This window comes from Nuphar pumila, chromosome 1, assembly GCF_984573655.1.
Source record: "Nuphar pumila chromosome 1, dmNupPumi1.hap1.1, whole genome shotgun sequence".
NCBI lineage: Eukaryota > Viridiplantae > Streptophyta > Magnoliopsida > Nymphaeales > Nymphaeaceae > Nuphar > Nuphar pumila.
This window is the reverse complement of record NC_143249.1, coordinates 176296161-176368249: the sequence shown is the minus strand read 5'-3', so window position 1 is coordinate 176368249 and position 72089 is coordinate 176296161. Positions and strand designations below refer to the sequence as shown.

At 37.3% G+C, this 72089-nt stretch overlaps 3 protein-coding genes, 9 non-coding genes and 1 pseudogene across 16 annotated transcripts in view; 11 read left to right on the top strand and 2 right to left on the bottom strand.

The window, feature by feature from the left end:
- LOC149851372 (F-box/LRR-repeat protein 12-like) overlaps positions 1-2355 on the top strand; it is a 10251-nt gene extending 7896 nt beyond the window's left edge. For 2 of the 3 annotated variants that reach the window (XM_090000477.1, XM_090000486.1), the window contains one exon: positions 659-2355. In XM_090000477.1, coding sequence (XP_089856603.1) covers positions 958-2103 — 1146 coding nt within the window. In that variant the 5' untranslated portion in view covers positions 659-957 and the 3' untranslated portion in view covers positions 2104-2355. The remainder of the gene's footprint in view (positions 1-658) is intronic. The other variant, XM_090000494.1, reaches the window with a different exon arrangement.
- Positions 2356-28448: 26093 nt separating this feature from the next.
- Positions 28449-35601, top strand: LOC149851362 (large ribosomal subunit protein uL22-like). The gene is made up of 6 exons (XM_090000417.1): positions 28449-28494; positions 28594-28634; positions 31851-32081; positions 32162-32264; positions 32363-32430; positions 35326-35601. Exons 1-6 carry the CDS (start codon positions 28449-28451, stop codon positions 35392-35394), a joined length of 558 nt encoding a protein of 185 aa, XP_089856543.1. The 3' UTR covers positions 35395-35601.
- On the top strand, positions 29480-29612 carry LOC149851371 (small nucleolar RNA snoR74). Its single transcript, XR_016434800.1, has one exon. It is a non-coding gene; the product is annotated as a small nucleolar RNA snoR74 (small nucleolar RNA).
- On the top strand, positions 32866-32989 carry LOC149851370 (small nucleolar RNA snoR86). Its single transcript, XR_016434632.1, has one exon. It is a non-coding gene; the product is annotated as a small nucleolar RNA snoR86 (small nucleolar RNA).
- LOC149851369 (small nucleolar RNA snoR86) lies at positions 33167-33282 on the top strand. The gene has a single exon (XR_016427205.1). It is a non-coding gene; the product is annotated as a small nucleolar RNA snoR86 (small nucleolar RNA).
- On the top strand, positions 33387-33502 carry LOC149851368 (small nucleolar RNA snoR86). The gene has a single exon (XR_016433681.1). It is a non-coding gene; the product is annotated as a small nucleolar RNA snoR86 (small nucleolar RNA).
- On the top strand, positions 33607-33722 carry LOC149851367 (small nucleolar RNA snoR86). Its single transcript, XR_016426981.1, has one exon. It is a non-coding gene; the product is annotated as a small nucleolar RNA snoR86 (small nucleolar RNA).
- LOC149851366 (small nucleolar RNA snoR86) lies at positions 33830-33945 on the top strand. The gene has a single exon (XR_016434378.1). It is a non-coding gene; the product is annotated as a small nucleolar RNA snoR86 (small nucleolar RNA).
- Positions 34054-34169, top strand: LOC149851365 (small nucleolar RNA snoR86). Its single transcript, XR_016434153.1, has one exon. It is a non-coding gene; the product is annotated as a small nucleolar RNA snoR86 (small nucleolar RNA).
- Positions 34278-34393, top strand: LOC149851364 (small nucleolar RNA snoR86). The gene has a single exon (XR_016433891.1). It is a non-coding gene; the product is annotated as a small nucleolar RNA snoR86 (small nucleolar RNA).
- Positions 34502-34621, top strand: LOC149851363 (small nucleolar RNA snoR86). The gene has a single exon (XR_016426701.1). It is a non-coding gene; the product is annotated as a small nucleolar RNA snoR86 (small nucleolar RNA).
- Positions 35602-41418: 5817 nt separating the features above from the next.
- Positions 41419-43888, bottom strand: LOC149851361 (F-box/kelch-repeat protein At3g27150 pseudogene; annotated as a pseudogene). The gene is made up of 2 exons (XR_016433391.1): positions 43767-43888; positions 41419-43110 (listed from the first exon to the last, which is right to left on the bottom strand). The product of XR_016433391.1 is annotated as an F-box/kelch-repeat protein At3g27150 pseudogene (transcript).
- A 5521-nt stretch (positions 43889-49409) lies between these two features.
- On the bottom strand, positions 49410-71049 carry LOC149851360 (UPF0235 protein At5g63440). 2 transcript variants are annotated; one of them, XM_090000394.1, is made up of 7 exons: positions 70900-71049; positions 68459-68573; positions 59797-59950; positions 59560-59656; positions 50071-50159; positions 49918-49986; positions 49410-49833 (listed from the first exon to the last, which is right to left on the bottom strand). In XM_090000394.1, the coding sequence occupies exons 1-7, from the start codon at positions 71012-71014 to the stop codon at positions 49774-49776; spliced, it is 699 nt and encodes a 232-aa protein (XP_089856520.1). In that variant the 5' UTR covers positions 71015-71049; the 3' UTR covers positions 49410-49773. The 2 variants fall into 2 exon arrangements, with proteins under 2 accessions (XP_089856520.1, XP_089856529.1); XM_090000403.1 differs by having other exon boundaries at positions 68459-68565; positions 70900-71039.
- Positions 71050-72089: the final 1040 nt, after the last annotated feature.

Below are 72089 nucleotides of genomic sequence, written 5' to 3'. Positions count from 1 at the left end.
GGGGTCCGGGGGCTCCCCCCGGCGCGGGTCCCCAAAGAATTTTTTTTTTAAATTCCGCAGCCCATTTCATAGGGCAAAAAAAAAAATTTAAAAATCCAAAAAAAAGGACAAAAATGACCCTGGGTGCGGTCAACGCACCCAGGGTCGGGTTGACTGCACTCAGTGCCGCACCCGCGTCGAGTCGCGTCGACGCGGGTGCGGCACCCTGCTAGCCGAATCCCTGTGACATAGCCTTACAACCACACTGGTGATATGTAATGCAAGATTTTGAGCATTAGAACATCAAGTACATGACACACAAATAACAACACTCAACCATGTCATTAGGTAATGCAGGATTCAAACAGTAGGAAATGGAACAAGCCAATTGACCGTGAGAATCCCATAATTTTTTATCTGAAGTGCTGGTTCCTCACTTTCTTCATCAAATATCAAAGACTCAAGGTCAGGCCTCGTGATATGGGTCGTGTTTTCCACTCCACAATCTACTTGTATGGGTAAGATAGAGAATTTCTATGTGCAAGTTTGAGAAACAGGGCATTATTTTATAGTATAGTCTGGAATTGGATACTATGTGGTGTTAAATTTCTTATGATATTTCCTTTATATAATCTTTGCTTCTTTCCCTGCCTAAGCTAGCTTTGCTCACTTCTTGCAGCATAGCGCATTGTGGGTCCTCAGACGGATTGCCTCCATTGTATGCTGAGTAGCAGAAGTCTGACAAAGTACCGTTATCCCCTTTTCAGCTGCTTCAACTCCTTTATCTCAGACCCGCAAAATCAATTATTTTTGGGTTCTTCATCTTAATGGGTTTAAAGCTTCTGTTTCTCAAATCCATATGCTTATTCACAGTGTGTAGCATGACCAACAATGCTTTGTGCCATGATGCCATTTCACTAGAAATGCATGACAATATGTAGCTATATAGCTCTTATGCCTGTGGCATTTTCAGCATAAATGACTCTACTGGTGGACCGACCTTCTGTAATCTCTGACTTACCTGATGATTGCCTAGTGGCTATATTTCAGCATCTTAAGTGTTACACCGACCGTGAGGCATTTGGCTTGACCTGCCATCGCTGGCTCCAGATCCAGAATGCAGCTCGTGTGCACTTAAAAATTCAGTCATGTTATGATTCTAATGCCCCAGCAAAATATTCCAGATATCTCTCAAGGCTTCTGTCTAGGTTCTGTTCTCTCTCCTCTCTCAGTTTGGCCGGATGCACCCTGTTGTCTGATTCAGCACTGAACCATTTGCAATTTTCTGGTTTCAAGCTGCAAACCTTGTCTCTTGACTGTTGTTTTAGCATCACAGATAATGGATTTACTTTGGTGTTCTCTGGGTGCCCCAATCTCATATCCATCAGTTTGTATCGGTGCAATATCAGTGATGCTGCGTTAGAATTCTTGGGTAGTTCTTGCTTGACATTAGAAAACGTGAATCTTTCGTACTGCTTGCTTGTTTCTGATCATGGCATCTCAGCTCTTTCTAGCGGTTGCCCCAAGCTTCGGACCATAACTGTCTCATGTTGTAGGGGCATAAGAGGACATGGGTTCAAGGATTGTTCAAGTCTGGCTTATCTGGAAGCTGATTCTTGTTTACTCACAGCAGATGGCCTCTTGCGAACTGTTAGCAGTGGCCGTCTCGAGTACTTGAACATTTCGAGTTTAAGGTGCTGGATGGGAGGTGATGGCCTAGGCTGCATTGGTGTTGGTGGGGCCTGCTTGAGGTTTCTGAACCTGCGCATGTGCCGGTTTGTTGGCGATGAGTCTGTGAAAGCGATTGCAAAAGGGTGTCCTGTGCTGAAGGAATGGAATTTAGCTTTGTGCCATGAGGTGAAGTTTCTCGGTTGGGAGGCAATTGGGATGAATTGCAAGAATTTGGAGGTACTTCATGTAAGCAGATGCCGCAATCTATGTGATCGAGGGCTACAGGCACTTCAGGATGGATGTAGCAGTCTCAGAGTGTTATACATGCATGGTTGTCGCCAAGTCACAATTGTGGCACTGGAATCATTCAAGTGTGTGCGAGGAGATGTAAAAGTGAAGGCAGAGGAATTGATGACTGTCGGTCCGGGCTTGGGGCAGTTCCTTATTCAGTAAACCTTTACTGATCCTTGCCTTGTGAAAATGGGGATACGTTCTGAACTGGGATTTAAGTTGCGGTTCTGAAATTTGCACTAGAATGTGGGAGGTGTACGTGTACACTTTGCCTTTTCTTCTGATGGTTAGTTTTGTGTAATTGGAGATATTAATTTGACCTTTTATATGTGATGATTGATGAGATCATGGAATTCTATGGCTAAGAAAAAAAAACCCTTTATATTGCAGTATGAAAGTAAACCTTGCATTTGATCCTTCGTCTCATGCCCAGATTACAGGTTGTATGATCTTTAGCAAAAGACTAAAGTTGTTCAGCTTTTCAAGATAGCTGGTCTTCTGATATGAACTCACAAGTAGCTTCAGCAAATTTCTGTGTAATGATCCATCTTCATCATTTACAGAAAACAATCACTAGTATTTTACATGCTTTTTATCTAAAACAAGGGGTGACAAATGATATGTAATATGCAGCGATTAGGCTTCCTCTACTGTAACAAGAAAAGAGGTCCTTAAATAATCATTAGACAATTGGTTATTTTCCAATCTTCCTGCTAACAAACTGCAAACAGGATAATGTACTGAATCAGTGAGTCGCTTTTAGCTTCAGTCACCACAAGGGACGATTATGCGACAGCCACTGATGCCATTCATCTCATAGGACGGACATTTGTATGTATAAACGTATCTAGATCACCATGGTGCAGGTTGTTTTGATTCAATCGGACCTTATAAACAGATTCAGCATGTCCAAAATAGTATCAGCTTTTAAATTGGTGATCGGTGCCATAGATCTTGATGATGGATGACACCCAAATTTCCTTGGACTAGTTCCCCTCCTAATAACCCTTTAAATCTTTTGCCACAGAAAAACCAAGTCAGGCCCACCTGGTTAAGTTGTGGTTAGTCTTCAAAGTTCAAAGCATGCCCAGTGGATACCGCTTTACTGGGTTTGGCATGACCAAGATCCACTCGGGCTGGACCTGGTTTGTGGACTTTGGCATTGATGTCCGATTCGGTCTCCCCTGTCCTCACCAACTTACTGATGAATCTTAGGGATGCAACTAGCAAGGCTGCCCGGCCTTATGCCCTGGTAATCCTGCACAAGGACCCAAATATAGGATATATTTGGTTGTCTGATCTGATTTCAATTTGTTGTTTTTGGATTTGGATCATTCAAAAAGATCCCAACATGAATTTGGATTTGATTTAAGTTGGATTATTCTTCAGACAGAGATCTATTTGAATCAGTGTTTTAAATTGGATCTAGTTTAGAGTCAGATCAATATCTGATTCATTTGCAATTTTCAACATGTAAAGATCAAGATTGAACCTTAGTGTGGGACCCAGTACTCAATTTGCTATACTATTGATATTAAACCAAATAAGGTTCCTTTATCATAACCACAAGAAAAAAAAAATCAATTTTTTTCATCACCAAATTTTTGTGTGCTTTAAGATAGTGATCTTTGTGGATTTTTCATTTTGCTAGCATTTGTAATGAAGTTTTTTGTTATAAATAATATTTAATTTGATTAAAAAATGTGTATGTTTAAAACCTAATCCATTTATACTCACTCAAACCGTTAACCCATATGGGTCTATAATTAATTTATGATATACTTGGATCTGAATAAAAACCCAAGCCAAAAAGATCATTTACATTCGAAACTGTTAAATGAGACTATAAACTGACGAGCCTATAAACTCGGTCACACCAAAGCCTGAAGAAGATTTGTTTAGGTTTCATCACAATTTTTGGACCCGAAGAGGAAATGTGTATTAAGAGCCGAGCCATATGACAAACCCCTTAACTCAAGTGGGTCCACAAATCCAATTGTATCCATTCAAACTAGATTGGGTTGATTGGGTCTAAGTTTTTAGCTTTAAGCTTGAACTTGAGCATGGTATAATTTCATTCCAGTCATCTCTATTGTTATACATTTCCCTGTCATTAGGGGTGTCAATGGGTCAGGTTTGATCCAGACCCGACCAATACCAAACCCTATGATAAACAAGGAGGCCTGATTAGAATCCAGGTCAGACTCAAAGGGTCTGATTAATATATGGAGCCGGGTATGGTTTGTGGAATTTCATACCAGACCTGGGCCCCACCTTAGTTCTGACTAAGATCCGAAAATTTTCAATGTAAAAAATATTTAAAAAATACTATTTTACCAGGTATGGTTCATGTAATCCTTATAGGATGTCTGGATCCAGGTATGATTTCTCTTATGGTAGGTCCAATTGGATCAGTGGGCCAGGGTCTGGATGTGGTACCAGAATCTCAGATCAGATTTGGGATTGAACCCACATGGATCTGAACCAAACCCGACCCGCTAACTGTCATCTCATTGATGCAAGTTGTTTTGATCAAACCAGACCCTGTATATGCGATCTACGTCATCCATTTGATCTGACTTGCGTACAGGATGTTTTTGGTGATTAAAAAAATCAATGGTTGCAAAAAATTATGAAAATTTTGTCATTTAAACTGTCATTTTTTATTGCAAAAACTTGGACCAATGATCAATTCTAATTAAATTGAGCATGCTGAATCCATCTATGGGGATCAGATTTGAGGATTCTAGAGGGTTATGACTTAAGACACTGGGTGATGACATAAGTAGGGGTGGCAATCGGGTCGGGTTGGCGGGTCAGCATACCTCAATCCGAACCCGACCCGTTTATTAAACGGGTCGGCTGTGGCAAACACGAACCCGACCCGTTTAATAAACGGGTAACCCGACACGACCCGCCAACCCATTTAATAAATGGGTTGGGTCGGGTAAACGGGTTTTCAGGTTGGCGGGTCGGGTTGGCGGGTTGACGGATCGGGTTGGCAGGTTGGCGGGTCGGGTTGGCGGTCGGGTTGACGGGTTGGCGGGTTGACCCACCCGCCTAACCCGTTTATTAAACGGGTCAGCCGGGTTGGCGGGTTGGCATACCCCCAACCCGAACCCGACCTGTTTAATAAACGGGTTACGCGGGTCGACCTGTTTATTAAACGGGTTGGCTTAAGCCCAACCCGAACCCGCCTAAGAGGTGGGTTGGCGGGTCGTGTCAGAAATTGCCACCCCTAGACATAAGGGATGATTGGAACTGGGTTCGAACATGGTATAGGAGATGAACTCTAGAAATGGTAAAACGTATTATAGAAATGCTCTTTTCAAGTATACTTTTTCTTGTCTTTTTGCAAAAACAATGTTTGGATTCCTTTGGTTTTCCACGGGTGCAAATAAGGGTGGGCATCCGGCTCGAGCCGCATTTTTGCCCGGTTCTTAATGAGCTCGGGTTTGAAGAGAAGCCCATGGCCTGGCCCATTGGCTCATCGCGGCCAATGTGAAATGGGTTGGATCCCACCTGGCCCGACCCAAATTTATTTGTAAATAGTAATAATTAACAAGTTCCCAACTTCTCATGTACCCAACTAATTATCGTTTTAGTTTTCATAAAATTAATGCAACTAATTAGGTAAATAGTAATAGTTATCAAGTTACTATGCAATAGTGAATTTTAAAATTTTTATATTATTAAAAAATAATTAATAACTCAGCCCCATCAGCCCAGCCCAGTAGCCCGCGTGCCTGTCCAGGCTTGACACACGTATGTACTGGGTGGGGTTTTGTCCCGGCATCTAACACGCTCGGGCCTAAAATCTTGGCTCAAACCTGGCCCATGGCAGACCGGGTCGACTTGGCCCATCGGGCCACCCTGCCCACTGCCCACTCCTAGGTGCAAATAGATATATTTAGGTGCTTGATTCGAGACCATGTTTTAGATATGGACTTGGACAAATTTTAGGAAAAATATTAGCTAATGTTAGTCCTAAACCTTGAGAAGAAACTCAAATAACCTCTGTCACTTGGTAAACACATGGAATCACATTCACATTATTAACAGGTACCCATTATAGATTTTCTACATGAAAATATATTGGTTTGATTAAATTCGAATGGATCCAGAAGCTTAAGGACTTATGTTACATCCAAATATATACCCAAACCCATTTGATATCCAACCTATCTTTGTTGACGACCCAAACAGTTTTGTACAAACAGTACTTGGAGCAACCCAAACCCAGAATGTTTTAGGCGTGACCCATCACTCCAAGATCAGATATGATGTATACCCAAGCTCCTCTTGTGCCCAACTTGCCTAATCATCAATATTAATCCAGCTAGTCTCCTTTGTAATACATAACTTTCTCAACCAAGAAAATAAATTCCTAACAAACTCAATATAGGCTTTTTCAATTGACCCGTGTTTCTAAAGTTGGTTAGTTTATAATCTAGTTTGAAGATGATATTTAACTTGGTTAGCAAATGAGATCATTTAAAACCTGGTCCTTTTATACCCAAACCCACTTAATTTGTATATGGATCCAGTCTATCATGCTCACTTAAACCCAAACCCACTTAATTTGTATATGGATCCAGTCTATCATACTCACTTAAACCCAAACCCTAAATAAATCAGGGCGAGACCCGTGTGTAAACTACTTAATTTGTACTCAACCTGTGAATCCAAAGATGTATATATGCAATCTCAGCCATCAAAACCTGAATCTTATTGCCAACCAAAGTGGGTCCGGTTTAATTTTTTATATCCAATTAACAATAAGACTCACTTTTTTCCCCTTTTTTTAATCTTGGTCATGGAGGTACTTAGCTATCTTTTGAAGCAAACCAGCATATTTGCAATGTAGAATGAATCTAACCAGTATAGATCATTTTTTTGCATATTCTTTTCACGAATGATGTCCAAATTTTTGGTGAAGCTTGTGAGGATAATATGAAATATTTAGGGGTCATCCTTAAAACATTTTTTGAATTTTGATGTACCCATATTTGGATGTGGGCATGAATTACATTGGGTTGGGTTGGATCTATTTTTTAGACTCGACTCAAAACATGTCTAACAATATCTGATCCGAACCGACCTCCAGAGAGAGAGAGAGATCTGTGTAGGGATGTAAACAGCTTGGATTCAGATTAGATATGGTCAATACTAAATTCGGTGGTTCAGATGTTTCCTAAATAGATTTGGACTCAAATGATTAAAAACTCGTACCAGATCCGTTTTTTTACCTATAATCATATTCGAATATCCATCAGATTCTATAACAAAAACTAAAAAACCATGTCTTTTTTTTTTTTGTTATAAGTGGTCTAACTAAATAAAGCCAGATTCGATCGGAAATACAATCAAGCTTACACCTCAAGTGTAATGCCAACCTCTCTTAGCACTGAGAAGGCTAACTACCATTAGGGGTGGCAAAATCTGACACCACCCGCCAACCTGCTTCTTAGGCGGGTTCGGGTTTGGCTTAAACGGGTTTGTCGTAAACGGGTCGACCCGCCTAACCCATTTATTAAACGGGTCAGGTTCGTGTTAGGGGTATGCCAACCTGCCAACTTGGCTGACCCGTTTAATAAACGGGTTAGGTGGGCGGGTCAACCTGTTTACCCGAACCTGACCCGTCAACCTGTTTACCCGACCCACCCGCTAACACGAACCCGAACCGCTAACCCACCAACCCGTTTACCCGACCCGACCTGTTTATTAAACGGGTTAACCGTGTCGTGTCGGGTTACCCATTTAATAAATGGGTCGGGTTCGTGTTTGCCACATCCGACACGTTTAATAAACGGGTCATGTTCATGTTGAGGTATTCTGACCCGCTAACTCGCCGACACGACCCACCAACCTGACCCTATTGCCACCCCTAACTACCATGACACAACTACCTAAATAGCTTGAGAGAGAGAGAGAGAGAGAGAGAGAGAGAGAGAGAGAGTGAGAGTCGAAGATCACTCACGAAAGGCCTTAAGGCAGTTGAGGTTTATATAAACCCAGTAAAATATTCTAGGGGAGCATTTGACATACGTACTTAAGGTCTAAAGAGGTATCATACACCTTTCAATGTCAAACAGGTAGCATGCACTAGTTAAAGCCTCGAACGGACACCCAAACCAGCCTAATGCACCCACTAACATCCCAACGTGCCTAGGGACTTTGAAGGTAGTTGTTAAGGCCATGAGAAATGGTCCTTGAGTTTTTAGGTCAAACACCAAAACAAAAAGGTCATATAAAGCTTTTAAATTGGTTAATGAGGTACAAAACTTTAAAAAGAGTGTTAAAAGGAATGATCATAGTCAAACCAAGACTATACATAACTAAGCTTAATTGAATCTGAATCCAAATCCAAATCCAAATATAAAGTCAAGTCCAAATCTTAAAAATCTGAAGTTTTCAAAGTTAATTTAATGTACCAGCCCCCAACAGGACATGACCTGTACAACCCTACACAGATCTCTCTCTCTCTCTCTCTCTCTCTCTCTCTCTCTGGAGGTCGGTTCCCATCAGATATTGTTAGATCCAACCCAACCCAATGTAATTCATGCCCACATCCAAATATGGGTACAACAAAATTTATGGATCCATACCCTTTAATGGTTATGCATTGTATCTTGCTCAAGTATAAGTAGGTCGAGTGTTACTGTTTTTTTTAGAAGAAAGGCAAATACTCACTTTTTATATATATATGTAAACTTTTTTTAGCTTATACATTCATGAATTACAATGTCTTGTTTGTTACAGCTGAACCCGAATGGCAAGTTGTCATCCAATATCCTTAAGAAACCATTAAAACCCAGGCCTGGTAAACATGTACAACCATAGGCATAACACTGCCTTCGATGTTTTCCAACTTCAATTTCTTCCATTCTCTCAACTCTCGATTGATTTTGACTTGTAATTACATTATGTTTGGGATAGCATTATCGAATACAATCTCATTCTTGTGCAACCATATCAACCTTCAAGGTAGGGGTGGCAAAACTTGACCCGACCCGCCAACCCGCTTTTTAGCTGGGTTAGGGTTTGGCTTAAATGGGCTCGTGTCGTAAATGGGTCGACCCGCCTAACCCATTTATTAAACGGGTCATGTTTGTATTAGGGGTATGCCAACCCGCCAACCCATTTACACGAACCCGTCAACCCGCAACCCATTTATATATGTATTAACTTATCTAACCCTAACTCCTAACTTTACACTTTAGTCACCCACCTAACTCCTTCCTACCCAGCAGCAGCCGAGAGCCTGAGACCTCTCCTCTCCAGTGGTAGTGTGCGCCTGTGCGGTTATCGTGTCTATGTTATTGGGTCGACCTGTTTAATAAACGGGTCGCCGTGTCGTGTAATTGTGTCGTGTTGTCCTGACCCGTTTATTAAATGGGTTAACCGTGTCGTGTCGGGTTACCCGTTTAATAAATGGGTCGTGTTCGTGTTTGCCACATCTGACACGTTTAAGAAACGGGTCATGTTCATGTTGAGGTATTCTGATCCACCAACCCGACCCGATTGCCACCCCTACTTCAAGGTCCCCTTCTAAAACCCAGATCTAGTCTTTAACTTCATATTCTCAGCCCAATTCTAAGGCCATGTTTGCTTCTCAATACCCTTGACCCCTCATCCTTGTTAATTATCAACCATCACCACTTGACCAATAGTGTGTGATTGAAACACCTTAGGTCCTTAATCCCCAAGCTCCCTAAGAAAAAGGAAGTTGATTAAAATCATGTTTATTTTTTTAAGACCGACTTCAAAATGGATAAGAGCCCAATAAAATGTTGTGCTACCGTGGCAGGGGCATGTTTGACCAAGGTCTACCTACCCGCTTTTGAGAACACTTAGCCTTCCATGATTCATCCTTGTTTCAAATCATGTCTTTCACTTATGCCCAAAGGTTCCCTTTAGCGACCCTTTTATGCAACAGGATGTGCCCTATAACTCAACTACACATTTTAAACCTAATGTGTTTATAAAAAAATGATCAATGCGAGACTAAAAGAAATTATAAGTCTTTTTTTTCAAAATTTATTTTCCAAAAATCTTTGGTAAAAAGAGTCATTCGGCCAAGAAACTTATTTCAAAAGGTTAATATTTTTGAGAGAGAACTACAACACCACCATTGATGTCTTCTTTGCACCCGATGGCTAAGGAGAGAGAGATATCGTTGGAAAGGAAAAACAGTAGAATGATAGGATTTTAGTATATATATATATATATATATATATATATATATATATATATAGAGAGAGAGAGAGAGAGAGAGAGAGAGAGAGAATGGGTCAGATCTAGGATGGAGGTTTTGCAATCTTGGGTTGTTATGGATCTGAATCCCAATATATCAAGTTGTTCTGAATCTAAAATGTTTGCACCTCTAATGAATCTTGACCAAAACCATCAGTAACCTGGCCAGTGGGTCGATTAAGCTTGTTCAATCACAGCAAGGGGACTTGGATGTTGACCTATTTGGGTATCCAAATATGAATATCCAAATCCAATTGCACCAATCCCCACCAGATTATCACAAACAAATCACAAGCAAATGATGAGCATTTACTCAATTGGTCTGTACCGCGATCAGGGTTGTTTGAACCCAGATCATCAAATCTGGATCTCCTAAGGTCCCTCAATCCAGGGCCCCAATATGGATACTTTTAGACCTAGACCGAGCTTGATGCATTTCACATGACCTAGATCCAACAAGGGGTCCATGGTGCAAATGGATTGGATCTCTAATTCTAATCCAATGACTTTTCAGGATACAGATCTCAAAATATAATTTGGATGTCTTTTTTTATTGGATTACATGGTTATACTCATTTTCGAATTCAGATCAATATATCAGTCAAACTATATTAAATTTGTGTTCAAATCCAATCCATTTGCTTGTTTAACATGTAAAACACAAGATTTCAACATTTTTTCAAAAGAGATCTGGTTGTACCATATAAAATTCATATTCAAATCAAAACTTACTCCAATCGTCCAACAAGCCTATTTCATGCTTGGATTGAGTTTTGGTTTACTAAAACTCTGATTCAAATTTGGATCAGTCATGATCCGGACCACATCTGATCTCTCTGTGTGTGTAACATGTTAATGTCACAACGGGTCGGTTTGGTTCAGACCCAGGAGGAATCAAACTAAAATCTGGTTTTAGATGTCGGTACAAGGTCAAGACCTAGGTCCAATTGGTCATACAATATATCTGGATCCTATAAAGATTACATGAACCAGACTCAGACGACCATGCTCTGTAAGATAATGTTTTTTATCTTTTTTAGGTTGAAAATTGAAGATCTTAATTGGAACTAGGGTCGGGCCTAAGTCTAGTATGAAATTTTCATGTACCATACCTCGCTCCATATATTAATCTGACCCTTTGATTATGACCAGGATTTCAATCATACCTCCTTATTTATCACCAAACCCTGATCATATAGGGCTTGGTATGGGTCGGGTTCGGGTCAAGCCCGACCCATTTACAAGAAAAGAAAAAGTTATGAAGGGGTGTTCGGAGAATACCCCAAATTTGGAAGGGCAAAGCAGAAAAAAAATTCCCTATAAAAGCGAAAACCTTAGAGGACAGGCCATCCAGTTTGACAACTCAAAGTTGCAGTTATCTGTGGCATGCATTTAACAGTCAAGCTACATAGAGTAGATGATGAATACAAGATAATATATGCTAAATTTTTATTAGATCCCTCAATGAGATGCCTTGGACCCACACCCTAGAAGGATGAAATTTTAGTCTCTTGTACAGAATTGAAACATTTTGTGACAAGTATTTATTCTATGATGGGTGATAGGTTGTAAATGAAATTGGAATATATATATGTATATATACATGAATTGTTGAGTTTTGTGATCAATTATGATAGTGCATTTACCTTTTTATTTTTTTTCTTCTCCTTTTGTTTTTTTCTTTTTACTCACAGTGTGGGATATGTCCTTATGAGATTCAAAACCAACACCCCTTCGCTAGGATAGTGTGTCTAACCAGAGATAGTGTTCACTTAGTAACTCATACATTTCATAAAAACTATACAATCAATTCAAATGGTAAGAAAAGTAATTAAATTAATTAAGTTGTGTGGAAAAAAAGTGATTTACACATTTAGTAGTTTAATTAAAAGGTTGGCTTGCTCAATTTTCCAACTATGGATGAAAATGCCTCTAGAATGGTGCATATTTATTTTTAAAATTATATAAAAGTTGTACCCTTTATTTCAGCAAAATGTAGGTTAGTTGGATTCCACCAACTCAATATCGCCCTTCTTGTGTGAAGCAAGGTTGTAAAAAATATACTGTAACCTATATGGGTCGGGCTCAAAATAAGATATGTATTGTAAAAAATTGTATATTTTAAATAAAATATATATAACACAAGAAACAATGATGAATTGTATAAGACAAAACTATAATATCACATATCAAAACAATTGTGTGCTATGAATAGCATGCATAAGACATTGAGCATTCAATAATCAGGATAATATGCTATCACTACAAGAAAACCGTGGATTAGCGACGGCCTCTATCCATCGCTAATCCGTCGCTAAGCCGTCGCTAAACTGTTTAGCGACGGCTTAGCGACGGATTAGCGATGGATAGAGGCCATCGCGAATTTTTGCTCGCTAATTAGTGGAAAAAATTATCTGCCGTTAATTCTGTCGCTAATTTGCGACAGACATTATCCGTCGCTAAATTTTAAAAATAAAAAAAAAAAATTGATCCTTGTCGGGCGGTGTTCCGGCAGCACTAAGCCGGACTTATACCGCACTTGACAGGCATTACATGCACAGAACAATCGCTCTGCCTCATCGCAACCGACGTCGCCGTCCTCCATGAACTGGCACCGTCATCTTCCGTGAACCGGCGTCGCCGTCATCCTCCATGGACCGGCGTCATCGTCCTCCGTGAATCGGCGCCGACGTCCTCCAGCGATCGTCGATCGTCCTCCGCCATCACCGTCCTCCGTGAACCGACGTTGTTGTCCTTCGTGAACCGGCACCGACATCATCCAGCGATTGTCGACCGTCCTTTGGCATCGCTGTCCTCCGGCGTCGCCGTCCTCCGTGAATCGGCATTGTCGTCCTCCGTGAACCGGCGCCGACGTCCTCCAGCGATCGCCGACTGTCCTCCAGCGTCGCCGTCCTCCACTCTCATGTACATGCTCTCCAACGCACTCTCTGACGTCGCTCGGTTTAAATCGAGCGCGATCGATTTAAATTTCGAACGGGGAGAGAGGGAAAATTTTGCGCTCGGTTTAAATCGAAAATTAGCGACGGAAAAATTCTGTCGCTAATTAGCGACGGATTAGCGACGGAAAAATTCCCTCGCTAAATCCCTCGCTAAAATGTTTTTCTTGTATTGAGATTTAGCGACGAAATAATTGTTGTCGTTAATTCGTCGCTAATTAGCGACGGATTAGCGATGAAACAACTTTCATCGCTAATCTGTCGCTACTTAGCGACGAATTCATTAAGAATGTTTTCTCTAGCTAATCTGTCGCTAATTTGCGACGGAAAAAATCCGTCGCAAATTTCCGTCGCTAATTAACATTTTTCTTGTAGTGTAAATGACATGCATATCAGACAGGAAAATTGAAAACTATAAAATAATATGCATATTAAATAATGAAGCTAAGCTAATAAGTCACAAGATTCACAGTAATGTGTATTTACGTAAACAAAAAAAATAGTGTTTTTCTTCAATACTTAAAAAATTTGCTTAACCAAATTTCTTCAATTTAAAATAGAGGTGAATTAGATATAACATCAATCATAAGTATTATCATCATTATTATCTTTTTTTTTTTTGCAAAACATTTTTCTAAATCACTCTTAAGCTCTTTAAGAATGATTATAAACAAGTCACAACGTGCCTTATATGCTTTCAAAAAAAATTGACATGAGTACACTTAAACTGCATTTATAGTGTATCTTAAGATACACACCTTATGAGAATGTATTGTAAGATACATAAGCATATTGTAAGATGCAAAGGTGTATCATAAGATACACACTTGTAACAAAATATAAATGTGTATTGTATTGAAAACCTCATAGATACGATAAATTTCATAGTGTAACATACAATACTTAAAACACTACTATGAAGTATTAAAAAGTCTTAATCAATTATATCAATTAAAAACACATATTTTACCTCTCATCAAAAGTTATGATCTAAAAGTTTTCTATATGTTGCATGTAGATATTGTAACTAATGCTAGTGTTAAAAGACTATAAACAAAAAGTAGGCTTAGAGTTTTGACAAATATAACATAAGAATCAAACTTCATATGATATTCAGTGCAAAAATTTCTACTTAATGCACTTTTGGAATAAGTTTTTTTTCTTATTTTTTTTTTTTAAACCTTTGATTTATATAAAATCAAGTGCAAGGATGATAGGATCCATCGTTCATGAAGTGTCACTGAACTGTTGATTGCAACATAATGAGGATTATGCATTTACTTGTTCTGTATGAATTTCTGGAAGAGAATAGTTCATTAAGGTTTAATTTATCCTATTTCTATTGTTTAATTATGTTAGTAAATAGTGTTAACTTAATGTATTCATCTATCTGACTCATTGCTTCCTTTGTGATCATTGTGGTTGGTTTCTATTTTTATCCTTGATAATGTTATACATTTAGTCTCAGAAAAATTTGACTCTTGATATTTGTTTAAGTAATTTCTTGCTAAAAATCTTTAATAAAATTCATCTTAGTTATTTTTGCTTCATAAGTATTGTTGCTTTACATGCATAATCTTAAACTTGAATTTCTCATGGGTTTTATGGGTACTCGTTAAACTTGACCTGTTCAGATTGCATCAACTCCTTTATAAGATCTAAGTATTAGAAAATCATTAAGAAGGGTATCATCTAATTCATCTCCAAGTGTCTCCATAAAATGAAAACCAAGTTTTTCTATCGCAATTGTAGAGTACTTATTGGATATGGATACAATGTTTCAGCTGCTTTATATGGCTTTGATTCTCAAGACTCGTCTGACTCATCTAACCAACCTACAACTCACAATAAATACACCATAGAGATTAAAGCACTTAGCCTTCATTGATATGAAGGTATTTGAAATTTGAAGAACTTCTTAGGTAATTCACATGTGAGATTGCGATTGTTAGGATTGCTCATGGTGGACATTGTTAATATGTGTTTCTAATTGCTACTAACGTGGAAGAGAGAGAGAGAGAGAGCATTGATTGAGAATCTTTCGTCTAATTCTCATTGAGGAGTTTACTTTTGTCAACATCATGATAAAATTATATTGAGATTGTTCATGTAAATGTAATAATGGACATTGTTAATACATGGTTATAATTGCTAGTAATGTGGAAAGAGAGAGATACCTTTGACAAGAATCTGTTGCATGAATTTCAATGTAAATGTAGTTATGAATATTGTTAATGTATAGTTCTAATTGCTACTAATATGAGAGGGAAAGAGTTTTGGGTGAGAATTTTTCCTATGATTCTAAATGAGGGGTTGACTATTGTTAGCATCATAATAAAACTATATGGATAACCAAATTTTCACATTCTTAAGCTATATCTTTTGATTCTAAATAAGGAGTTGACTATTGTTAGCATCATAATAAAACTATATGTATAACCAAATTTCCACCTTCTCGAGCTATATATATTTCATTTCACATAATCTTTTTCGAAATCTGAATATGTATGCGTACATAGTATTAAGTCTAATAATGAATTTCAACATGGATAACTTGCCTAAGAATTGAAATAACTTTTGCTCTTGTAGGATTTGGAATTACCCATCGATAACTAGGATAATTATTGAAAATGAAACTTAAAGCTAAGTTGGCCAATAATTTTCACATGACACAACATTTAAATGGTAAATCATCCATATAATTTAATCAATGTATTCTTAGGCTTTTACTGTGAATGGGAAACCTCTTTCTGTTTGTCATGTCAAATGCACAACTTTTCATTCATATTAACTAACCTTGACAGTGCTTGGTATTATTCTATTATGGTATTTTTATTAAGTTTTATTCAATTGTTTACTTATTTGCATTTTATTTTTGCATTATTTTTTTTTCAACAGAGAAAGATGAGGTTAGAATTATACAGGTGTTTGTATCTCACTTGGTACTTCTTTTTATATTTGCAACAACAATTTATTGTTTGCTTTTGCCAATGTCAAATTTGTGTTTTGTCAAATCACTTAATTGAGTTATAATTTCATTTCTTTAAAAAGTTCTTACTAGCTCTTTATTTTTTGTCTTCTTTAAGTCTTATTATCTTTCAATATTTTCGGTTGAATTTATTGAAGAGTTTGTAGAACTTAACATAAAGGGTATTCTTTTATTGATACATAGTTTTGTATGGGTCTTACATATGCATTATTAGTTTATAGGAGTACTTTTATAATTGTGTATATTAACATAACAATAAAATTACACAAGGTTCTTTATAAATTAAGCAAGGACCTGAAGATTCATTGCCAAAGTTAACCAAGGATTACTATATTTTTAGAATAATGGCCTACACATATTAGTGTTTAACTAATTGAATTGCTAACATGCCTTCAAAATAATGCCATTTTTCAAAATAACAAATTGCTTTTAAAGTTAAAAGTTAATTTCATATTTCAAAATAAAGTTCTGAATGTACAATTTTGTCACTTTTTTTCTTTCAAAATTAAGTATTTAATATGTCCCTAAAGGTAATGCATGTTTTAAAAAATGCCACCAATTTTGGAGGCCTTTTGTTCTTTTTAATCAATTGAGTACTAGTAAGGTTAATGTAAGGTTTCTACCTTCCTTTTTTCGTTGGGCCACCATTAAGACCCTCTAAAAATCATAGTTTTGGGTATTTTATGCTTGATAAATTATTAGATATGTTTATTGTTATTTATTAATTAAGAAACAAATTGTCTTTAATTGAGTTAAGAAAATGTAAATATTTTATCATTAAATTTTAGTACAATATCAACTATTGAATTTTTTACCTCTTTAAAATACACATTCTAGCATAAAGATGCTTAATCAAATACATGTTTTTTTATTAAGTAAACAATGATAAAACACATCCAATGGACCAGATCAAGCAATAAGTACCTAAAACTATATTTTTTGAAAGATCTTAATAGTGACCTAACAAAAAAGGGGCAGAAGGATCCCCTCTCTCTAGTAGGTGTTTACTTGGGAGACACATGAGGTCCTGCAGGGCTTTCTTCACAATAGGTGAGACTAAAAGCTTGAAGGCATGCAACAATGACAATTTCATAAAAATGACAGTTTCTTCACCAAGTATGAACGATAGTTCATAATTATTAGATACAACCTCACTTTTGGAATACAACCAACCCTACACCTCACATGCAATGCCAACCTCTCTTAGCATTGATAAGCTGACCACCACGACATGACTACCTTGAATAACTTTCAAACTAATATAGAAAGAGAGAGAGAAAGATGAGAGCTCAAAATCACTCATGAGTGACTTGAGGCCGCTAGGGTCTAGCTTATTCCGAGTAGAATGGTGTAGAGTACCATTTGGCTTGCACACTTAAGGTCCAAATGAGTGGCACAAACCCTTTAATGTCAAACATGTAGCATGCACCAGTTAAAGCCTCAAACAACCACCCAAATGGGCCTAATATGCTCACTAACATCCCATCCTACCCAGGGACATTGAGGCTAGCAATTAAGGCTAGGTAGCATATCTAAAATAGTGTTAACTTAATGTATTCATCTATTTGACTCATTGCTTCCTTTGTGATCATTGTGGTTGATTTTTGTTTTTATCCTTGATAATATAAAATATTTAGTCTCAGAAAAATTTAACTCTCGATACGTGTTTAAGTAATTTCTTGCTAAAAATCTTTAATAAAATTTATCTTAGTTATTTTTGTTTATAAGTATTGTTGTTGTACATGCATAATCTTAAACTTGGATTTCTCATGGGTTTTATGGGTACTCGTTAAACTTGACCTCTTCAAATTGCATCACCTCCTTTATAAGATCTAAGTATTAGAAAATCATCAAGAAAGGTATCATCTAATTTATCTCCAAGTGTCTCTATAAAATGGAAACCAAGCTTTTCTATCATAATTGTAGAGTACTTATTGGATATGGATACATTGTTTCAACTGCTTTATGTGACTTTGTTTCTCAAGACTCGTCTGACTCATCTAACCTACCCACAATTCACCATACAGATCAAAGCACTTAGCCTTCATTGATAGGTATTTGAAATTTGAAGGACTTCTTAGGTAATTCGCATATGAGATTGTGATTGTTAGGATTGTTCATGGTAGACATTGTTAATATGTGTTTCTAATTGCTACTAATGTGAAAGAGAGAGATATCATTGATTGAGAATCTTTCGTATGATTCTCATTGAGGTGTTTACTTTTGTTAACATCATGATAAAATCATATTGAGATTGTTCATGTAAATGTATTGGTGGACATTGTTAATACATGGTTATAATTACCAGTAATGTGAAAAGAGAGAGATAGCTTTGACAAGAATCTGTTGTGTGATTTTCAATGTAAATGTACTTATGGATATTGTTAATGTATAGTTCTAATTGCTATTAATACGATAGAGAAAGAGTTTTGGGTGAGAATTTGTTGTATGATTCTAAATGAGGAGTTGACTATTGTTAGCATCATAATAAAACTATATGTATAACCAAATTTCCACCTTCTTGAGTTATATGTATTTTATTTCACATGATGTTTCTCGAAATATGCATGTGTACATAGTATTAAGTCTAATAATGAATTTGAGCATGTATAACTTGCCTAAGAATTGAAACAATTTTTGCTCTTGTAGGATTTGAAATTACCCATTAATCACTAAGATAATTATTGAAAATGAAACTTGAAGCTAAGTTGGCCAATCATTTTCACATGACACAACATTTAAATGGTAAATCATCCATATAATTTAATCAATGCATTCTTACGCTTTTATTGTGGATGGAAAACCGCTTTATGTTTGTTATACCATATGCACAACTTTTCATTCATATTAACTAACCTTGACCTTGCTTGGTATTATTCTGTTATGGTATTTTTATTAAGTTTTATTCAATTATTTACTTGTTTGCTTTTTATTTTTGCATTGTTTTTTTTTTCAACAAAAAAAGCTGAGTTTAGAATTATACGAGTGCTTGTATCTCACTTGGTACTTCTTTTTATATTTGCAACAACAATTTATTGTTTGCTTTTGCCGATGTCAAATTTGTGTTTTATCAAATCACTTAATTGAGTTATAATTTCATTTCTTTAAAAAGTTCTTACTAGCTCTTTATTTTTTGTCTTCTTTAAGTCTTATTATCTTTCAATATTTTCGGTTGAATTTATTGAAGAGTTTGTAGAACTTAACATAAAGGGTATTCTTTTATTGATACTTAGTTTTGTATGGGTCTTACATATGCATTATTAGTTTATAGGAGTACTTTTATAATTTTGTATATTAACATAAAAATAAAAGTACACAAGGTTCTTCATAAATTAAACAAGGACCTGAAGATTCATTGCCAAAGTTAACCAAGACTTACTATGTTTTTAGAATAATGGCCTACACATATTAGTGTTTAACTAATTGAATGGCTAACATGCCTTCAAAATAATGTCATTTTTCAAAATAACAAATTGCTTTTAAAGTTAAAAGTTAATTTCACATTTCAAAATAAAGTTATAAATGTACCATTTTGTCACTTTTTTTCTTTCAAAATTAAGTATTTAATATGTCCCTAAAGGTAATGCATGTTTTAAAAAATGCCACCATTTTTGGAGGCCTTTGGTTCCTTTCAATCATTTGAACACTAATATGGTTAATATAAGGTTTCTACCTTTTTTTCGTTAGGCCACCATTAGGACCCTAAAAAAATCACAGTTTTGAGTGTTTTATGCTTGATAAATCATTAGATGTGTTTATTATTATTTATTAATTAAGAAATAAACTGTCTCTAATTGAGTTAAGAAAATGTAAATATGTTATCATCAAATTTTAGTACAGTATCAACCGTTGATTTTTTTACCTGTTTAAAATTCACGTTTGAGCATGAAGATGCTAAATTAAATACATGTTTTTTTATTGAGTAAATAATGATAAAACACATCCAATGGATCAGATCTGGCAATAAGCACCTAAAACTATGTTTTTTAAGGATATTAACAGTGGCCTAACGAAAAAAAGGCAGAAGGATCCTGATGCAATGCTACGGTAGACTCGGTACACGTTGATCCACGATCCAAGATCCAAACGCACGCGGAAGCTGAAATGATATAGAGTCCGAAAAGAACTCTGGAAAACTAATTTTCGGGATCTGTGCGCTCTGTTTCGACAAAGGAGATCCAAATGAAAGTTGTGTGTGATTTGCACAGCTTTCCAACGAATCTAAAAATACTAGATTCGAAGCAATAACGACCGCTCCACAAACTCGACACTAGGACTGCTAAACAAGTCCAACACAGATTATCAAAATTCAGAGGTAGACTATTTGAAGGGAATTTTGACCATTCAAACATTGAAGTTTGTGAAAACTTACAACTGACGAAAGGAAGATCAAATCCCAACCTTTCCAGAACACTAAAGATTATAATTTTTGAACTTTTCTACAGTCCTCTACGAATTTTTGAATTTTGGAATGGTATGAGTTATTGTTTCAGAAAATAAAATTCAAAGTTTCGACAGTAGCAACAAAGATCAATATTTTTGAAGTAACTAAGCAACGATTCAATCAAAACCATAAACATAAAAGTTGTAGTTCTAGATTATAGCTTTCTACAGAATCAAAAAAATCGAAATTTCATTTAGGGAATCTGCATATATTCAGAAAATACCGAACACTATTTTAAAAGTTCTGTAACAGAAATGCAATAATGGACTTCTGTCAGTCCAACACCTTGACAGACAATTTTCGACATCCAAATGGACGAATCTCAGAAAAGTCTCAACTACAAAGTTGTAGAAAATTGACTCAGCTTTCCAAAAATCTAAAGAACGTAAAAATCCGCTCAGTATTGATTTCGATACGGATGTTTTATCAGGGTCTCCTCTGTTATCTCGTAACAACGTTTTGGTCCTTTTGAAAGAACTCGAGTTCATTCACACACATCAACAACCCGAAATAACTTAAGATCAAATGAGATAAGTTTTAACATAAAAATACTTCTAACATGCCTTCACAACTCTTTAATGGTCTAATACAATTTAGCAACATCAAATCATGAACAATCGCAACAAATGCAAATAAAAGTAACTAAAGAAATAGAACGAAGAACCGATAGAGATATCCGGGCTGAAATCGATAATGGTCGTCGTTGGAAAGCAACCGACGCCACAAGAGAGATACGAATAGTAGGGATGAATGATCATCCACCACGAACAAACTTAGAACAACCACCACGAATAAAACATCTTCACAAGAGCACCTTCCACACAAAAATGAAGTTCAGTTTTTCTTTCACACCAAGATAGCTTTCTTTTTAGCACCAACCACACCAAAAACTTGTTTTTTCTCACTTTAGAACCAGCCATACTACCAATTTCGAAATTGAAGAAGTCCCCTCACCCCTTGGTCTACCTCCCTAGTTAACGGCGTAGGTTGCTTGGGAAGAGCCACAATAAAGAGACCTTGGCCTTCCCAAGCTTTGCACCAAAAATGAGTGTGCAAGCCTAGATTTTGTCAAATGCTAATAACTCCACCAACAGTCCATTTTTGACTTTGGGCTGGTCAACATGATTTCAAATGAGGTCCAAGATGGACCACACTAAAGTGGTGCCACCAAGGACCCCCCCCCCCCATGAAGACGAATCAAGATCCGGATCCAAATAGGCTGTGAATTGGATCCTGCACCAACAACAAGAGAGAAGCGAATTTGCAAAAAAATAAAAACTACCCTTGGACCCCATACACCCTCTAGTACCATAAAAAGATCCTACAGGGTACCAGAACTATCCAGATCCGTAGAATCCGGCTCCTAAAAAAAATTACATAAAATAACTATTGCTAAAACAAAGTCCAAAATACGATTCCTCAACGGAATCAAGATAATAAAAGGAGCACGACGAACATCGGCTAACTGGAAGATCCACTAGGACCAAGGACGTCCTGCAAGCGTGTGGATCGCCTTGGGTAGCGATGTTCAGAACGGGTCTGTATATTTGGATTGGGATCCAAATCTACTTCTTTCTCTGGATGCTCTGCATCATTCCCCCCTAGGTCGAAAGGCTTCATCCTCGGAGCCTGCATCTGCTCAAGCATCACTCCATAATCCCTACACAAGTTTAAAATATAATTAGCATAGACATTGTTCAAGGCAAATAGAAGTGAAGTAAACATGGCAAGAGATTCAATATTAGAATGACAAAAATATTTGATGCAATGCAATGCAATATACACAATAAAATGTAATTCAGACAAATACAAAGCAGAACAATGAAATTGAATCTCAAAAGCATCTAAGACATTATATTTAATGACCTTACCTTGCATCAACGCTCTGCAGATAATACCAAAATTTGGGTCAGAAACAGATATCAATTGACTATATAGCATGTGATTCAAAATTGCTAATTTTACGCTATTGGTTTGAAAATCACACGATAAGTCCCAAGCAACACAAAGTAACAACATACCAAATGTACTTTTAGGATTTATCAAAGAGACAAAATCAACATCATCAACTAAACCCTGGTGGTCATAAACAAGATTTGAGGCATTAATATCGACTAGACCTATTGCTTCACGACTGAAATGATACTCTAAATTCGACTCCATAGAAAGAGTTTCGACATCTAAGCGTGTATTAACATACATGTCCTGTTGATTCTCATTACTAATATCCACCTTTTTTATGACAACAATCATGTCAGACGCAACTCGAGACAAAATCATAATGTCTATGGGTTCATAAAATTTCTTGAAGGCCAGATCATCAAGACTGACATAGGACGGGTCTTCTAGAGGTGTTATTTCCGAAAATGATGAGATGTGAGGCATCTCTTCATACATCTTCTCAAAAACAGGTTCTTCAAGAATTTTGCACTTAGGAACATCCTCAATCCCAATGATATCTTGACAAAAAGATAGGGACTCATCAACAAGTTCACTCATCAAAACATCCTCACTTTTAGGTGAGTATTCCTTTTCCTCCTCATCGACCACGTCAAATATTGGATCTCCAACGATTTCACAAAAGGACTCCTCAAGAGGGTCCTCTGTGAAGTGGGCTTGAGTGCAATTGATTTCTTTGCACTTGGACTCTGTTTCAAAATTCAAATTAATTTCGAAATCACTACTCTCCCCTATGACCTCAATAATCATCGAAGGTTCTAAGTCATAAGAAACAAGATTTTCTTCATCCTCGCAACTCACATATGAGGTTTCCTCAAACCTAACCCTAGAATTTTCGAATTTAAATAAGGTGGAGTCGGGTCGGAGATTAAATGATGAGATGGGCTTATGAGAGCTCTGCCTCAATTCCCTATGCGAAAAATTTAAATAATGAACCTTCAGATTTGGAGCACTAGACTCCCGACTGGATCTCCTAGGCGGATCCTTCTTTCTACCCGCATACGAGTACTGATGTGGGTCAAACTCATAAACGGAGTCGGACCACCCATACGCCCTCAAGGATTGAAGCAGATCTGATCTATGATGAAACTCTTCCCCTAATTCCAGTTCATAAAGCTTCGATTTTATCTCTGCAATTCGCATTTGCTCGGCGCAAAGTTGACTTTGCAGATTCTGAGATTTCTTATCTTGTTCTGACTCAAATTCTTCATCAAAGTCATAATGATATGTCTTATGCATTCCTCGTGAACTGTACTGACTTCGCTCGGATGCTCTCTCTCGCTCTCTAGTAACATCTTTCATCCTACAACTTAGATTTTCAATTTTACGCTGCAGAGTTTGAGTTCCATACCTAAGATTACAGATTTCATTTTCAGGGTTATACTCGCTATGAGTCCTATAACCTGCTTGCCCAGACAAGACGCATAGATTCAAAAAAAAAAAAATTTGGACTCCCCACAACACCGAGAATCGTGTCGGATTAAAAAATCCAACAACCCTCGCTCTGATACCAAAATGATGCAATGCTACAGTGGACTCGGTACACGCTGATCCACGATCCAAGATCCAAACGCACACGGAAGGTAAAATGATATAGAGTCTGAACAAAACTCTAGAAAACTGATTTTCGGGATCTGTGCGCTCTGTTTCGACAAAGGAGATCCAAATGAAAGTTGTGCGTGATTTACACAGCTTTCCAACGAATCCAAAAATACTAGATTCAGAGCAATAACGACAGCTCCATGGACTCAACACCAGGACTGCTGAACAAGTCCAACACAGATTATCAAAATTCAAGGGTAGACTGTTTGAAGGGAATTTTGACCCTTCAAACGTTGAAGTTTGTGAAAACTCACAACTGACGAAAGGAAGATCAAATCCCAACCTTTCTAGAACACTAAAGATTGTAATTTTTGGATTTTCTACAGTCTTCTACAAATTTTTGAATTTCGGAATGGTATGAGTTATTGTTTCAGAAAATAAAATTCAAAAAATCGACAGTAGCAGCAAAGATCAATATTTGTGAAGAAACTAAGCAACAATTCAATCAAAACCATAAACATGAAAGTTGTAGGTCTAGATTATAGCTTTCTACAGAATCAAAAAAATCGAAATTTCATTCAAGGAATCTCCAGATATTCAGAAAATACCGAACACTATTTCAAAAGTTCTGTAACAGAAATGCAATAATGGATTTCTGTCAGTCTGACACCTTGACAGACAATTTTTGAGATCCAAATGGATGAATCTCAGAAAAGTCTCAACTACAAAGTTGTAGACAATTGTCTCAGCTTTCCAAAAATCTAAAGAACTTAAAAATCCGCTCAGTATTGAGTCCGATACGGATGTTTTATCAGGAACTCCTCTGTTATCTCGTAACAACGTTTTGGTCCTTTTGAAAGAACCCGAGTTCATTCACACACATCAACAACTCGAAATAACTTAAGATCAAATGAGACAAGTTTTAACATAAAAATAATTCTAACATGAATTCACAACTCTTTAATGGTCTAATACAATTTAGCAACATCAAATCATGAACAATCGCAACAAATGCGAATAAAAGTAACTAAAGAAATAGAACGAAGAACCGATAGAGATATCCGGGTTGAAATCGATAATGGTCGTCGTTGGAAAGCAACCGACGCCACAAGAGAGATACAAACAGTAGGGATGGATGAGCAACCACCACGAACAAACTTAGAACAACCACCACGAATAGAACATCTTCACAAGAGCACCTTCACACAAAAATGAAGTTCGGTTTTTCTTTCACACCAAGATAGCTTTCTTTTTAGCACCAACCACACCAAAAACTTGTTTTTTCTCACTTTAGAACTAGTCACACTACCAATTTCGAAATTGAAGAAGTCCCCTCACCCCTTGGTCTACCTCCCTAGTTAAGGGCTTAGGTTGCTTGGGAAGAGCCACAATAAAGAGACCTTGGCCTTCCCAAGCTTTGCACCAAAAATGAGTCTTCAAGCTTAAATTTTGTCAAATGCTAATAACTCCACCAACAGTCCATTTTTGACTTTGGGCTGGTCAACATGAATTCAAATGAGGTCCAAGATGGACCACACTAAAGTGGTGCCACCTAGGACCCCCCCATGAAGACGGATCAAGATCCGGATCCAAATAGGCTGTGAATTGGATCCTGCACCAACAACAAGAGAGAAGTGAATTTGCAAAAAAATAAAAACTACCCTTGGACCCCATACACCCTCTAGTACCATAAAAAGATCCTACAGGGTACCAGAACTATCCAGATCCGTAGAATCCGGCTCCTAAAAAAAAATTTCATAAAAATAACTATTGCTAAAACAAAGTCCAAAACACGATTCCTCAACGGAATCAAGATAATAAAAGGAGCACGACGAACATCGGCTAATTGGGAGATCCACTAGGACCAGGGACGTCCTGCAAGCGTGTGGATCGCCTTGGGTAGCAATGTCCATAACGGGTCTGTATATTTGGATTGGGATCCAAATCTACTTCTGTCTCTGGATGCTCTGCATCAGATCCCCTCTATCTAGTAGGTGTTTGGTTGAGAGACACACGAGGTCATGCTGCGATTTATTCACAATAGGTGAAACCAAAAGCTTGAAGGCATGCACCAATGACACTTTTGTAAAAACGACAATTTCTCCACAAAGTATGAACCATAGTTTGTAATCATTAGATACAACCTCACTTTTGGAATACAACCAACCCTACACCTCACTTGCAATGTCAACCTCTCTTAGCATTGAGAAAGCTGACCACCACAGCATGATTACCTTGAATAGCTTCCGAACTAATGCCGAGAAAGAGAGAGATGAGAGCTCAAAATCACTCATGACAGCTAGGGTGTAGCTTGACCAGGTAGAATGGTGTAGAGTACCATTTGGCTTGCGCACTTAAGGTCCAAACGAGTGGCACACACCCTTTAATGTCAAACATGTAACATGCACGAGTTAAAGCCTCAAACAACCACCACAGTGACTAATATGCTCACTAACATCCCAACGTGGCTAGGGACATTGAGGCTAGAAATTAAGGATAGGTGGCACATCTAAAAAAGGTAAGAAATAACCCTTGAATTTTTAGGTTAAACACCAAAACAAAAAAGTTATATAAAACTTTTTAATTTGTTTTAATGAGAACTAAATGGTTAAGAAAGAGTTATAAAAACATGTCAAAGTCAAACCAAAACCGAACCAAACCAAACCAAGCCGAGTTAAATCCAATTTTAAATCAAAGTCTAAAGCCATGTCCAAATCTAAAGTCCATAGTTTAAAGTTCGTTTGATAGGCCCCTTAAGGGTCTTGCCCTCTATGTAAGTTTTACCCATTTGCAGATGTCGGACTGGAAGATGTCGGACTGGAAGTAAGGAGAAGAAAGAGAGGATTACATTTGTAACATTCAATATAAGTTTGTCATTACTTTTACTTGCCTTAAGTTTTTGACGAGAAGATTGTAATGGAGAAACAGTTGAACGATGAGATTTTAGTATATGTATATATAATGGATCAGATCTAAGGTGGAGGTTTTGCAATTTTTGACTGTTATGGTTATGAATCCCTATGTATCTAGCTGTTTCGAATCGGAAATGTTTGCACCTCTAATGAATCTTGACCGAAAACCAACAATCACCTGGCCAGTGGGTCCATTAAGCTTGTTCAATCACACCGAGGACCCAACAAGCACTTGGATGTAGACACATTTGGGTATCCAAACATGAATATCCAAATCCAATCGCAGCAGTACCCACCAGATTATCACAAACAAATCACAAGCAAATGATGAGCAATTACTCAAATGGTCCGTGTACAACGATCAAGGTTGTTTGAACCTAGATCATCGGATATGGATCTTCTAAAGTCGCTGAATGCAGGGTCCCAGTCTAGATACTTTTAGACCCAGCCGGAACTTGATGCACTTCACAAGACTTGGGTCCAAACAAGGGTCCATGGTTGCAAATGTATTGGATCTCTGATTCAAATCCAATAGATTTTTAGGGATACAGATCTTAAAAAATAGGTGTATTTTCAGACTCAGATTCAAATCAATATATCAGTCAATCCATATTAAAATTGGGTTCAAATCCAATACATTGCATGTTTCACATGTAAAACACAAGATTTCAACATTTTTTCAACAGCGATCTGGTTGTACCATATAAAATTCATATTCAAGTCCAATCTTACTCCAACCGTCCAACAAACCTATTTCAAACTTGGATTGTGATCTGGTTTACTAAATCTTTGATTCAAATTCAGATCATTCATGATCCGGACCACAGCCGGTCCGTTTGCAACTGTGTGCGAGCGCCTAACATGTTAATGCACAATGGATTGGGTTTGATTCTGACCCATGTCCAATCGATCATACTATAAGAGAGACCATACCTGGATCCTATAAAGACTACATGAACCAGACCCAGACCATACTATGCAAAACAATATTTTTTTACCTTTTTTACATTGAATAATTGCATATCTTAGTCAGAATTTGGGTCGGGCCCAAGTCTGGTATAACATTTTCACATACCATAACTGACTCCATATATTAATTGGACTCTTTGATTCTGACCCGGATTCCAATCGAACCTCTTGTTTATCTCCGAATCCTCATTCTATAGGGTTTGGTACGGGTCGGGTTCGAGTCAAACCCGACCCATTGACAGCCTTTGTTCAAAAGAAAAAGTTTGGAAGCAGGCGCTCGGCGAACACTCCAAGTTTCGAAGGGCAAAACAGAAAATTCTTTTTTTATAAAAGCGGAAACCCTACTAGGGTTTTTCCTCTCTACCGAGCGAGAGACGGCGTCGCTCGATCTGCAACGAAAATGGTGAGACTCTCTCTCTCTCTCTATATATATATATATTCTGCGGTCGATTCTCACTCTCCGTTAATTTGCTTATTTTATGTGCCAGGTGAAGTATTCGAGGGAACCCGATAACCCTACCAAATGTGAGTTTCCGATCTCTCATTCTGTCGATAGCCCTAGGATTTTCTCTGAATGTTTTGTTTGTAGTGATGTTGATGGCGATTTTTTGGGTTTTGTTTCAGCATGCAAGGCAAGGGGATCGGATCTTCGGGTTCACTTCAAGGTATAGCCAAATCGGCAGAGTTTCGGTTATGAATCATTCATTGTTTATGTGAGGTCTAGATGTTTTTGGATCTTGGTCTTGGTTTTTTTATTTAGAAAACCATGTATGTGTGCATTTTTGTGTTTGATTACCTGATTTTGGATGTTCTTGTGTCTGGTTCGGATGTTGGTTTTGACATTTCTAGAGTTTACTGTAGAGTTAAGCTTTGTGAGCTCGGAAGAAAATTTTAGGATTTTTCTCGGGTTGGTTTATGTCTCGTTTTTGTGTGTGTGTTGGGCGACTCTTTTGATATGATCGGAACTTCATTGAGTCTGCATTATGGTTTTCATGGTTCTAGTTGTAGACTGCATATTTATGAAGAGACTGTTATTCTTGCTAGTTAGTATCAGCTCAGAGTGGGATCTGACGGATTACCATGATACAATGACATACAGAATGCCATGGATAAGCCCATGTTTTCAGCTGTCCATTTTGCAAACTCTAGATGCGGTTCATCTAAGGCATCAACGACTCTGAAAAAACGTGGGGCTAATCTAAGAGATACAGTGTCCATGGCATTTTAGTTGCTGATGCAATGAAAGGCATCAGGGAGATCCGTCAGAGCCTGCTCTGACCTGATACGCACACGCCTGCTAATTGTTGTTTTGTGTCATGCCTGCGTATAGTCCATTATCACAATGATGTTTGGATTTATGGATTGTATGTTATGCCTAGCAAATATTTATACAGTTAAAGTATAATACTATTTTTATTGAATCTATCTACGTAAGGATAAGGTGGCTATTTTTGTTTATTTATTGGTTGCCGAGGTGGAATTTGTTGATAATTTGTACCTAACCTGAAGGAGAAAAGCTGAGGCTTGTTGTGTCTCAGTTAACTGGTCTCTCCTAAGCTTCAGGGACAGAGAGTGCATTGTTATTGGGTGAACCGTTGTAGGCACTAGCTGTGACAAAAGGTTCAAAAAACGATGTAACAAAGATGATGTTTTTTCGTGTTACTCATGAAACCTTGTGTTATTGTTTCTTAGTGATCCATGTGGTTTATGTGTCTCTCATGGTGTTGGATTTTTTATCTATCAGATACTTATGAGTACTGTTGTTTCTCAAACTTGAAGTAGTTTGCTGTTTAGACATGTTTTGTTTCTGGTTCTTTCAAGGTTGAGAAAACATGTAGGTCTTATGTTTGGATGCAAGAATAATCAGAAGCTACGTTCCTTGTATTCAGGTGTCATTGGACTTACTGGTGTCATTGGACTTATGTAATTTTAGTAGTTGATATTTATGGTTCCAATTGAATATCAATATTTCAACTATTTTACACAAGGGGGAGTTGTTTGCTCTCTACATTAGGATCTTGGCTACTCATGCCTCCATATTTAGGATTTTATATGTTTTTGGTTTTTGAAAAAATGTATTAATGTTAATTCAGTACTTGTATTAACATTAGTTGTTATTGTTATCACCATCATCCTCTTCTTCATCTTGTTTGAGACTGTAACACTTTAGTTTTGGTATATATGTCAAGTTGCATTGAGTTCCATCTGTAAGGGTGCATCCTTTCTCTTGAGACTTATTTTTTTGCTCAGTAACATGTTTGGTGTGTACTTGAACTGCCACATATTTTGTCAGACGAAATGGGCTCATTCTACAAATTTTTGAACTTCTGTTAACGAAAATGTTTCTTGCATGTTGTCAGATTTCACATGTAAAATTTATTTTATATTGCTAAATCTGACATGGGAAAGGGAGATGCCAACCAGTTAAATTAGTCATGATATTTCATGGGTTCCATATTATTTATTTATTCTGTTCAATGTCTATCATAGGCCTTACTGGGATTTTAAAATGTTGCTCTAAGCTGATCATCAACATTGCAATAACATATAAACAGACACTAAAAAATGAGGGATATCATGATTAGGTTCTTGTGAAGCTGTTATTGTCTATGCCCCTTCATGCTTAAAACAGTTTTAAGCAATTGAATAACTGACACTTGGTTCAGCAATATTTGTTGAAGAAAAATCTGTAATTTGGATTGAGTTTCACTTGTCATCATCACCATATCCTTGAATTCCAAACTTGTCTTCAATAGAAAAAAAGTGTGTTGCAATGCTAGCTTTTTTCAGGTTCAAGGGAAGTGGCAACAATACTTTTCACAATGATCGTCATATCCCAAATTTTTCAACAAGGAGGATAATTTTTGTGAGAAATTCTCATCAGTTTGCTTTATTAAGATTATTTTCATGATAAAAAAATGCTTGCAAGTTTTTCTGTCTTTTTTTTGGGTTATTTTGGTAACTTTATCATAATAGATCTGCAATATTTTTTGGTGAGTCAAAATTTTGCGAAATTAGTTGAGACATGTGTTTCTTTGTGCATGTCAACATGCATGTGTCTTGAGTGTGAGACAACTAGCTGCTTCTTGAGTTGGTGAATGATGAGGCTAATGTCATATTTCGGGGCAGATGTGGCTTCAAGCCTTGATGATATTGATTATTCTAAGGCCATCCAGTATCTTCCTACTGTGAGTTATGTTATGTGATTTAAGGGCGCGTTTGAATGACCATCCATATCTGTCTACTGGAAGCACCAAGTGTGGGCCCCACGTGTGTCTGCATGCTGAGGTAAATGCGGGACATGCAGACACAATATTAGTTTGTTCCGCTGATGGTTAATTGATGTCCACCACACTGTCGAACAAAAAACCCTTTTTTTTTTACTCGTTGACAGAGCAGGACGGTGCACCCTGTCCTGTTCGTGAATGTTCTGGTATGGGCTGTCCACGTGCGTCCGCAATTCAAACACACCCTAAGTGATGCTTTCACCTCTTAACTAAATTGAGATATGATTTTTTTTTTAAATTTTCTACTGTCATTATAAGTTTTTGGTTATGAATACTTTATATTTTTCAAATTGTATGTTTCTTTAATATTTATATTGATTTTATCAATACTGCTTCCATTTAGTGCATTTGCTCATGAATTGCGAATTATAAACCTCTTGATACTTGGACGGATATTGTTTCCAGTAATGAGGGAATCTTATCTTATTAATACAGGTTCTTTATGCAATTTATGTGTTATACATACAATTGGTGATTCTATTGTGTTTAGGTCACGATTTGTAGATGTTCTATCATTGTGAATGTGTGGTGTGCTTGTATTTTTTTTCTAGCTTATTAAGTTTGAATTACACACATACCCTTTTGTCCCCTCAGAATACCCGTGAGACAGCCTTTGCAATAAGGAAGCTGCCATTGGCCAAGGCCAAGAGGTACCTTGAGGATGTTATTGCCCATAAACAAGCTATTCCATTCAGGCGTTTTTGTGGTGGTGTTGGGCGAACCGCTCAAGCAAAGGTTCGCCATTCCAATGGGCAAGGGCGTTGGCCCTTAAAATCTGCCAAGTTTATCCTGAATTTGCTGAAAAGTGCTGAGAGCAATGCAGATGTATGTTTTCTGTCATTATTTCTTTTCATCCTTTTTTAGATTTGTGTCCCTCAATATTTGTTTGGAATGGTCTTATTCAGGTGAAAGGTTTGGATGTTGATACACTATATATATCTCATATCCAAGTTAACCAGGCCCAAAAGCAGAGAAGACGTACTTATCGTGCGCATGGACGAATAAACCGTAAGTTTGTATCTCATTGTTCTTGTGGCATTATTTACCTGTCTATTTGGTATTACTGTGCGTTGCTGGATGTGTTAACAATATCATTTTTCGCACAGCTTACATGTCCTCACCTTGTCATATTGAGTTGATTTTGTCAGAGAAAGAGGCACCTGTTAAGAAAGAGGTAATTTTCTACTTGCATTTCTTTCTTATTCCAAGCATGCTTGTAGGATTCTTACCAAGGTCATGTCTTCCTTGCATGTGCTTATCAAGGGTGTATTTCATGCGGCATGAATTAACCATTTTGCTTGAACTTTTATATGCACAAGCACAATCATGAACATATAAACATGCACATATGGACAGAGTAGGTTGGTCCAACTCTATAAGCAAAATTTTGCTATTGAAATGGTCAAGTTTGGTCTTGAAGGTTGGCAATAATTATTCTTATATGGATGTCACTCCTTTGATGCTTTCTTTTTAGGCCCCACTCAAGTTACTATTTTTTATTTGTAGAATATTAACGTGGTGGTGTTATCTTTGAATGTCGAGCTTTTATACATCTGCTTCTCTTTGACCGTGTAGTCCTGTTTTTACAAAATCTTTTAGCCAGTTAGCAGAGCAAAATCGTTATAGACAAATGGCGGAGGTTTGTATTGAAAGCTGGCAATAGCATATACATACTGCAATTTCTCCGTGCCTTTGTGATCCTTCATAGACGGCCTCGAACAAATTGCTACATTGTTTTTGAATAAATTTTAGTTGCATTGATTTCAATTTGAAGTCTTTTGCAGCGCCGAGTTATGGTTGCAGCATATTTGAAAATAGAAAGAATGATGAAGTTTTGTTTTGAAGGCGTTGAATTATAGGATCCTCTCTGTGTGTAGTCTTAGCATACAAAACCTTTTAGCCAGCTAGCAGAGCAAAACCGCCATAGACAAATGGTGAGATTTGTCTTGAAGGCTGGCAATAGCATATGCAATTTCTCCGTGCCTCTGTGATCCTTCACACTTGGCCTCGAACATATTGCTACATTCTTTTAGAAAAAAATTGTTGTCTGATTTCAATCTGGAAGAGTGCATTTAACCTAGGATCCTCTGTGTGTAGTCTTAGCATACAAAACCTTTTAGCCAGCTAGCAGAGCAAAACCGCCATAGTCAAATGGCGAGGTTTGTCTTGAAGGCTGGCAATAGCATCTGCAATTTCTCCGCGCCTCTGTGATCATTCGTAGTCGGCCTCGAACATATTGCTACATTCTTTTAGAAAAAAATTGTTGTCTGATTTCAATCTGGAAGAGTGCATTTAACCTAGGATCCTCTGTGTGTAGTCTTAACATACAAAACCTTTTAGCCAGCTAGCAGAGCAAAACCGCCATAGTCAAATGGCGAGGTTTGTCTTGAAGGCTGGCAATAGCATCTGCAATTTCTCCGTGCCTCTGTGATCATTCGTAGTCGGCCTCGAACATATTGCTACATTCTTTTAGAAAAAAAATTGTTGTTTGATTTCAATTTGGAAGAGTGCATTTAACCTAGGATCCTCTTTGTGTGTAGTCTTAGCACGCAAAACATTTTAGCCAGTTAGCAGAGCAAAACCGCCATAGTCAAATGGTGAGGTTTGTCTTGAAGGCTGGCAATAGCATCTGCAATTTCTCCGTGCCTCTGTGATCATTCGTAGTCGGCCTCGAACATATTGCTACATTCTTTTAGAAAAAAATTGTTATGTTTGAATTCAATTTGGAAGAGTGCATTTAACCTAGGATCCTCTTTGTGTGTAGTCTTAGCATGCAAAACGTTTTAGCCAGCTAGCAGAGCAAAACCGCCATAGTCAAATGGCGAGGTTTGTCTTGAAGGCTGGCAATAGCGTCTGCAATTTCTCCGTGCCTCTGTGATCATTCGTAGTCGGCCTCGAACATATTGCGACATTCTTTTAGAAAAAAATTGTTATGTTTGATTTCAATTTGGAAGAGTGCATTTAACCTAGGATCCTCTTTGTGTGTAGTCTTAGCATGCAAAACGTTGTAGCCAGCTAGCAGAGCAAAACCGCCATAGTCAAATGGCGAGGTTTGTCTTGATGGCTGGCAATAGCGTCTGCAATTTCTCCGTGCCTCTGTGATCATTTGTAGTCGGCCTCGAACATATTGCTACATTCTTTTAGAAAAAAATTGTTATGTTTGATTTCAATTTGGAAGAGTGCATTTAACCTAGGATCCTCTTTGTGTGTAGTCTTAGCATGCAAAACGTTTTAGCCAGCTAGCAGAGCAAAACCGCCATAGTCAAATGGCGAGGTTTGTCTTGAAGGCTGGCAATATCATACATCTGCAATTTCTCCGTGCCTCTGTGATTCTTCATAGTCTGCCTCGAACAAATTGCTACATTCTTTTAGAAAAAAACTTGTAATTTCAATTTGGAATAGTGCAATTAACCTTATATTGCAATTCTAGGTTAAGGTAGCTTTTTAGCATATCAAATCTGGAAAGAATGATGAAGTTTTGTCTTGAAGGTGGCTATAATATGAATCTCTTTGTGCAATTCTCGTGTTCAACCTGCGTTGAATTGCTGGATTTTTTAGCTTCCATGGGTCTTCAATTGTTTTTTTACGATATTTGTTCCTTAATATATTAATATCCTCTCTTTTAGTAAAAGCTTCCCAAGTTTATAGGTTTGTTTCAGTATTTTACTTCAAGCTTTCCTTGATTGTGGTTTAGGGGTGATCTTTACTGAATCTATGCTCTCTTTGGCAACTACTTTCTCCTCGTACTGCCAAGCAATTTCTATTGTTGCACCTCCTGAATTTCATTGAACAATTTAATTTGACAAGTATCGGATTCTATTGAACTGTTTGTAAAAACTAAAACATATTTAGATTTCAACTTTTGTGTATATGATTACTGTGGAAGTATCTTTATAGATTTTTGAACACCGTCTTGTCTTGTTTACATGTGTTACGTTAACCAGCTATTTAGTATTAGCTTCAGCTAATTCAACCATGTTGAATCTGGAATTTCCTTTGTTTCGTTGTTTACACACTAGCCATAAATTTTCTTTCATGCTAACTAATTTTTCTCGGGGTTTATTTGCAGGCCGAAACACAGGTTGCGCCTAGGAAGACCAAGAAAAGTCAAGTAATTCGTAGTGGAGCCTCCTCTTGAAGAGGTTAGGAGCGGTAGTGGGGGCAGTGGTTTTTTATACCAATTATGGATTATGGAATTTCTCTCCAATATGAAATATTAATTTTGGGTTATTGCCCTTGTTTCTTGCTTTTTGATTGTGCTTTATGTGTTGTTTATCGGAACATCATTTTTGTGTACCGGAGTTCACTAGGATCATATAACATCTGTTGCAACATGCAAGTTTTCTTTTTGGTGGTACTGGTATATTAAGTTTTGTTTGAATTTTATTTTATTTTTCTTCTTTTCTCAGATTCTTTTCTAGGTTGGTGCATTTTTTTTTCTTTGAGAGAACTTTGTAGGTTGGTGTTGAATTGCTTGTTTTGTTCGATGAGAAAAAGTTGAAATAGAACATGTTGGGAATGAGATTAGTGATCTTGCGAAACATTGGTGGGTGTGCTAGTTTCCCCCCATCTTGGACCGTCCAGTAAGGATGGTCAGAAGAACTCGATGGATAAGATCTATCTACACCTGCCTAGGTCGGTTCTCCAGAGTGGTATAGGGTGGCAGCAGACCAGGAGCCCACCCCCGCCCCGTTTCAAAATCCGAACCTCCATCCCCGGGAATGGATTTTAAGTTCTCATGTGGGTGCTGTCTTACTTTAGGAGGTGTGCGGAGGGAGTATCAGGTTCATTGTGATTGCACACGTTTAGTGTGGTGCTACTAGGGTATTGCCCAGGTCTGGTTTATGTAATTTTATTGAATTCAGGTATTGGTATTTCATATAAAAAAACCCGGTTAAACTTGATTCTGGATCTGATACCTGCATCATTCATTCGAATCCATGTTTGGATTTACTCATTCTCATTTTAGCGGGTCCGATCTGTTGACATTTTCAGCTGTAGCCTACTCTCCTTGGGCTCGGCTTATCTTGTAAATGATCTGAGTTTGAACTAAGCCTTGGGACTCAGACGAGCAAACGAGCAGATCTTGATTGGCCTATCGAGCTCGATAAAGCTTGGTAGGCTCAATAAAGCTTGGCTCGTATTTCATATAAAAACCCGGTTAAACTTGAAATATAAAAACCCGGTTAAACTTTACTCGTGATCTAATACCTCCATCACTCATTCAAATCCATGTTTGGATTTACTAATTCTCATTTAAACAGGGTCTGATCTGTTGACATCCCCAACCGTATAGCTTACTCTGCTTGTGGTCGTTTTATCTTGTAAATGAGCTGAGCTTGAACTAAGCCTTGAAGCTCGGCCGAGCAAATGAGTTAAAGCTTGATTGGCCTACCGGGCTTGATATGCTTGATAAAGCTCAGCTTGTATTTATATTTTATATAATATAAAATATATAAAATGTATATTAAATATAAAAAATTGGGACCCTTCTTGAGCTTCATCCCTTTTTAAGGCTTGGTGTCCCTCCCTTCTTGAGCTTTGTGCCTCTCTTTCTCGAACCCTGTCCCTCTTTGTCTCTGTCTCCCATCCTTCCCTCGGAAGCTTCTTTGAGCTCACTCACTCACCAGGAAACCCTGCCTCTCGCTCCTTTGACTCCCCTTGCCCCTCGCCTGTGTGCCTTTGCTGGGCCAATGCCCCTCGCTGGTATGCCCTGTTTGGCCTACTCAAGATAGCAAGGTGGTGTTCGATAGCCATGGGCTGCTTTCTGTCTTCCCTTTTTTTTCTTTCTTGCCCTCTCTTTCCCTTTTCACATGAAGACCCCCAATACAAGGTGCTCCATTGGCTGCCTTTGCCGTCTCAGGAGCAGTGCTGGTCCCTCCGTTCCATGTGGGTGTTTGCCTCCGTACTCAACTATTTCCATGGAAGCAAGAAAAAATAGAGATCTCTTCTTCCCCTCTTTAAAGAGGAAGACTCTCTCTCTCTCTCTCTCTCTCTTTGCCCTGCTGAACAAACAGTATGATTATTCTGGTTACAAGTATGATGATGATGGTAATGTGGCCGGTGCCTAACTTGCTTGATCACACTCATACCCACAATGGTTTGGCACAATATTATAGGTATCGTCCGATTCGTCCGATACCGATATCGGCACCCCTGAATTAGTTATTTTCAAATAAATGCAAAAAAACACTACAAGTAATTTTTTTTTTATTATACTATTAATTTAATGATTTTAACATGTGTCACGTTATGATTGACACGTAATATTTTTTTATTATTTTTTGGTCGATACAGAACGATTCACTTAGTATCGGTATCGGTCCGATACAGCTGAATCAGTGGCCCAAAGATTGAGTGCAATACTGACAACATTGTTTTTGTTTTGGCCCACCAGGCTAGATAAGTCCGGTCAAGTTGGACATCAAGAATTCGATGAGACGTGTCCCTTTAGGGCACGTTTGTGTGCCTAGCAGCAGAGCTGTCATCCGTGGACCACGAGTCCACCCACCCACACCAGGTACTACCGCCGAAAAGGGGGTTGCGGTGCTGAAAACGAGTTCTCGTGTTTGTATCACCATCGTGGTCCCCATGAAATTTAGGGGTGTCAACAGGTCAGATTTGGTTCGAACCCAGGTGAAACCAGACCCAAACCTAATTTGAGATGACGTTTCTCGGTTCAAACCTGGGTTCAATCGGATGCACCATAAAAAAATATACCTGGTAAACTATTTTTTAAAAATCTTTTTTACATTGAAAAATTGCGGATCTTAATCGGAACTGTGGTGGAGCCCGGTTCTGGTTCTGGTACAGGTAATTCCGGGTCAAACCCAACCCATTGACAGCCCTAATGAAAATGCAGGGGTTGCGTGTGCTTCAGCGAAAACCCAAAAATTTCCGCAGCACACAAACACACCATTTATGGTGGTCAAAGAAGTCACCTAAGGGTTTTTACTGATTGGAATGGGTCATACGGCATTTGATCAATTTCCCTTCAACCCTAAAACAAAGGTGACTGATGCCTAACTTGCGTGATTGTTGCAGCTATCTTGCAAAGTCAGGGTGCTTTAGGAATTCATGAAGGATGTCAGTATCAATGGGGTTTGCTATGAGCCAGTTTTTCTTTGGTAGACTTACAAAAAGTTCTTGTAGGATGTTGACAACAAGTCCTATCATTTGAGATGGATTGTCACTATATTATGAGTATGATGGTATTTTTAAACATGACTGACATTAAATAGAAACTGTTTTGCAGAAGACATCTAGGGCCCACCATTCAAGAACACCTACCTTAGACCTCTGGGCCAATCAACTTTGAATTGGATCCCTATTCTGTTTCACTGAATTTGTTTCACCCAGAGTGCCCACAACTGTTGGGCTCAGATGGGATTCAATCAAATCTGACCTTCATTTGGTTTCACCCTCTTAAAAAAAAAAACTTTTCAAAATCTGGCATCATCTCTGGCCCCAAAGGGGTTAGCATAGTTGGAACAGGCTAAAGCTGTCTCACAAGCAGTTGGGGTTCGATTCCTGTGGGCACTACCCCTTGTGCAGGCCGTTTTGCAGCATAGGCCTTGGGGGGCGAGGGTCCTAGACTCGGAGTTTTACGCCGTCAGGATGGTGACTGTGTCTCCGTGCCCGGGTGCTGTCTCTTCCAGTAATAAACAGAAAAAAGGCTGGCATCTCTGATGTATGTATGTATGAATTCTACACAGAGAACCTCTAAAATTTCATGAACTTGGCCACAGAGCATATACTCTTTACTCCAATGCAATAGCAAATATTGGAAGCCACAAGCTCCATTTGTGATTCACTGAATGCAAAGAAAACAGTAGAAATTTTAGGGTTTGCTTTCTTTCTCAAACTCCAAAAATATCCTGCAAAAGATGTCACCAATAAACACATGATGATTATGTACCAGAAAAGATGTGTGTGAGTGGCAAAATCAATTACTTTAAGATCATAAATTCAGAATTGTAGGGTAGGTGTGGGGAGCTGCCTAAGTGAATTCTTGTGGATCATGAGTTGGTGGGCTATTCTCTTCTGCAAGATCTCTGCATGGGAAAGCTAGTTTTGGATCTAACCATATCCTAGTCCTGACACCAATAGAGATGAATATATCATTGAGTATAGTGAATCTGACAATATCCTATGCAACTAGTGGTGGGCATCAGGCCGGCCTGAGCCCATTTAGAACTTGGCCTGCCGGGCTTTAAGTGTGGCCCAGCCCGGAGATGGTCTGACCCATTTACTAACGGGCCAGGTTTTGGCCCAATTCTTAAAGGGCTCGGGTTTGAAGAGCAGTCCATGACCCAGCCCATTGGCCTAATGGGCCAATGTGAAGCGGTCCGGGCTGGGGCTAGCTCAAACTCAAGTAATTATGTAAAAACTAAATAATTAACAACTTTCCATGTACCCAACAAATTATCTTTTCTGGTTTTAATAAAATTAATGAAACTAATTAGGTAAATAATAATAGTTACCAACTTAATATACAATTAATTGATTTTTTAAAATTTTATATTATTAAAAATTAATAAATAGCTTAGGCCTGTTGAGTCGGCCCGGTAACCCATGGGCCGACCTGGACTTGGTCCACGTATATAATGGGCCAGTTTTCAGCCCGATAGCTAACGGACCCAGGCCTAAAATCTTGACCCAAACCTGGCCCATGACGAGCCTGGTCGGTTTGGACCATCAGGCCGGCTGGCCGGTTGCCCACCCCTATTTGCAACCCCATACAGGGGAATTGTATGGGACCTTTTGGTGCCTCTCAGTGACCGTACACACCAGCAGATGGAGTGAAGATTTCTCTTTTCAAGGGCTGCTTACCCCAGCTAGGGCTAGCTGATAAGGGTTGGACCAATGTTATCAGTATTGATGTATTGACCGGCAGAATTTCGATAAGACTTAGGGCCGATTCAGTTAATTTTTAATAAATGTAAAAAATAGCAAAAAATATTTTTTATATTATTTTAAAATTATTTTAATGGTTTTAACACTTGTCACATTATGATTGGCAAGTAATATTTTTTTATTATTTTTGAGCCAATACAAAACGATTAAGCTGAGTATTGGTATCGGCCCGATACAGCTGAATTGGCAGCCCAACGATTCAGGGCTGGTACCGATACTGACAACATTGGGTTGGACCCTAGTTTGGCAAGGCCCTGATCCCATCTTGGGAGAGACAGGGAATATAGGCCAGGGGTCTAGGAAATCTTGGTCTGGCTGGGTGAACCCAAGTCTGCTTTTGTCAGTTAGACTTGCTTCCCCAACTGACATGTAAAACAGTAATAAAAGGCTGACTTGTGTTAGATCTCAGGTTAAGCTTTGAGTAAGGCTTGAGTACCTGATCTGAACAAGCCCTATCAGACTCACTGGGGTAGATCCAAGTATTAGCAGACGAGATTAGACCCCAGTTAGAGGTAGAACTTTAGCACAATAAGGCTTCAGTAGGAGCGGTTTTCATCTGCAGATTTATTTCCAAGTAATTCAACTTTGTACCTTCTTACACCCTTTAAAACTCATGAGATAATTGATATTATTAATTCAGGTTGAGCTGCTTAGTATCTCCCACAGTCACAGAGAAGGTAATAGTTAGTGGACAAAATTTTATTTTATTTTATTTATTTATATCTGGATATGTATTTGATCCATTAGAATTGAAATGTTTATGTTGGCATTTCCACGCTAAGGCCGTCTATTTTGGTGAAAGAACAGAAACATCTTCGACTGTTGGAATATAAGAAGATGGGTTCTTGACAACGCTCCACAGTGAAGCAGGAGTTACCCTTCTTATGCAATTCAAGAGGAGAAACAATTTCTGATCAAAGAAAAAATCAAACTTGGTTTCCTCTTTACAGTTTTATAACTGCATCATTTCCTGTATAAGCCATGTACAACATCAAACTTGAATGTAAGCACCACCTATGTTACAAGGACACGATAAAATGGACATGAGACACATCATTCCTGTGTGAATTTAAACTTAGTATATGGTACAAAGGCTCCAGCTATGTAGGCTTGTTGCCTTTGTTGAATTCAGAGAGGCATAACTTGATAAAAGGGATGTCCTTCATAGCTAGAATATAAGAAGAAAGTGAAACCTGCCATTGTATACATTTCAATAAATAATCAGAAAGTCCACATACAGGAGAAATTGCAACACAGAAAGCACAAGTTTGTTTCTTTCTCTTTTATCTTTAGTACCATAAATTGCAATGGCCAAACCATGCATGGCTACAAACAAATGCTTTTACAGACACAACTGTGATAAAATAAGAAAAGACAGATTCCAAGATTTTGGGAATAGAACAGAACATCAATTACAACTACAGGATGGATAAGAAGATAGACATGCTTCAGGCTTCTTGATGATATGATCCTTATGCCATAGGTTTTCTTACCTTCTTTGGAGGCAATTTCCATCTATAGGCTACTAAGCTTTTATTCAAACAGAAGCTTGAATACCTTGTGGCTAAAATTATACTACCATAATGGCACAATTGAATACGAATGGACCCATGGAGTTATTTGTCCTCCCAAGAAAATTCCATTGACAATCTCTTGCATTTGGATCAGGCCGGCAAGTAAAAATCGATAGGCCTTGACAGTGATTATCCCCAGCATCCCAAGCTGCGCCAAGGATGAGCAGTCTATCACCCCACGATTTGAAGGCAACTCCCCATCCCCTATTGTCATTTGCTCTCACAGGGGCCATGCCCAGGTCTTTCCATGAATTGCTCCCCTTCAAGTAAACTTTCAACCGGTTTGAAGTGGCTTCAAGTGCATATAATTGATTGTCCACGACTGCGACAAGTGGGGGAGACTGAGAGACAGAATTGGACATACCATTGACCATTTCAGGAATCAAATGCCATGTTTTCTTTTCTCTGTCATAGAATTCTCCGCAGGTGAGACCACCATCTTCATTCATACCACCAATTACATAAAACTTATTGTCCATGAAACACCCAGAACAACGCTGCCTCCGCTTTTTCATGCTGGGGAGAGGCTCCCAGGATTTACTTATAGGATCATATTGTTCAGCCGAATTCAAGGTTATCCTATTTGCAACCCCACCAGCAACACAGGCAACATCTCCACAATTTGCAGATGCAAATAAGCATCGTGGAGTTCCCATGGATGGACCCTTATGCCAACTGTTTGTGAGCAACTCATATCTCCATATGGACATAACTTCATTCTCATAACCAGAAATAAGAAGATGATAACCAACACAGAGTGATTCCTTGTCTCCAAATTTAAAGGATAGTTCACAAGGCAAATCTGGGAGCTGTCTCCAAAGCCCAGAACTTGGAAAGTGTTCCCACCAGTATTGATCTCCACTTGCTAACATTATAACTGAAGCTTCACTAATCCCGGCCACTCTTCGTATCTGGAACCATTCCCCATTTTTCACCAAAGCTAAATATTGCTTGTTTATACAACTAAGTTTTGGATATTCAGATCTAGGAACCCTGGCAAGGATCAAAAGCACGAGTTCTTCGTTAAGAAAAGGAATGGAGTAATCTGCATCCTGAGGTTCATCACTAGAGTCTATAGTGTTTTCCTCCATGTCAGAACTAACTAGGTGTTGAGCTGAAGTTTCATCAGATCCTGTATTGTTTTCAATACCGTGCCTCCCTCTGGTTCTCGAAGAACATGAGCCTTCAGGGCCATTCACAGACTCCATGTTAACGAACACAAGATGATAGTCTCCCCTCAGGTTGTACCTGTGCCTAGGGAGATCAATTCTGATTCCATCATAGGATTCCCCTTCTGTTACTACTCTGAATTCCCAGTCATCTTTGTATGATAAAAAATTACAAAGACCATGACCATGTTCAAACTGAAACCATCATATTTACAAGGCACAAAAGAATACATAAACATCAGAAATTGTTCCAAGAAAAACAAAAGCACGCAATATGAATGCAAGATTTTACAGAAACTCTTATGAAGTAGCTAAAACAGCACTCAAAACAAAAAATACCCATCACAAACATATAAACACCACCATAAAACCATCAAAAATTCAAAATCCCACTTTTTTTTTTTGACATGGAATCAAAATCCTACTATTGGATGTCCAGACATACAAATAAAAACAAGCAGTGGAAAAAAGTTCTCTTAATCTCCACATGCAACCGATGATTTAAAAGCAACAGAATTGATAAGAAAATAAAGAAAATCAGATGTTGGGGTAGAAAATAGCAAGATTATCTACACACACATGCACACACCAACTATTTGATGAAACGCTTCAACCAACACAGACCTCAGGACCACAAAAAGCACCATCATCACATCAAGAGCATAGTGATCAAAATCCCACCCCACGCAAAAAAAAAGCACTTTTCATTGCCAACCAGATGCTCATCTCAAACCACCAACACCCCACAACTTAGATTTGGAGAAACGAACAAACAATCAAGTTAATTACATCCACAAACAACCACCATCAAAATGATCAAGAAAAGCAAAAACGAGGAAGTAGATCAATACCAGAGGCAAATTACAGTGATCCAGATATCTCCCTCAACACTATTTTGAACAGCAACCCTAGCATACCTAGCAGCACATGATTGTGTGTGTGTGTGTGTGAGTGAGAGAGAGAGAGAGAGAGAGAGAGAGAGAGAGAGAGAGATTACCATCAAACACAGAGAGCAGTGTTTAAATAATAAAAAAAGGCCAAATGGGTTTCCTTTTCTGGCCTCCCGTTATGCGTATATTAATGTGGGGAATGCCAACACGCAATTAAATATGAGAAAATATGCAGGTTGGTCTCCTTTAAATATACGCAGAAAATGATGGGGTGTGGGAGTGTGGACAAATTGGAAGTAAAAAAAGACATTTTGATAACTGAGCCTGGATTTAGTTTTGATGGTGTTTATCTCCTTGAGCAATCCAGAGATACCCCCAAGCTTAGTGCGATATTTGTGGAATCAAATGAGGGCTGGACAGGGACAGCAGGGACTGAGTCAGGTTTGCCGCATAGACTCGGCAATTCTGAAAAGAGTCTCACTGTCAAGCATCTAGATAATTATGACACAAGCGTGTGCTTCAAGTACATTGGTCTCATCGAGGATCTGTGCCAAGTACACATTGTAGCGGGTACCAATGTTGTCAGTACCGGAATCAGACCTATATCGTTTGGCCAACGATTCAGGTGAATCGGCCCATACCGATTCTCAAGTAAATCCTTCTGAATCGGCCAAAAAAATAATTTAAAAGATTATGTATCAATCAAAACGTGACACGTGTTAAAACCATTAAACTAATATTTAAAAAATAAATTTAAGCTATTTTTATATTTATTAAAAATAGCCCATTCAGGTCAGTATCGTATCGATTTTATGGTAATACGATACATATCATCCGATTCAGGCTGATAAGTACACTGACAACACTGGTGGGTACGATCCAAACTCGAATTCTTGTATCGAGCATAAAAAGTATCCAATCGAATAATATTCAGGTCGATCTGAACAATATACAGGCCAGGTTTAGGTTATGATTTTTGCCAGACCCAACCCGAGTGTTTTATATATACTTTAAGTAAAAGTAATTTTTTAAAATTGTATGAATATGGGTTTGGAATTTTGTTTTCATGGCCGGAAAAAAACCGGAACCCGAGACTTTGTTATTTGAGCAGGCTCGGGTTACACCCTGATGGGTCGGGTACCTGACCCGTTGATAGCCCTATGTGGTACTACTCACCACTAGAGATGCAAACAGTTCTGATTAGGAACAGATCAATAGAGTCAGATCTGATCCTACCCGAAACAGCGAAAATTTGCAAAACCTCCATCTTGAATCCGACCCATTTGCATCCCTACTCACGGCGAGAGGTACTACTCAGAGGGCTTTGCTTGAGTGAAGCTTAGCCAGACCCAGTTGTTTCTAACCCTAATGGCTGGGCCTGGCTTACACAAGGGGCCGGTTGGTGTGGTGTTTGAGTAGTTTAGGGGGTTTGAATTCTGTATCTCCCAGTAGGAATAAACTAATCTGCTGAATCTTTGTGGCTTAGTTCCACTCTTAAAGCTATGATGCACCTAGGGCTGTCAATGGGTCAGGTTTGTGTCACTTATCTATACCTAGATTTGAATTTAAACACTCATATGAGCATAAAAATATTTGTTCAAACATTATTAAAGACAAATTGAATCCAAACTGAGTAATATGTGAGACGGGCTTGAGTTATGTTTTTTTCTAGATATCCAACGTGATCCTTCTTTTTGTTTTGATTTATTTATAACCCGAAGAAACCACACTCTGCATGAAGACCTGATCGTGCTGGCTCAGCTTGATATACTTATGGTCGTCGTGCCGGCAGGGTAAAACTTCAAAGCTAAGACCCCTGCTCCAGAGCCTATGCTACACGTTGACTTGTGTAGAGGGGGGATACCTATGAGAATTGAACCTTGGTTGCCCGTCTAGCTACTCCACCTCACTATGCCAACCTCTCTTGGGACCAACATGACCCTGCTTGTTTTGAGTATTTTTATGTCTTTTTTAAGTATATATTTATATATATGTATGTGTGTGTGCCCTAGATATTCTTTAGGAAACTGATAGCTGGGGTGGGAGTTTATGTATTTGGTAAAGGTCAAACTCCCTTGTGGTGGATGTTTCTCATAGATGAAATGAGAATTTATACCCTTAAAAAAGAAAGTAAAACTGTCTTGGTCTTGTGTTTGCATTAAATCTTAGATTTGGTAACTACCACCTCCTATAGGTGGTAGTGCCAAATCTAAGATTTAGCAGCTGTCACCTTTTCAAATGCATACACTGCTTAGCTTTCAATTGGCGTGTGACCATCAAATGAAATGTGAATAACTCATTCTCCTCTCTTTGAAACAAGGGACACTTTTCACCTCTTATGGAATGGGTCAAGGTCGAGTAAGAACTCAACAAGGCCCTATCCTTAAAAACTTCAGATATTTCTGATTACATATATCTTTCACCTTATACGTATTATGTATAATAATATTATGTGAGAGGGGTATATGGGAATGAAAGAGTATGTGTACAATCTTTAGTTTAGTTGTATGGATCTTAGTGATGGAATATAAAATAATAAGTAATGTAACTAATTAATATTATAAATATATAAATAACATTAATTAAGTAATAAATTAAGTAATATATAATAATTTATTGGTTTATTTGATTATATCATTAATCATTTCTTCATTTTTTGTTGTGAAAAGTTAAGGATTAGTAATCCTTTTTAGAAATCTAATGGATTCAGTCTTATACATACACAAAGAAGGTAATAAAAAAAATCAAAAGTGAAAGAAATCATTTTATCTACTAATAGGGGCCAAATCTGCTTTTTATCAAACCACGCTCCCATTGAAGTCATCAGTTCGAGCCTGATTATCCCTAATTATCCCTAAACCCAATGTTAGCTTTTCTATTTTGACTTGCTCCCCCACCGTGATCGAATGAGATAAGAGGCTGATTTGTTGTTTGAAAGGGGAGAAAAAGAAAGTTTATATCTATCTCTAATCTAAATAATAATTCGCATCACCCAGTAATCTCAACCCAAATTCTAAGATTTAGCAGCTGTCACCTTTCTAAATGCATAAACTAACTCCAACTAACAAGCTTTCTACTCCCTTGGACTTTTATTTTTTCAATTCCAAATAACCCAGAAATAAACCTGGTTGCTTGGAGCCAGGATCATGTGCCATCACATGGCACAGTTTTGGATACCTCTGCACCTGACTGCCATCCATCTTTGGCTGACAGTGTCAATGGTGGGCCCAAGAGCGGATGGAGGGCAGTCAGGTGCAGAGGCACACTCAAATTGTGCCATGTGGTGGCACCTGATCCTGGCTAGGTTGCTTGTCACTTATTCCAGTTCGAGTGTCCTGATGGGTTGGATACCGAACCCCTAGCCCTACTTGCAGCCCAAAGCCCCAGGTGGGCTTGACAATCTCTCTCTCTCTCTCTCTCTCTCTCTCTCTCTCTCTCTCTCTCTCTCTCTCTCTCTCTCTCACACACACACACACACACACAGAGAAAGAGAGAGAGAAATAGAAAATTATATCAGCAAGAGGTAGACAGCATTGTGGAAAAATAAACCATTTTTTTCCTGAAATCTCCTTCATATTTTCTGTAATACCAAAAATGTCCATGCTTACAAGCTTTTTTAGGATCTATATCTACTCATAGATTCACTTCTAATAAAGGGTGTATAAGGTATATGTCCCTTGGTAAAATCTTCAAATCAAGCCACTTATAAGGCATTAACATGTGCAAAATTGAGAACCCTTTTCTCAAATTATCCTTGCATTCTTTTGCAACTCTCAAAAGCAGGCTAGACTTGGTACACATGGCTGCAATACGTTTAAGGCTTGTTCTTCAGATGATGCTGGTAGCCACCGGATCACTAATTTAGCATAAAACATCATTAGCAAAGATGGTGGATGACTTTTGTAGGGTATCAAATCCTATACTGGATAGTGAAGATGGTGCAACCTTACAATGTTACTTTTCAACCAATAACTTCAAGTTTCTTGTCCAATCCAATTCCCTACACCCCAGCCCCGATGATATTATCCATTTCCTTATCATTTTTCCAACTTCTACATCTCATAATTCCATTGACTGTTCAATTGAAAGAAGGTTGCCCATCTCTCCTAAGAAATCATACAGCAAATCAGTTAGTTTTAGAATTTTTATTAATTTTATTAGGTAAACCACATCCATTAATGAAACATGATATATGTCATTTCACAATCATATGAGAGGGCATGCTGATGTCCAGAAAAGGATAGGTTACTTTTATAATTCCAATACTACTTTTCCTTTTCCCTGTAAAGTGAAAATGGTGAGGTTTATTTTGATTTCTTTACCAATAAAGCATAGTGCTATATGAGTGCAGATAACCTAAAGAGTTGGACACTTTGGTGACTATTTTGCATCATGTGATCATACTTTTTTACTTTTTTGAGATTCAGGTAGTTGTCTCCCAACTTTTGATTATGGTGGCTTTCCTTTTCACAAAATTAAAAACAGGATTCAGTATCATCAACCATAAACTTTTTTCCGAACACAAGGAATATCTACAAGAATGTGCTGAGAATATAGTATTTACAACACCATTACTCGCTTCTCTATTCTCTTAAGGAGATGTGTCATAATATGCTCCACGTCCTAACTGTGGGCTTATGCTTATTCTATGCATCCACTCCAATCAATGTGATTAGAATATTAAAGGGTTTTCATTGTGCTTTTAAGCTTTTTAAGAATATATCAATCGCTTCCCTCTCCAACATGCAGATTAATAAATAAGGCTACTTGGATTAGTATGACCATGATTACCGAGGTGCAATTGGGTCGCTGACACGTGGCTAACTGTCTTCTTGTTCTTGTTGGTACACCGTATCATGCTGAGCTTTTCCTCCAACTCTTGTGATCTCCTTAATCATTCTTCCGAAGAGACATGCATGCCAATAAAATGCTTTGAGTAAACAAGATTATCTTGTGAAGAGCAAGAAGAGTTAAGACTCACAGTCCACACTTTTTCACTCTGTTGGACCATGCCACTCAGTGTATGCCACGACCGCTTGGCCCGCACTAAGCGCCGGGACTCCTCGATCAATGCCTTAATTCTCAGGCAGAAAAAATTAATCAAGCGAATCAGTCTTTTCTGATTCTTAGAATCCTGAGTTTATTCTAATCAAATTTTAAAGTACTCTTACTGCTTGGAACTTGGATATGACTTTTGTTGGGTTGTGGACCAAGTGATAACAAGTTTTCTTAGGGACCATGAGGCCACTTGGGAACTTGGTCATTCAGTCTTGGTGATCTGGTTAAAATAAGAGATAACTGAGGCCATTTATAAGTCCTTGGTGTGAATTATAAACTGCTAAACATGAAGGCATCCCCATCTTTAATTCCAGTTCCACCTTCTGTGAAATGGGCATTTCCCCTTACAATGATTGAGGATAATTAATGAGTTTATGTTTTGGACAAAATTTCTTATCTGGCAATAACCTCCCAGTAGCATGACAGATGATCACATAAACATAGAATAAACATGTAAATATTTTCCTGCTTGTGATGGCTGTAGTCATTTACATGATTCCCAAATGCATATTACAGTTGGGTTTCCAGTGTTGACCATGAACTATGTATTGTCATCCTGCAATATTTGATGCTTAATCAACACTGTCCAACATTTGCAAACGATTTCACCCGTATATTAAACTTTAAAAACTGCTTAGGAATATTCTGCATATATTGGCTTCTAGTTGCTCAATACAAATATAGCTGTTTCAGATAATAGAAAATTGTCACTAATTCTGAGGAAACAAATATTCATCGACATGTGATTATAGACAGCAACACTGTGGCGATGAAAAATTGTAGAATCACATAAGGCAAACTGGCAATTTCTCATGATCGATTTAACTGCAGGAATTCGGGTGACTACATGCACAGATGTTGCTTCTATTCTGTAAAAGAAAATATCCACATCACAAGATCATGATGCTATTCAAGGCTGAACGGCTTCCAGCAGCTTCTCGTACACCTTTCTTGCAGACAAGTCCTCCACCTAATCCACGAAGTGATAATACCCTTAACATGTGTAATGAATCAACATACGACGACATCTTCATACCATAACAAGCTAACTCACCACAAGCAACTTCGATTTATTATTCCATCCTCTCTGCAATGTCATCTGACTCAATCTCAAACCTAGTACCTGTATTAGGAGTATGCCATTCATATGCAGGGACGTGAAATAAAATGAAAAAGGGGCAAAAAGGAAGTATATACAGAACCCTACTTTTCCCATAAATTCCAATAACTCATTATTAGCTTCTCCACGAGCTGCAGGTGCAGCCACAGCCACTCGAACATCATCTGCATTCACTCCTGAACCCAGAAGGGAAAAAAAATACAAGGGCATAAATTTTCCGTTTTCAGCAAATAGAATATACATCTTTGAGAGAAGAAAGTAATTTGTGAATAAGACCTGTTCAATATAAACATCTTTCATTAAAAGGCTCAAGGTGCATAAAAATAATTCATCATTCAATTATAAATGTATGCCATAAACTTCTCCATAAATTTAAAATTCTAAGTTGTCACGGTATTGAAATGAATAGCACATGTCAGCACCTCATTGTACTGAAAATAAATAGCACATGTCAGCACCTCACTGTACTGAAATGAATAGCATATGTCAGCACCTGCAGGTGCCCGCTGATCACAAGCATTGCTCACTGGATCGAATAACTGCTTGCAAAGCAACCTTGTCACAAGATTGCAGATCATATCATGGAGCAGAAACACATCCACATCAGAAAACTATGGTACTGATAAGAAGCTCACAGTCGATAAAAATAAGTCAGATTTAGCAAGCCCCGAGGGGTTTGGTGCAGTGGAAAGAGCCTTGGTTACTAGACAGGTGGTCAGGGTGTTAAATTGTAAGACAATGTATTTTCTATATATATTTTATATATATAAAAAAAGATACATATACATATATATGAAATATATATGTACATGCATCCATCTACTTATATATATAAAATATATATTTCTTTCTTGTATTAGTTGTAGGGGTATTTTAGTCATTTTACGCATATTCATGTCATTGAATATGATTGTAATTCTTCCTTTTATTTTTTCTTTTTTTTTGTGACTTTTCTTTTTTATTTTATCTTTTTTTATGTACTGTTTCTGTACATAGTCAGTACAGAACTGTTGTACATAGTAAAGCATAAGAGTCGTTGGGCTGACTCCCAACGGCTCTAGAATCAGCCCAACGACTCTTATGAGTTGCTAAGCTTATAAATAAGGGTTGTGAGCCCATTGTAAATTAGTGTAATAATAGAGAGGAGTTTTGTCCCCTTACATTTATAAAAAGAGTGCATTTACTGCACTTCTTTTCTTTTGTGGTGTAAAGCATTTGAATGCTATTTTATGCTATGATTTGAAGTATCAAGTTATTTGAAAAACTTGATTGTTCGAAAGGATTCTTCACATGGTATCAAAGCCGTTGAGAATTATTGAAGAAGAAAGGTAATTGTTGAAGAATATCGTGTGCCTCAAAAGGCATGCACCTACCTTTTTTTTTATCCTCGACTTGGAGACTCCTTGCAATATATATCGAAAGGATCATACCACATCAAGTAAGCTCTAAGGACTCACTTGTGGTAAGATCTTCACTCTACATTCCTTCTCAAAATGGTGGAAAAAGACTCTCACTTCTCTCTTGGGTTCAAACTCAATGGCTCATGATCATGTTTGGGCCGGTAATATGAAAGCCCATATCAAGGGTAAAGGACTTTGGGGATATGTCCAAGGCTCAATACCGTAACCGGAACCAATGATTACCTTAGTAGAAAGAGGAGAAATAAAGATTCTTGAAGGTGAAGAGAGAATTAAAGCGCTTGAAGACTATCGTAAGAAACATAAGGAATAAGAGATAAGAAATTTTAAAATCCTATCATGGATCTTCTCATCCGTTGAAACAAGAATCAATGCCAACATTATCAAATTCAAAAAGGCCTCTCAAGCATGACAATATCTTGAAAAAATGTACACTTCAAGAGACTTGTCCCAGAAGTATTATCTTCAAAAAAGAGCCTTGACCCTCCAACAAGGCGAAATGACTATTAGAGAGTATTTCGCAGAGTTGTCCTCTATTTGGGATAAGCTTGTCATGCTTGAGCCCAAATGAAGTGGTGAAGCCATTGAGATTAGGCATAAACAATTAGAAGATGGTCGCTTTTTCAACTTTTTAAATGGGCTTAGACCCAAATTTGAACAAATACGATCCTCTCTTCTATCCGCCTTTACTTCCCCTTCTCTTGAGGATGTTATTATTAAATTAAGTGGGGAAGAGACTCGTATGAGTATAAGCAAAAATAACTCAAGTGTTCTTGCAACACCTTCCAACCAAGAAGAAGGTGAAGGTGTCAATGTCGTTTCAAGACCGAGAAACAATTTGAGAACCTACAAACCTCCCCACTTCAAAAATCAAAATCAAGAAGCAAGAGAAAATAGTGGGCAAGGCGAAAAAAGAGATTATAGCAAAGTTGTGTGTCACTTTTGTAAGGAACCGGGGCATATCAAACCGGTTTGTCCAAAATGGAAGAAGTTGCTAGCCATGGCTACTACATCCCAACCCTCAAAGGAAGAAAGTTCATCTTCTTCCAATAGAGCTCTTTCTTTGCATCAAATTGTGGAAACACTTCAACCTCTTCTCAAGAGGGCAATTTCCGGAGCCGCCATGTCAACTTTCTCTCCTCCCGGTCAGAGTTTTTGGCTTTTAGATTCGGGTGCCTCCTTTCATATGTCTCCAAGTATTTGTTCATTTCCGAATATTAAAAAAATTCCTCTCCATCCTTTGTTTCAACTGCGGATGAAACTTATCTTAAAATCAAAGGAATTGAAAATTTTGAAAAGTAAGTTTTTTTTATCTCAAAATTTAGATTTACACCAAAATTAAACTTAAATTTGTTTTCGGTCTCTAAACTCTCGGACCATGGATGCGATATAAAATTCTCATATGATAAATGTTGGATATAGGATCGCCAGTCCGGGAGGTTGATTGGGGAAGGCTCTAGGAAGGGAGATCTATACTATGTCGACTTCCTTCAAATTCCAAAAAATCCTTTTTGTAATGTTGTCCAACAAAAATATATTAATGTATGACATAAAAGGCTTGGACATCCCAATATTGTTAAAATTTCTTATTTACCTTTAGTTAAACATCTTTATAAAAGTGATTTCACTTGTAATGATTGTACTCTTGGAAAGATGTGAAGTTTATCTTTTAATCAAAGATCTATGTTTACAATAAGACCATTTGAAATTGTTCATTCGAACATATGGGGACCGGCACCTGTTTTATCAAAATAGGGGTTTTCGTATTATGTGATTTTTGTTGACGATTACAATAGATATTATTGGATATTTTTTCTTAAGCACAAATATGATGTTTTTACGACATTCAAAACATATCATATGAAGATCAAAAACCAATTTAATGGTGACTTGAAAATTCTTAGAACTGACTTTGGAGGAGAATACCTATCAAATTAATTTAAAAGATATCTTGAGAGTTATGGTATTCTCCATCAAAAAACTTGTCCGAAAACACCTCAACAAAATGGATTAGCCGAAAGAAAACATAGACATATCATTGAAACTACTCGAACCTTTCTCATTTCACATAACATACCAAAAAAATTATGGGCTGAGACAGCTCTCACATCTGTCTATATCATAAATCGGCTTCCATCCAAAAATTTAAACAAAATTTCGCCTTTGAAAATGTTGTACACAAAAGAACCTGATTATAATAGGTTAAGAATTTTTGGATACAAATGTTTTGTTTTTATGGACAAGAATGACAAGCTTTCCCCAAAAGCTATAAGATGTGCTTTTTTTGGTTACTCCGAAACTCAAAAGGGGTTTCGATGTTACGATATTAAAAACGACAAATTATATGTGTCCAGAAATGTGAGTTTTCTGAAAAATGTTAGTGGTTTTGAAAAAAGTGAGCCTCATAAAGAAAATATGGATTGTTCCTTTTTATTTGAGTTATTATCTAGAAATGATGATGCTAGTGATGATGAGTTCCGACATATTGACTCCAGTGATAATGAAGTTGAGGAAAACAACTCTTTACTACACCCATCTATCTATCAACATATTGATGAAGGAACATCTAGAGAGCCTATCACATATTCCCATAGAGATAAAAATAGTTTTAGAAGTGCAATAGAAAAATATAACGAATCTAGTGGAACTACCTCTTCAAATGAGGAAAATCCATGAAGAACTAAGAGAAATAAAAAAGTCCCTTCTAGGTTCATTTCTTATGATTCATTCACACCTAAACATAGAGCTTGCCTTAGTGCCATTAACTCATATGTAGAACCCAAAAACTTTGAAGAAGCAAAAAAAAATATTGAATGGATAGAAGCTATGGAGAATGCACTTAAAGCTCTCAGAAAAGCGAAGACATGGGAATTTCAAGATCTCCTAAGGGTAAAAAAAAACCATAGGATGTAGATGGGTGTTTAAAGTCAAAGCCAAGAGCGATGGATCTCTTGAAAGATATAAAGTTTGTCTAGTAGCCAAAGGATATAATAAAAAATATGAGATTGACTATGAAGAAACATTTGCCCCTGTTGCATGAATGGTTACTGTCAAATGTCTTATTACTATCGCTTCTATTAAAAAATAGATCTACCAAATGGATGTTAAAAATGTCTTTTTAAATGACGATCTTAATAAAGAAGAGTATATGAATGCTCCTCCAGGAATGGAGACTCCTAAAGAAAAAGTACTTCGTCTCCAGAAAGCACTTTATGGACTAAAACAAACCCCCAAGGCTTGGTACGACAGGTTTAACTCTTTAATGTTGAAAAATGGTTTTTCTTCATGTTTTACTTACACCGCTTTATTTGTCAGAAAATTCAACGCAAGAATAATAATATTGCTTCTATATGTCGATGATATGGTAATAACTAGAAGCGATTCTAAAGAAATTAAGAGCATAAAATCTATTTTAAAAGATAAATTTGAAATGTCTGACTTAGGATTTTTGACCTATTTTATGAGAATTGAAGTTGCATATTCACATAGAGGTTATTTTTTATCTCAAACTAAACTTGCATATGAGATTCTTGACAGGTCAGGTATTACAGATGATAAAATTTGTGAAACCCCTGCTATAGTAGGAACCAAAATGAAAATTGATGTGAGTATTATTAGACCAGATATTTCACATGCAGTTCATACTGCCAGCCAATTTCAACATACAGCAACATCCGTTCATATGAGTGCAATTATGCGGATCATCAGATACATAAAGGGATCGTTGAATAAGGGAGTATTTTTATCCTCTTCTTCTGAATTAAATTTAATAGCTTATACTGACTCTGATTGGGGGAGGTGATCCAAATAACAGTCACTCCACCACTGGCTTTTGTGTGTTTTTAAGAGACTCACTAATCTCATGGAGATGTAAGAAATAACAAAAGGTATCGTTATCCTCTACCGAAGCTGAATACCAAGCCATGACAACTACTACCGTGGAGATTATATGGATTCATCAGTTACTAGAAGATATGGGGATTAATGTAGAAGGGCCCACCAAGCTATGTTGTGATAACAATGGTGCAATTTATATTGCCAAAAACCACACATTTCATAAGCGGACCAAACACACTGAGATGGACTGCCACTATGTTCGAGAAGCATATCTGAAAGAAATCATAGATCTTTCATATGTAACTTCAGAATATCAGCTGGCAGATTTCTTCACCAAATCGTTGTACTCTTCGCGATTCAACTTCCTTCTTGACAAACTTTCGATCATTATGCCCTAAGTTTGAAAGGGAGTGTTGAATTGTAATTCATAAGACAATGTATTTTCTATATATATTTTATATATATAAAAGAAGATACATATACATATATATGAAATATATATGTACATGTATCCATCTACTTACATATATAAAATATGTATTTCTTTCATGTATTAGTTGTAGGGGTATTTTAGCCATTTTACACATTCATGTAGTTGAATATGATTGTAATTCTTCTTTTTAATTTTTCTTATTTTTTTGTAACTTTTCTTTTTTATTTTATCTTGTTTTTATGTACTGTTTCTTTAGTGTACAACAGTCAGCCACTGACTGTTGTACATAGTAAAGCATAAGAATCGTTGGGCTGACTCCCAACAGCTGTAATTAGAGCCGTTGGGAATTAGCCCAATGACTCTTATGAGTTGCTAAGCTTATAAATAAGGGCTGTGAGCCCATTGTAAATTAGTGTAATAATAGAGAGGAGTTTTGTCTCCTTACATTTATAAAAACAGTGCATTTACTACACTTCTTTTCTTTTGTGGTGTAAAGCATTTGAATGCTATTTTATGCTATCATTTGAAGTATCAAGTTATTTGAAAAACTTGATTGTTCGAAAGGATTCTACACACATGGTTCCATTCCCATGAGCATCAGCCCCTTGCATTAATGAGGGCAAGGGATAAGCTCTTGCCCAGCCGAAGCTTGGTGACCCCTAGGGGTGAGAGGTGCACCACGGGCTTACACCATCGGGACAGCGACCGTAAGTACGGCAAGTTAAGATAGCGCGACTAGGTTACTGATTCTGAGGCTGGTTTCTCCGTCCATGAAAAAAAAGTTGGATTTAGCAATTACAGTGCTGTGATCACATGTAAACTATCCAAATAACTTCCCAGCCAAATTGTATATACAAAACAATCAAAAGTTGACAAACTAAAACACAAAACCATAAAGCCTATGACCACATATTTGCTCATGTTTCTTTAAACGACTTGATTATGTTCTAGGCATAGTCACTGATATCACCGATATTTTGAGAAAATCATGATATTATCAGTATTTCAAGGTCAGCTGATATTTTTTCTGAGATTTTCAAAATATCACCAGAACATAAAACATTGCGACATTTTCCTGAGATTTTCAAAAGCATATTGTTTATATATTTTAAGTAACGTTTTTGTTTCTTTTATATTTAAAAAATTTTCTAATTGTTTTTAATATTTTTGCAAGAAAAATACTATAAGACCTATCATTTCTTATCTTTTTTTTATTGCTCTTTATAGTTTTTTTTTCAAATTTTAAAACTTCCAATATTTTCCCAAGAATTTCTGAGAAAACAACTTTTTGAAAAAAACTAAGATGTGAAAACCCCTTGGTTATTGAAAAATCAAAAGAATGGACATATTAATTGAAAATAAAATTTAAAAAGTTGAGCAATAGACAATACGGAGGCATAGGTAGTAAAAGATTCAGTCAGCAATGCAGGCTAGGCTACAATGAAACTTTAAGATGATTATATATCCAGCTGTTATATCTCCTTTTGGTCTCATGGATACACAACTAAGCAATAAAGTTTATAAAGCACACCCACTGGGTTATAGATGATCAGTCTCATACTTCCAATATGACAGATGATTTATGTAGCTCTTGGCAATTCCCTTCTATTACATCAAAGCCCAAAAGCAGCGGCATCAACCTCTATATTGCTAATGATATTATTACCTCTATGACCTTGGTAGAACTTACCCAATGCATAAAGGGTAGAGTATGGAACTTATTTTAGACATAGATAACAATCATTAGATTATGCAAAGAAGTTGGTAAATGATCAAAAAGCCGCTATTGTTGATATTTGTATCAACTTGCATCTATATTGAGGCAAGCTGAGGAAGTCTACTGTTCATTCTGATGATCAGTAACAACAACAATCTTGCCTTTATCCTTTTCAAATCTTTTTGCCAATTGTTTCTTATGTTCAGTTGGATCTACTTTCTATGGTGCAAAGGCATTTCTTGTAGGGCGCACATCTATAGGCAGTTCCCTAACTCTTGTAACGCGTACACCCTTTCATTAGAAAAAACAGCAACTTGCTTGCTGTTGGTAGTTACCTTCAGCATGGTGGAGGCTTTGGTTAGAGCAAAATCTCTGTATGAATCTGTCATAGAAGTGAATAATATTAGAGTAGGATGGTCATTGGCCCAAAAGAATCCTGGACTGGTTAATCATGGTGTTGTTATTGATAATTTTCTTTTATGGCTGACTTCTTATCTGTTCTTTGCACTGATTTAATGTTTTAGGACTTTAACTATCCACTTTTTGAAATAAAACATATACCTATTTTAATTTCAAAGAGAGTTTTGATTGTTTACTTTACACAATTAGATGTTAAAGGCATGAAATAACTTTTTTTTCAACTTTGCATTAGGGCTGCTCTTGAAAAGTTTATTGAGGGGCCTCAACAAGTGGGATTCTCATTACTTTGTTAAGCATCTTGTCATTAACTACGCTTCCTTTTTTCTTTCATTAGATATCAATACTCTTACCTTTTAAGTTTCCACTTATGCCCAGTTGTCGCATTTGCCTTTATCTAAAACCTTTCCCTAAAACATTTCTGAAGCAAGTTTAAAGAAGATACCATGTCATCTCCCAGAAAACACAGCTGAGGATCCAATTAAGAAATCATGTTTCCAGTTTCTTCAAGAATTTAATAGCAACTGTTAAAAATGACATTTCGTCTTGTTATATCTCAGGCTCTCAGCAAGCAAAATCTTAGAATATTATAGGTCTTTTAATAAATCTTGGAAAATCTTGCAGAAAAACTCAAAAAACAAGAAATAATATGAAAAATAAAAAAATAATAGGTTCTAGTATTTTTAATGTAAAAACTGAAAGGTTTTAAAGATGAAAAGATAAAGTATAATAAAATAAAATATAAAAAACAGATAGTGATAAAATCACAATATTTTAAAACTTTCAATATATCGGAAAATATTTTGGTATTTTTTTTCTTTTAATCATTTTTTTTTATTGTAACAATATGCATATATTTCAAAATATCACCTATATTTGTGACAATGATACACACACAAAGACATAGACATAGACATATACATAAACATATGTAGACACATACATACACAAAGATGGAGAAATAATTGATCATATATTCACAATGGAATATGTATAGAACAAGGCAATAATTCAAACAAATTCTAAAAGAGAAGCTCCATTAGTCAAAAGGTTGTATGTTAAACCACAAATGCAACAAAGTACAAGAACAAGAGAGGTTATAGTAAGTTTAAAAAACTGTGCCTTAACGAGCATCAACAAGACACAAACCCTGGACCAAGCCTGGTTGGATCATAAGATGCAGCATAAAAGTCAACTTGTATGGATTACATTGAGATGGTTATAACATGTGTAACTAGTAATATGTAATCTGCCTGGCAGAACAGGGAAAAATTGACCACACCATATTGCATGCACGTTTGTGCAATACATACTAATAACTAAAATATGGGGGTTACATTCCTGGGTGATCTAGCATCTGCAGAAAACCATCACTGCTTTATGATGATTTTTGTATTGTGGTCCCCGAACATGAGATACAGACATAATTGAGTCATTATGTTTTAGATACCTATAAGTTTCATCATTTGCCGTTTATGCATGTGTATGTGCACACACATCCTTATTCATGCATGCATGCATAAGCTTATCAAGGACATAGAAATCACATTGCAACAACAGAATTGGTTTAAAACTTTAAATGGCAAAGGCTCAAACAAGTTTTAGCAATATTAATCACACACACATTAGTCTTGTCCTACATTTCTTCTAAATAATTTTGTTTTCATGAGGAAACAATTAAATGCACCTGTGCCAAAAGATATACGTGTGCTACCATCCCTAGAAAGAATAAGAACATGATAGATATATTGTACTTGTAATTGCTGAACGCTGTGCACGATCCTCTACTTCTATAGCCACTTGAACAAGGCCTCCTTCTAGTTGTGAAATACAAGGTGGTACAGGAGCATCCTGCATCATCAATGATTAAACAAACACCAATTATCTAACACATAATCTTCGATAAATTTAAGTACACAGAGGCAACACCAAGTATGCTCATAAAGGAAGAAAAGATACAAGAAAGCAAAGTCTAAAAGCAGCAAAACTACCTGAGGGTTAGTTTCTGCTGCAACAGAGCTTAGAGCACCATCCACAACATAGATGAAAGGGGCATGTTCCAAATCTTCTTCTGAACGGTAGCAAACAAAAAGCTCACATCCCATACAAGACATGCGAAATTGCTTTTCCAGTTTTCCTTCACCACTGGATAACAAAGATTGTAAACAATTTATCTACAGCACCAAATCTAGATTACCAAATGCAAGTGAAACTTCAGATACAATGTTTAGGACCCTTTCGTATACTCAATATTTTTATATGCTCCAGAGATAAAAAAAAGATAAAAATACATTCAGTATTGGGTAAACTAATCGATAAAAATACATTCAGTATTGGGTAAACTAATTGATATTGAATATAATCTTAATATTTCAGGCCTCAAATTATGATCTAACTTCAGTTGCCATTTATTCCATAAACAAACACAAATTGATGGTGAAAGACTCCTCAATTAAAACCTGAGTTCTTTTGCGTGCACATTAATATCTGAACAAGTTTTTTCACAGCCAAATCTTGCATTTCTTCCTTCCTCTGGGTCAAATGACTGAAAGCAGTGACTCTCATCAATGTATTTTATGTGTATTCGCTAAGGTTTTTCCTTTTCTTTTGTTCTTGGCTTAAATATTATTTGTAAGGGCAGTCTAGGTGTATTATACTTAGTGACTTGCATATATATCTTGAGCCGTACCTTATATTTTAGTTTTGATATGGTATCAGAGCTAGGGTCTCAATTCATAGGGAGAGATTTGTGGGTTATCAGTGGCATGAAAGAACTCAGCTATGGGCCAGTTGATCACGCAATCTGATTTGCTATGTCACCTGGGGGTACGGTACGACAAGACAATTTCAAAAATATGGGTAGGGGGCCACCTCTCTCTCTCTCTCTCTCTCTCTCTATATATATATATATATATATATATATATAGTGTAGGTCCGATGCAAGATCCAAATAATAGTTTGTAGGTCCAATGCAGTTTTTAGAAAAAGAGGGAGAGATTTTAGTAAAAAAGGAGTTCGTGGGATGAAATTTTGAATAAAGGAGGGAGGTGTAGGTAAAAAATTAATAAAGGAGAGGGTTCTCCGAAAAATTTAAAAGTATAATAAAGTGGTGGTGGGGGGGGGGGGAGGGTTTACGGCAGAAAGGAGAGTCTCTCACCACCTCCCTCTCTCTCTTGGGCAGATTCAAAAAAGAAGAAGAAGAAAAAACCCCGGTATGCTCTCTCTCTCTCTCATTTTCCCCTCCCCCAACCCTTCTGGGCCCCTAGAGCGAGACCAGGTTGAGAGAGAGTCGAGAGTTTCGAGAGGGGCGATTTTTCTTTTTTTTTTTCTTCTTTTCTGAGGTTCGGATCTGCATTAGACCCGGCATAGTGCGGCATACCTGCACTGCGGCCGGTACCAGTACCCGTGTCGACACGGGTACGGCAGCCGATCTGCCGTGTCGTGGTGTCATAGCGGATTTGTATATCGCAAGTTCAGATCTAGTCTAGTTCTTATAATGAGAGGAATCCTAGGGTTTGTATGGTTTATGATGGTGTATATTGATAGGAAAGTGTTGTGACATCGGGATGAATGCACAATTGCTTATATGTGGCAAGTATTCTTAACTGCAACATTTAGATACAGAATTAGGGTAATTGTGCAACCATACATGTGTGAAAGTATCTCCAATAAGATACTAATATCAAGACCTTAATATTCTTGATATTAAACCCACCACGAAAGCACAATAAGAACACTTGTGCACAAAAAGCACAACCCACAAATAACTCACAAATGCACAAAGGCATAAAAACAATGGAATCGATTTATTGAGAACTTGGGCTTTGACTCAAAGCCATAAGAAATACAAAGGGGTGAAACCCCTATTTATAACAACACAAGAGGGGCCTTGGAGGGGCTCCACTCATAGACGTTGGAGCCCCTCCAACGGTCACAAATGTGACCGTTGGAGAGGGCCCAACGTCTATGTTAGTGGGCCCCCCAAGGTACCTTTTGGTACTTTACATAAAAGAAAATAAAAAATAAAAGAAAAAGAAAACAAAAATAAATTACAATCACATTCATAAATTGAATGTGCGTAAAATGGAGGAAAAGACTAATCTACCCCTACGGCTAAACAAAACAGAAATATATATTTTATATATATAATAAGTAGATACATATACATATATATTAATATATGTATATGTATTACTTTATATATATAAAATATATATATTACATTGAATGATTAGGTATATAATTTAACACCCCCCCTCAAACCTAGGGCAGGATGACCGAGAGTTTGCTAAGAAGAAAGTTGAAACGCGGAGCACACAAGGCTTTAGTGAAGAAGTCCGCTAATTGATATTCGGACGTGACATATGGAAGGTCAATGATTCCTTTGAGGTAAGCCTCCCGAACGTAGTGACAATCCATCTCTATGTGTTTGGTCCGCTCATGAAAAGTGTGATTCTTAGCAATATAAATCGCACTTTTGTTGTCACAGCAAAGCTTAGTAGGCTCTTCAATAGTGATCCCCATGTCTTCCAACAACTGATGAATCCAAACAATTTCCATGGTAGTAGTTGCCATGGCACGATATTCCGCTTCAGTTGATGATAGAGACACCTTTTGCTGCTTCTTACATCTTCATGAGATTAATGAGTCACCTAAGAATACACAAAAACCAGTGGTGGAGTGACGGTTATTTGGGTCACCTCTCCAATCAGAGTCAGTATAAGCAATTAATCTTAACTCAGAAGAAGAAGACAGAAAAACTCCCTTATTAATAGTGTGCTTTAGATATCTTACGACACGTAAGATAGCACCCATGTGAACAGAAGTTGGTGCATGCTGAAATTGACTTGCCGTATGCACCGCATGTGAGATATCTGGTCTGGTGATGCTTAGGTACATCAACGATCCTACTAGTTGCCTGTAGGGAGTAGGATCGGAGAGGGGAACACCATCATCAATCTTCATTTTAGCTCCTACTATAGCAGGAGTTTCACAAACTTTATCATCTGTAATACCTGACCTGTCAATAATCTCAGATGCAAGCTTAGTTTGAGATAGAAAATATCCTCTATGAGAGTAAGCTATCTCAATACCCAAAAAATAAGTTAAGAAGCCTAAGTCAGACATTTCAAACTTATCCTTTAAAATGGATTTTATGCTTTTAATCCCTTTAGAGTCGCTCCCAGTTATAAGCATGTCATCCACATAAAGTAGTAGAATGACAATCCCTGCATTAGATTTTCTAACAAACAAAGCAGTATCAGTAAAGCAGGATGAGAAATCATTTTCTAACATTATGGAGTTAAACCTATCATACTAAGCCTTGGGAGCTTGTTTTAAACCATAAAGTGCTTTCCGAAGACGAAACACTTTTCCTTTAGGATATTTCATTCCAGGAGGAACATCCATATATACTTCTTCGTTTAAATCCCCATTTAAAAACGCATTCTTAACATCCATCTGATAGATGTTCCATTTATTGATTGAAGCAACAGTTATAAGACATCGGATGGTGACCATTCGAGCAACGAGGGCAAAAGTCTCCTCATAATCAATCCCATATTTTTGACCATATCCTTTTGCAACTAAGCGGGCCTTATATCTCTAAAGAGACCCATCACTCTTAGTTTTGACTTTAAATACCCATCTACACCCTATTGCTTTCTTGTCTTTAGAAAGGTCTTGAAACTCCCAGGTCTTTGCTTTCTTTAGGGCTTCAAGTTCATTATTCATAGCAACTATCCATTCCGGGCATTTTCGTGCTTCCTCGAAATCCCTAGGTTCTATGTATGAGTGAATGGCGCTTAGACATGCTCTATATTTTGGTGAAAAAGACTCACATGAGATGAACCTAGAAGGAGGTCTTCTAGATCTTTCGGTCCTACGAAGATTTCCTTCACTTGGAGAGATAGACTCACTATCATATCTTTCGAGGGCACTTCTAAAAGTACTCCTATCTCTATGAGAGTAAGTTATAGGATCTCTATGTGGTTCTTCATTGATGTGTTGATCAGAATGAGTTTCATCATTTTGATTAGTTTCATTATCACTAGTATCATCATCTTCAATTAATAAATCAAACAGAAAAGAATAGTCAATATTCTCGTCATTGGTTTCAAGTTTTTCGAAACCACTAACATTTTCCAAGAAGCTTACATTTCTGGAAACATATAGTTTATCACTCTTAACATCATAACAGCGAAAACCTTTATGAGTTGCAGAATAACCAAGAAAGGCACAAGAAATGGCCTTAGGAGAGAGTTTGTCATTTTTATCAGTAAGGACAAAACATTTACATCCAAAAACCCTTAACCTGCTATAATCAGGTTCTTTTTCATATAATTTTTCAAATGAGGAAATCTTGTTCAAGTTTTTAGATGGAAGTCTATTTATGAGATAGACAGAAGTAAGAGCGGCCTCCGCCCAAAGTTTTTTCAGAATATTTTGGGAAATGAGCAAAGTTCGTGTGGTTTCAATAATATGCCTATGTTTTCGTTCAGCCAACCCATTTTGTTGGGGGGTTTTGGGACAAGACTTTTGATGGAGAATTCCATAGTTTTCAAGATAGCTTTTGAATTCATTGGAAAGGTATTCACCACCCGAATCGGTTCTAAAATTTTTTAAATTTCCATTGAATTGATTTAAAACCATCATATGAAATATTTTAAATGTTGAAAAAACTTCATGTTTATGTTTAAGAAAATATATCCAACTAAACCTAGTGAAATCGTCCACAAAGATAACATAGTAAGAGAAACCTCCCTTGGATATCACCGGAGCCGGACCCCATACATCGGAGTGAACAATTTCAAAAGGTTTTGTTGTAAACATGGATCTTTGAGGAAAAGGAAGACTTCTCATTTTTCCAAGAATACATTCATTACAAACAAAATTTTCATTACAAAGATGCTTAATAAAAGGCAAATAAGAGATTTTAACAATGTTGGGATCACCCAATCTCTTATGCCATACATGAATATCTTTGTTTTGAGCAACATTACAAAATTGATTCTTGGGAATTTTAAGAAAATCAACATAGTAGAGGTCTCCTCTCCTAGAGCCTTCCCCAATCAATTTCCCGGACTAGCGATCCTGTATCCAACATTTATTAGAAGAGAATTTTATATCGCAACCACAGTCCGAGAGTTGAGAAACGGAAAGTAAATTTAAGTTTAGTTTTGGTATAAGACGAATTTTTGGGATAAAGAAGTCTTGTTTTTCAAAATTGCCCATTCCTTTAATTTCAAGAGGGGTTCCATCCGCCGTTGAGACAAAAGATGGAAGACAATTTTTAGAATAATCAGAAAGAAAACAATGGCTTGGAGTCATATGAAACGAAGCACCGAAATCAAGTAACCAAGATGTCTTACCAAGAGAGGAAGAGGATGACATAGCAGCTCCAGAAATGCCTCCTTTGAGAAGAGGTTGAAGAGCATCCATAATTTGATGAAGCGAAAGAGGTTCATTTGAAGTTGAAGGCCGTTCCTCCGATTGGGATGCTAAAGCCGCGGCAAGAAATTTCTTCCATTTGGGACAATTGGGTTTGATATGTCCCGGTTCTTTACAAAAATGGCAAGTTAATTTGCTATAATCTCTCTTGCCATATCGATCATTTTGCCCTTGATTTTTGAAATGGGGCGGTTTGTAGGTCTTCAAATTATTTCCAGGTCTTGACACAGCATTAACCACTTCATAGTCACTTTGAGAAGGTGTAGCAAGGATGCTTGGGTTATTTTTACTAATCCCCATACGTGTTTCCTCACTACTTAGCTTGGTGATGACATCTTCAATAGATGGGGAGGTGAAAGCCGATAGAAGAGAGGACCGAATTTGCTCAAATTCGGGTCTAAGACCATTTAGGAAGTTGAAAAATCGATCTTCCTCTAGTTGTTTGTGCCTTAATTCAATAGCTTCTCCGCTCCATTTTGGTTCGAGCATGGCAAGCTCGTCCCAAATAGATGACAATTCGGCAAAATATTCCCGAATAGATAAATCATTTTGTTGAAGAGTCGAGGCTTTCTTTTGAAGATAGTATTTGTGAGACAAGTCCCTTGAAGTATACATTTTTTCAAGGTACAACCAAGCTTCGGAGGCCCTTTTAAACTTAATGATGTTGACATTGATCTTGGTTTCTACGGACGAAAAAATCCAAGACAATATTTTGAAGTTCTTCATTTCCCACTCATCATGTCTTTTGGAATATTCTTCTAAGGCCTTTTGTCTATCTTCTCCTTCAAGAATCTTAATTTCCCCTTTCTCTATAATAGAAAGCTTGGGTTCGGGTTCCGATATGGAGCCTTGAACGTAACCCCAAAGGCCTTCCCCTTTGATATGGGCTTCCATATTGCCGGCCCAAACATGGTAGTTCGAACCACTAAGTTTAAACCCAAGGGAGAAATGGGAGTCTTTTTCACCCATTAGAGAGAAGAGAAGATGAAAAATAATGCGTACCTTAACGGATTTTCAACCTTTTCGTGACAAAAGTTGCTTCTAAAATATTGCCCGAAGTAAATGCTTCACTCAAAAACTTCACTAGCTTGAGGGCACGTTTTTCGAGGTGCTTCACAAGAGACGAGATGCACGATCTTCTTTCTTCCAACGAGGCTCTGATACCATGTGAAAGTATCTCCAATAAGATACTAATATCAAGACCTTAATATTCTTGATATTAAACCCACCACGAAAGCACAATAAGAACACTTTAGAACACTTGTGCACAAAAAGCACAACCCACAAATAACTCACAAATGCACAAAGGCATAAAAACAATGGAATCGATTTATTGAGAACTTGGGCTTTGACCCATAAGAAATACAAAGGGGTGAAACCCCTATTTATAACAACACAAGAGGGGCCTTGGAGGGGCTCCACTCATAGACGTTGGAGCCCCTCCAACGGTCACAAATGTGACCGTTGGAGAGGGCCCAACGTCTATGTTAGTGGGCCCCCCAAGGTACCTTTTGGTACTTTACATAAAAGAAAATAAAAAATAAAAGAAAAAGAAAACGAAAATAAATTACAATCACATTCATAAATTGAATGTGCGTAAAATGGAGGAAAAGACTAATCTAGCCCTACGGCTAAACAAAACAGAAATATATATTTTATATATATAATAAGTAGATACATATACATATATATTAATATATGTATATGTATTACTTTATATATATAATATATATATTACATTGAATGATTAGGTATATAATTTAACATGTGACAGAAATGACACTCTGGGATTAAGGCCCTGCTACCTTGCAAGAAAGAGGAAGAAAGAGAGAAAAGATTTAGGGAAAAGAAATGTAGCAAGGGTTGTGCCAACCTCTGGGTCACGCCCAACTCTCTCTCTCTCTCTCTCTCTCTCTCTCTCTCTCTCTCTCTCTCTCTCTCTCTCTCTCCCTATATATATATATATGTGTGTGTGTGTGTGTGTGTGTGTGTGTATATATATATATATATCTCGATGGTGTACAAGAATGCCCCTGCACATAAGGGGAAATTACAATTTTACACTAAAGTACAAATGTGACAAAAATACCCTACACATGATAATACATATGTTTAACATGTTCTAGTTTCTATTCTTGTATAGAATGAACTTCCAGTTATCTATTGAATTGGATTAATACTAAGGAAAGTGGTGCACATATTAAATTTTTTATGAAATGCCTACAACAAGACACCAGCTTGGGAGTGCATTGATCAGTGGTGCCACCATGCTACCTGTATATGTTACTTATATAGTATTATTGAAGTGATGTTGGAGTTTTGTTTTTTTCCTTTTTGATAGGCAAGCTGGGGGATAATTCTGGCAGGATTCAAAGTTCAAACACAACCCCTCGTTATGGTAGTGCAACATACTCATCCAGCTATCTCATTCGACCCCAAGTGATATTGGGTTAAATTGAAAAAATTTTGTTGACGGATGGGGCAGTTCATTTTATGCACAATAAATGTTTGACGAATTGCCCATGAAATTGTGCATAATCGATATCAAGTTACGTTTTGGGGCAATGTTGCCAAGAAGATAAATAGAAACACGAAACATCTTGAGAAATGGAAATGGAAATGGAAATGGAAATGGGAAATGGGAAATGAGCTTTTTCTTTTTTCTGAATCATATAAAACAAGAACCAGGAGACGAAGGGCATGAATAGGGGAACATGCAGGCAAGTCTCATAAGGAGATTGCAATTTTGGGTATCTTTATATTATTTGGTGGCTTGTATATATACTCTTATTTCTTAAGTTGATAATCATATGTGGTCATCCCTCCTTAAACTCATATCTTCATGTTTTTTCGAAGGGAGACAAATGCCTTCCCTTAGCCATGCTTAAGTTCCCCACCTTGGTGGCTAATTATGGAAACCAACCAACAAAAACAATGGTGACGCGATGGTCCTCTAGTCATGTGATTTTTTATGGAAATGGCACCATTGGAGATTTCTAAGTTTATGTAATGCATGAACCATATCATTCTTTCAACAATCCGGACAGTGAAGTCTTCAATGCACACAGCGGTTTTATACATAAATAACAGGACAAAAAAAGAACATGGTAAAGATATAAAATCAACAAACTACGAATATTAAGCAGTGAAAAGTAAAATTTTCAACAGTGATTCAAATAAATGTCACACACAATGCATACTTACCGTTTTAGAAGAACTCTCCCAGACTCAGTAATATTAAGCCTAGAAAGATGCTTCTTCTTATCCAAAACATATGATTTGTCAGTCTTTCGCCTTGGCATTTTCTGCAGCTGTGTATCTTTAAGAGAAATTCAGTAAGACAGAACTCACAGCAGGAAATTAGTTTCAGTAAACAGTTTTGAGTCAGTAAATAGTTTTTTTATAGAAGCAGGTCATAAAGGATAATCCTGCATGGATGAGAAGCATGCTTGTTCTAACAAGTAGCAAAAAGGAAAGGATAGAATACATAGTAACCCCTACATACGCCGATACTTGTACAACTGCCTCTCTTTTTCCCTTTTTTTTTGAATAAGGGCATTTGACAAGGTAAGCATGAAAACAAGTATAACCAATGTAGTGGTGATTGACATAAAGAATTCAATGTCCTTTCCTTTTTTACACACACCAATGCATGTCAATGATATAAATGCAAAGGGAAGTTCACCCCAAGTTCCCAACTAATAGAATCCACTACAACCACTAATTCAACAAAGAGCAAAGAAGATAATGCTGGTACTGCATTGGTACAACTCATTTCAGCTTGAACTCCTACCACTGAAACCCTTGGTAGGCCACTCTATGACTCCATGGAGGCCTTGACCAGGATTTTTTTACCAACTTAGCCTTTCCGCTTAATGACAACCCTTACTCTGTTCCACCTTCCAAGTAATCCTTCCCCTAACTTAGACTCCAACAAAATGATCAAACAGGTAAATATGTGACACCTTAACCTGGGATCTCAAATTCAGATCCCACAATGATAGCTGGTAAGTTGGACATCATTTGGTACTGTAAATAGTACATTACTCTCCAGTAGTGTATAACAATTGATATGAATTTAATAAATATCTTATAAAATATCCACCATGTTACAGTTAACGGTATCCAGATCAAGAAAATTTTATCCTTAAATAGGTGTTTAAAGCAAAACAACACCAATCCATGCCAAACTTGGCAGTTACAGTAATGATAGTTTATCGGGTGCAGTAAATATGACGTATTCATTGATATCCTATCTTACGAACACATAAATAAAGATGTCAGCGATAGAAGAGGTAAGAAATGTCAAACATATCAAGGTTTTTAAAAATATGTGGACAGGTTAGGCACACACATTTCATGCAAGTATGCAACAAAGTAAGACAGTTTGAATTTGAAACCAAAAAAGCGAGAACACATACATGAACATCGACGTGTTTGCAATTCAAACCAAAAAATGCTGCAAAACATACACGAATATCGAACAACAAAATAGAGGAGGTAAAGAATGTTTGAACATTAAACTACAAAGAGAAGCGGTGTCAAATTAGAATATCAATTTACAATACTAAACATCAATAAACTGATAGATTTGTTTTTTTCACCATAAGCCTTCATTTCTTTGGTTATTCAAATAAAACATCAAGACATAGACAATTCAAAGACATTTGAGATGCTTGCAATTTTAGACATTTTCAAAATTAATCGTAAAAAGGTATGCTTAAACCCAAATAGTACAGTTACAGAAGGAAAACAAATAAAGAAATTGAACACTAGATGAACTGGAGTGTCCAGAGGCATCGAGATGCTAGCAGGTGGGCAGAATTAAAATAATGCTACAGAAAAAAGAGATTTCTAGAATATTTCCGGCAGTAGTCTGATGAAATGATACAAGAACTTTTTGAAATTGATAAAAATCAAGTTTAAATTATGGAAAAACAATACAACTAAATATTATTGTTAAAATATCACGATACCATCACAGTATTTTAAAGTTGTCGATATTTTCAACATATCATGATATTTTCTCTTTTAGATCATTTTCCTTTGTATCGCAATATTATCATGATATTCTCAAAATATTGGCGATATATATCACTGTAAGTGCAAGCGCGAGCACACACACACACACACACACACATATATATATATATATATATATATATATATATATATATATATATATATATATATATATATATATATATATATATATATATATATAGAGAGAGAGAGAGAGAGAGAGAGAGAGAGGAACTGTTTGGTTCGTGAAATTGCAAGCTGAATTCCACGGAATCGAGAGTCTCGGACATTCTATTTGGCATAAAAAACATATATCGTGTTTGTTTAACGCAATCGAAAGGATTTCTCGTCCTGACGTCCAATTTCCGTGGAATTCGAAGCAAGAGCGTTCTTGTGCGCAACACCTAAAAAAACACCGACCTCATTTTCCGTGGAAAGCAAATTCTAATAACGCGATTCAGAACGAAAAAGCAAACAAATAAACACAACCGGAATCGTGTTCTTTCGCGGAAAAGGGATTTCGATTCCCGCGAATTAAGCACAAAAATACTGGGGGAAGGAAGAAAGGGATGAAACAAACGGAGGTGGAGAGGGAAACCCTAGGGACGAGAAGGAAGGGCAACCTGTAATGAGGACGTGGGACCCACAGTGCTTGCAGTAGTAGACGAAGAGATCCGAATCGGGGCCGTCAGGTTTGGCGTCCTCGCTCGAGTAGGTGTGCGTCGTCCTCTTCGGCATCTCTCTCTCCCTCTCTCTCTCTCTCTCTCTCTCTTTCTGATAGTGTTGAGCGTTGCTTAACTGAGAAAAGTAAGAATCGGCACTGTACGGATCGGATATCCCTCTGATCCAGTCGGTTGTTTACTTTAGGGCTGTCAACTGATCGGGTATCCGACCCATCAAGGCCAATAAGGTCTGGTAAACCAGCCGAACGAACCGAACAGGGCATATTCGGGTTCGGATCGTTTACCAGTGGATTGAGCTCGTGGCTCGGCTCGTGTTCTTATTTAGGCAAGCCGAACTACTCTCTAAGTGGCTCATGTAAAAACATTTCATATTATTTATACATGGAATATACATCTTTTAAGATTTGAGTGCTGACCATCCATGGGCCGCGTGATGGGTGGTCAGCACGCAAAAACACAAAAAGTGTGCAAAAACATAAAAAAATATGCAAAAATATAAAAAATGCAAAAAAACTTTTAGTGGCGCATCAAAATGCCACTAAAAAAGTTTTAGTTAATACCAAGTGCACGCCCTGCTGACGTATTAGTGACGGATTGCTAAAGGTCCCAGCAAAACTAGGACCTTTAGTGGTTCGAAAGCGCCACTAAAGCCTTGTTTTTCCTTTTTTTACCATTATTTTGAGTTTTTTAGCATTTTTATGCATTAACCAATAAAAATGCTGACCCTGATGTATGGTCAGCGTGTGTGCATTTATTGTGTGCTGACCCTACTTGTTTCAAAGCAAATATTTGTTGAATGGCAAGCACAATTATGTGTTCAATTTTAATGTTGAACATACTAAAGGAAAAAATTAATTAATGACCTCAAGGACAAAGAGTTCTCCACCTCCAAAAGATGAAAAGGATAGCAATATGCTACCTCACAGAGAATTAATGTCACAATTTGTGGATTATGATACCTTTTTTAAACAAGAAAAAAGAACAATTTGCTGACAATTCTAAGAAAATTCCTCATCAAAAAAACCTTCAATGAAAGTAGTAGTTCAAACTTTTGAACACTTTTATTAAAAAAAAAAACATCTAAGATAATTATTCACCTAGACGATACATTGAAACCATTGGATATATGT

Excerpts from the sequence above, each read along its gene's own strand:
- LOC149851362 (XM_090000417.1), top strand. The coding sequence starts at position 28,449 with ATGTGCCAGGTGAAGTATTCGAGGGAACCCGATAACCCTACCAAAT. Across the intron at positions 28,635-31,850 it reads ATCTTCGGGTTCACTTCAAG|AATACCCGTGAGACAGCCTT; the intron begins GTATAGCCAAAT and ends TTGTCCCCTCAG. Across the intron at positions 32,265-32,362 it reads TGCGCATGGACGAATAAACC|CTTACATGTCCTCACCTTGT; the intron begins GTAAGTTTGTAT and ends TTTTTCGCACAG.
- LOC149851360 (XM_090000394.1), bottom strand. The coding sequence starts at position 71,014 with ATGCCGAAGAGGACGACGCACACCTACTCGAGCGAGGACGCCAAACCT. Across the intron at positions 59,951-68,458 it reads GGGAGAGTTCTTCTAAAACG|TGGTGAAGGAAAACTGGAAA; the intron begins GTAAGTATGCAT and ends TTTGTTATCCAG. Across the intron at positions 49,834-49,917 it reads ATAAATCGAAGTTGCTTGTG|GTGGAGGACTTGTCTGCAAG; the intron begins GTGAGTTAGCTT and ends TTCGTGGATTAG.